This window comes from Salvelinus alpinus, chromosome 1 (assembly GCF_045679555.1).
Source record: "Salvelinus alpinus chromosome 1, SLU_Salpinus.1, whole genome shotgun sequence".
In the NCBI taxonomy this organism is placed as follows: domain Eukaryota; kingdom Metazoa; phylum Chordata; class Actinopteri; order Salmoniformes; family Salmonidae; genus Salvelinus; species Salvelinus alpinus.
In genome coordinates, this window is record NC_092086.1 from 69,846,147 (window position 1) to 69,904,464 (window position 58,318).

The following is a 58,318-nucleotide window of genomic DNA, read 5'->3' on the forward strand; positions in this document are numbered from 1 at the left end:
ATGTTGTTGTGACTGACAAGGGACAAACAGTGTGTTTGGAAAGAAGTTATAATGTCCAGGCCATGACTCCCCAATAAATTCACCCTGCCTTGTCACAAGGTGATCCCATGGATTTAAAATGGGAGGGACAAGATGTTGAGGGAACTGCAGATGGTGTCAGTGAGAAATCTCCCTCCAATTAATGCATAGACATACCTACAAATACACAGACAGAAAAACTGCACCTCATCATCAGAGACTGAAGGGAAGATCAAAGTAGCATATAAAGCCACGAGAAGAAGCTAGTCTGGGAGATTTGGACAGAGCTAAGATTATAGATCCAAAGTGAATAAGAGATATATGGACCCTGCAGGACTCTGAAGACACTACTGGTAGAGAGAGTAGAAAGGATTTTGAATATCCCATACAGAGTTGACAGACAGCGTAGACCAACTTACTCCTACAAGAGAGAAAGGGAAGAGGAAATACAAGACAAACAACAAGAGCTAATACACTATTCTGAGAGGACGGAAGGAGAAAAGTAAATTGGGGAGATGCTGACAATGAACTTAAGGTATGAAGCATGAAGCAGCTAACATAGTAGGTCTGACAGAACCAAGCAGCCAGACACTGTATGGCTTAGCATGGGAAGGTAGGTGGAGGCAGGGGAGAAGCACACACACAGATATGTATTCGATTCCAGCCATTGCAATGAGCCAGTCCTCCTATAGCTCCTCCCACCAGCCTCCTCTGGCCTCCACCAACCATCCTAAGCTAAGCCATAGTTTCAGCAGCAGGCCGATTTCTTTCTTGAGCGAGAAGAAGCACACACACACAAACACGATGGATGCTTAACAGCAATCAGCTGAGAGCAGAACTGGAGGCAGCCGGACCAACATGCTAATTAAGACTAAGAAGGGGGAGTTGCTAATACGAAAGAGTTACTGAAGAAGACAGAAGGTTACATTTAAACGTTTTTTTTAACGGATGTAAACCGTTTCATCATCTTAAATCAACAAACCAATGACAACCTCTGAGCTAACAGTTTGTTAGAGAAGGAGGAGGAGGGTTTTAAAGGGAGGGAGGTGCTTTGATGGTGAGTGAGTAATGAAGGGGAGGATGACAACATAATGAGAGAAGCTAGGGAGGCTCCAGGGGAACGGGCCCCTCAGAGAAGAAGGCAGGCAGTCTTCATTACAGCAAAGAAGACATATGGTGTGGTGTTTATAAACAAGAGTTAATCCAAGAGTCAACACTGTACACTCTGTAGGCTTTCCCCAGACAGAAACTCAGGACAGTAAAGCTATAGTCAATATTAAAACCACACACCCAGATAAAACAAGGCAAACAGGACTAGACAGTCTAGACCACGCATCATCAACTAGATTCCGCCACGGGCTGATTCTTTCTTGAGCGGATGGTCAGGGGGCAGGAACATAATTAAAAATCATTTGTAGACTGCAAATTGACCGCAACAAGCCCAAACATATATAATATTTGAGTAAAACATAATCATTTCAAACCTTGCTTACATTTATACAACGAGTGGGTCTAATCCTGAATGCTGATTGGTTAAAACGGCATTCCAGCAGGTGTCTATTCCACAAGTTACCACCGGCTAAATCTATTACATTAAAATGCCTATTCACTGTCACATCAACGCAGCCAAACAATTAATAAACTTGATCTCCACTATAAAAAGCATCGAGACATTATGTCACATTTCTTTTGGACTAACATTTCGTTTTCAACAGCAGATTTGTATAAACCTTGCTGTCTGTCTCTCTGACATTTGCAACATTGTTTCATTATTCAAATTCGATCTCCAGCTGTCCCATAGTAATGAACGTGTCAGGACGAGACAGACGGGCAGGCAGCTTTTCTCAACCAGTCGAAATCATGAATCAGCTTTTTATGGATATATACAAAGAAATGTCAATCGAAAAAAGGTTAAACGAAACGAAGTGCTGCTAGTTTGCCGTCTTTCCAGCTTCAGTTTGAAGTGATTGTGTTAGCTGTGTTGTTGGCTAGCTCCTCTGATCAACAGTGTCCTGACGAGCGAGCAAATTTTCTATGCCAGGTGAAATCGCGCCTCATTGTTATGGATGTGTCCAAATAAATGTCTCTAGAAAACAACTTAAACAAATGTAAATGCTGCTACTTTGCTGTTATTCTGACTGCATTTTTTGCGTGACTGTAAGTTAGCCGTAGTTGGCTAGCTAGCAAGCAAGAGAATAAGAATGTTGCCAGCCGGTATTGCAATGGAACATTTAGAACGAACGACTAGGTCGTGTCTCTAGCAACCGAACCGATAGAACAAACGACCAGCCGGCTTGGTAGCAACCCTAGATTTGTGTCTGGACTATATCTTGTGAAAGGATGAAATAGAATGAATAAAGTAATCAAAATAACGTTTTTAATGAAAATATGTCAATCAGTATTTGAATATGTTGGTAACCCATTGTATAAAAGTGATAATACCCTCGAAGCCAGTGTTTGGAGGATGTATTGGATATAGTGCCAATACACCAGCTTATTGGGCATTATCACTTTATTGTATCACATACAGTGCATTTGAAAAGTATTCAGACCCCTTCACTTTTCCACATTTTGTTACATTACAGCCTTATTCTAAAATGGATTCAAATTATGTTTGTCCTCATCAATCTACACACAATACCCCATAATGACAAAGTAAAAATAGGTTTTAGATTCTTTTGCAAATTTATTAAAAATAAAAAACAAATATCTTATTTACATAAGTGGAGATGGGAGAACCTTCCAGAAGGAGAACCATCTCTGCAGCACCAATCGGGCCTTTATGGTAGAGTGGCCAGACAGAAGCCACTCCTCAGTTAAAGGCACATGACAGCCTTCTTGGAGTTTGCCAAAAGGCACCTAAAGGACTCTCAGACCATGATTAACAAGATCTGATGGTCTGATGAAACCAAGATTAAACTATTTGGCCTGAACGCCAAGCATCAAGTCTGAAGGAAACCAGGCGTCGCTCATCACCTGGCCAATACCATCCCTACAGTGAAGCATGGTGGTGGCAGCATTGTGCTGTGGGGATGTTTTTCAGCCGCAGGGACTGGGAGACTAATCAGGATCGAGGGAAAGATGAACGGAGCAATGTACAGAGAGATCCTTGATGAAAACCTGCTCCAGAGTGCTCAGAACCTCAGACTGGGACAAAGGTTCACCTTCCAGCAGGACAACAACCCTAAGCATACAGCCAAGACAAAGCAGGAGTGGCTTCGGGACAAGTCTCTGAATGTCCTTGAGTGGCCCAGCCAGAGCCCCGACTTGAACCTGATCGAACATCTCTGGAGAGCCCTGAAAATAGCTGTGCAGCCATGCTCCCCATCCAAGCTGACAGAGCTTGAGAGGATCTGCAGAGAAGAAAACTTGGGGGGCCCAAAAAAATAATCTGGGGCCTGCCAGCTGGTGAACCCTGGTGTAGACAAAGAAAAGTACAATATATGCCATCCAGGTGATTTTTAGTTTGAAAGCAACAGGGAGAGGACATTTTAAGTCTCAGTAAAGTAATTAGAGGGTAGAAGAAATCAGAGATATCCATCTTACTGCATACTACCGACAATTGTCACATTTTGTGGTAGGGCTACTTGGCTATGTTAATTTCTAAAATTAAGGTAAACGGCACTTCCTGTGGAGCATCAACCACGTTTACATTTGACATTTTAGTCACTTAGCAGAAGCTCTTATCCAGAGTGACTTACCGTAGTGAGTGCATAAATGTTCAGATATTTTTTCGTACTAGTCCCTCGTCGGAACCAAGTCTCACACAATATGAAAATCTGTTACGAAGAATTTTTATAAAAAATAATGATCCATAGAGGACACATGCCTCTGTGAACTGAAACAACATTTTGAGGACATGAAGAGAAGGATATTTTTCTGCATTAACACATTGCATTCACCCATGTGCGCACACATTGGTCCACAAATGTCCTCTTTGAAACATACAGCACCTATGAAAATACCATAAATCCCAACTATTTCCGTCAACAGCAAACTTTCGCACACCTTGACTTCCCTCTGAAGATAAAGCAACAGCCAGAACATATCGGATAGGTACGCTTTGAGGGGGAGGCTTCCCCCCCAGTTTCCAGTCCATATATTGACATGTCAGCACCGGGGAGCCCCCGTGGCATCTGTTCTACCAAAATTTCCAGGTTTACTGAGTGCATTTAGTGATTTATATTTTTTAAGGAGCAATCCAGAAGGATGGCGGAAGCGGATGTGGAACTTGAATCGGATGGCGGTGGAAGTGGGGATGAAGAGACTTTTGTCTCACTCGAGTTGATGATTATGCTGTGTCGTTCTTTGAGCTACGGAGACGGGCACCTGTCAAGGGAGTAATTTCTGGATATACTAAAGAATATTAATGGTGGTCAATTGGCAGTAAAGTTTATTTTTATGTGGAGTCCCTCCCAACATGAGTGCAGCTGGGATATGTGTACTATCATGTCAGAGCTTTTGTATCCAGGCCTTTGCAATGTCATTGTTGTAAAATGTTTGGACCTGTAGGAAGTGTCTGCAGACAGAAGAAGCCGAGATGTTGGGATGTGTGGGAAAGATCACTTTGAAGGTGATTCCGAATGTGTAGCAGAAGAGAATGGCCATTGGCCAAGGAGTAAAGTGTTGTAACTGTGGTGGAGAACATAGGGCGAAATCCTTGGAATGCCTGAGTAGGGTGAAAGAGACTGAGGTTGCCAAAATCTGAAAGTGTTTCCAATGCAGAGGCTGTCAAAAGGGTAGAGAGATTATCTCTGAAGGTCCAGTGGTAGTGAATCACCAACAGGACCTAGAAAATCTTCATGTGAAGAAAGTGGACTTTGTCTCTTTTATAGCAATGGTGGTAAACGGCACTGCACAAGTTGAAAAGAAGTCAAGATCGACTTCATTGTTTACGCAGCTGAAATATTTCTGGGATTAAAATACTTCACATCTGACGAGTTATATGGAGTACTGTCTTGGGCGGTCGCACACTCTCAGGCCCTAGAGCCTGAGCAGGGTATATGAGTATATATATATTTTTTTATTATTATTTCCTTTTTTTGTAGGCACTAACGGGGGTTGACTCCGCCATGGCTCGCTGGCCAAAGCCTATGGGGAAATTAATGGGGGTTTTGGATAAACATAAATGGCGAAAATAAGGTCTGAGGTTAACACAGGCTTAGGAGATCTTATACATTTTGTTCTGAGATAATCTTCATCAGCTAAAGTAACTTTTTGTGAATTTATGTAATCAAAATAAGTCCATAAAGCACATACAGACTTCATCATTCTTAAAGGCCATGTTAACTGACTGATATCTCATAGAACAATACATTTAAGATCTCCTAAGCCTGTGTTAACCTCAGACCTTATTTTCAGCATTCATCCCAAAACCCCATTCTTTCCCCATTAATTTCCCCCATAAGAAAGACTGAACAAACCAGTTTCATTAGCGTTTTTTAGGAATACAAACTGGCAAGCTCTATATGCCCAATATCAGCCAGAATCAACCACCCTGCATAACCTTGACATCCCATTTGTTATCAATATCACTGCATTTACCCACCATCTTGTGCTTTCATGTATAAATAGAATCTTTGGTTTCAATTAAATTGACAGTGCTTGGGGTTCACGAAATCAACCATGTAAATACGTTATTTAACTACATAAGAACATTCTACTTGCTTACACGGTGATTAACATACTAAGTTTTAGGATGATGGAATCACCGTTCAAGCTTAAACAGTCTTGTACTCAAACTGGAAGTGCATTTCTGAATGTTCTCTTGAATAGTTGAGCTGCTGTTCAATTGTCTGAACACCACTGACTTGTAGGTCTCTACTGCCATCCAAGGGCAATATGACTAACTGCAGCCTTACCTGTAGTACAGGCCCTTTGGTATGTGCCTCCTTCAAGAACCCCCCCCCCAAGACCCAGCTCATACCAACCTCTCTCAATAACATCATCGACAGACAGCTTCTAATGCAGAACCGCCATGCAAGTTCAAAATACTATTGACACTGCTTAGGATTCAGGGTTCCTCACTGGGGTGCTTGGATGGATCAACAGACAAGGATGTGACAGAGGTAAGCATTGCTGTCATCATACAAAACAATAGCAGTGGAATGATTGAGTGGCTAGGGTAGAGTCATGTGGTCATGACAGGCTCATTTCCAAGGACATTTCCAAAGCATTCCAATACTCATGACAGTTTTTTGATGACTCTTAAAACCTGGTGTGGACGTTATGTTAAATTGACAAGAAACAGACTAAACATTTTTTTCAAAATGTATTTCTTCGAAAACTAAGCATTAGCAAGAGGAAAAACAAAAAGGGGCCCCCAAATTCAATTGTGCTTTATTGACAAATACAATTGTGCATCATCGGCAAACGATTGTACAATCTCTACAGTTGATTGCAAAGGCAGTGTCCATCCACCAAATGCCATATGAAAGCTACACAATATACTTCCTGTTCCTTGCATGACAAAACCTCCCTTCCATGCTTTAGCTATTGTCGTGACACTCAGATTACAATGCTTTCCCACGGTCCTGAAAAGACAGCTGGAAAACTATTGGGGATTGATAAGTGCATGAGAATTGACTGATTCTGGATTCACGTCACAGGACATGGCATTAGAATTGAAGCCTCGTTAAGGTAATGACGAGTGAGCGACGGTGGTGGTTATCGTTTCCTCTAGACTGAGGTCGATTCCCAAATGGTACCATATTCCCTATATCTATAGTGCACTACTTTTGACCCAGAGCCCTAGTGCCCTGTTCAAAAGTAGTGCACCACATAAGGAATAGGGCACGTCCCCAGATTCGACAATCCGTTCTCTGTCCCCTAAAGTAATCTGTGTTGAAGTAGTGTCTTACATGCACATTAGGCCGCGAGAGAAAAATAAAAAAGTCCTACAGAAGGAGAGCACGCCGGTTGAGTCCACATGGTTCAAAGTCATTGAGAAATTTCAGTGAGGAATCTTTACCTGACATCGGAGACTTCATCAAAGTCATTAAACAAACACACAAAAAAAAGGGATCAGCACATAGCACAATCTGGCCAACGTGTTAATAAGAAAACCAGTCAAATGCCGGATTATGGAAAAATACAATTTCAAGCAAGGGAATTACTGCCACCATATCACAATGTGGTGGGCTCTGTCATGTCAAAAGTCCTCATTTGTCTAACGGATTTAGCGTAAGAAATAACCACAAGTTCTGAACATAAATGTATATTGTGTAGTACGCTACATACGTACAATATTCACTTTTACAACTGCAAATGCTTTGTACTGCAATGCTTTGTGGATTGAGGGCTTTGAGGCGAACCACTACAAATAGCCTTCATTCATTACAGGGCAGATTAGTGACTAGCAAGTAAAGTACACTATTATTGGTTATTAATCTTGGTATTGATTGACACTATTTACATTCCAATTTTCTAAGTGTGTAATCAGCACAAACACTTAAGTGTGCAAAACAATAAGTGTAGAATGATAGTAAGGCTTAAACATGGTGAGAACGTATTTCATACAGACAAGTATAGGCCACCCAAATAAATCAAATACTAAAATCATAATTAATTTCAAAACCCAGGACTATGGTTAACAAAACAGAAAATAATATTTCCAGCATACGTGGGCAAACATTGAAAATGTGTATCGATTACAGAGTGGTCATACCATCAAACTCCCTCCTGCCCAGGTTTTTCCTGAAGCAAGAAAAAGTGGGGCAAGCTTGTGGGCAAGCAAGCGTTTCAACAATGCAGCTGGGAAAAGGCTTGTTTCAGTTCTTTCAACTTCCTTCTCTGCTCAGAAGATGTAATCTTGAGTCATCTTGAGGGAGGGCATGGCCTCGTTGACATTCTGGTCCAGCCGATGATACTCCACGTTGTTGCGAGAACACAGGCCGTCCCTCCAGCGCCGACTCTGGGCTAGCAGGAAGATCTGGAGAGAGTGGATATTCAAGTTAACATTTAACCTTTTTATTGAATACTGGGCTGTCCATTCATAAAGCGTCTCAGAGTAGTAGTCCTGATCTAGGATCACGTCCCCACTGTCCATGTAATCCTATTCATCAAGATCTAAAAAGGCAATGCTGATCCTAAATCCGCATTCTTACTCAGATGCTTGATACATACGGACCCAAAAGTAGCTAAAATAAGCGCCATCAGGGTGATACTCAAAGGAACACAAAAAGGGCAATGAATGGAGACTACCCACGCTAACAATGTAGCTAGGCTACCTAAAAGGGAAGTAAATAGTCTCTCAATAACAAAAGTTAACTCCAACTATATGCATTTCTGCATAATGTATATATTTAAGATGACTAAAGTTCATATTTAAAATTGGGCAACTTTGATAGGGGTGGGGCCCACACAAGAATCTGGCTCACGGGACTGTGTACCCACATCCATACCCACAGATGCAGTCAGAGCCGGCCCTAAGTAAAATTTTGTTTTAAAGTAAATATGCTGCTATTATACACATTTTGTCAAGGTGGAGAGAATATTTAGCACATTTTGCCATGGGGCAGAGAATTTTTTCAGTTTTACAGCTAATTTCATGAAATTCTACACATTTTGACAGAGAAATGTTTTCAGTTTTTAATATGATATCTGAATGAGTGTGACTAAAAAAAATAATAATGGGGGCCCCCTGGTCTGTAATTCAACCATGTTTACAAGTTTAGTTAGCAGTCTAGACTACCTTGAAAATAAATGTCAGCTGATTAAGTGACTGTCAGCAGCTGACATAAGATTATTTTTTAAATTCAGCAAATAATAAAAATTAAAAAAAATAATAATAATTAAAACGGCACTGTGTATTGTACTATTCTCTCTCAACAGTAAGTTGAGACCTTGACTGGGTCCCTCCCTCACAAATTATTCTTCTTTTTGTTGTAAATTGATCCACGGGCCTACAAAAAGGGGGGCCCTGACAGATGCCCATCCCTGATTTAGTGATCAAAAACATATTTAGCATATTTTGAGTTTCTGTAATACAAATAGAACACAGAAAATGTGATGTAACACTCAAGGTGCGGGTTGATGGTCACTAGACTTGTAATGGACTATTCTCATATGTTGATAGTGATTGACGCCAGACTGGAGGTACAAGGACCGAGGACACACTGATTATTCACTGTGGTATTGATGACATTCTATGAACACTGATTCTGTAGCAGCTGACAAAGACACCCTTTTGTTTGGACTTCCCACAAGCCTCTTGGGCTGGTGTTTGGAGAGCATTTGGTGCAGCCTGATTAGGAGGATAAAGGACCTATCTACAAGAGGCCAGTTAGACATTTTCTCTGCATCTGTGCTGGGTGGCGTCTCCCTATTGCAACTTGTAAATCAACCTGATTGACATTATCTGCGACTGCTCTTCTCTTTTGTTCACCTGGAAATTCCTATTACAGTGTGTGTATACAAAACATCAGGAACACCTGCTCTTTCCCTGACTTATTGACCAGGTGAAAGCTATAGTATATGAGCCCTTATTGATGTCACCTGTTAAATCCACGTCAATTAGTGTAAATGAAGGGGAGGAGACAGGTTAAAGGACTTTTAAGCCTTGAGACATGGATTGGGTATGTGTGCCATTCAGAGAGGGAATGGGAAAGACAAAATATTTAAGTGCCTTTGAACGGGATATGGTCGTAGGTGCCAGACGCACCATTTTGAGTGTGTCAAGAACTGCAACGCTGCTGGGTTTTTCACGCTCAACAGTTTCCCATGTGTATCAAGAATGGTCCACCACCCAAAGGACATCCAGCCAACTTGACAACTATGGGAAGCATTGGAGTCAACATGGGCCAGTATCACTGTGGAACGCTTGACACCTTTTTGTCCATGCCTCAACGAATTGAGGCTGTTCTGAGAGCAAAAGGGGGTGCAACTATGGCTGTGGCGGTCACGAAATTGTCAGCCGGTGATTGTCAAGCAAATAACTGTCGGTCTCACGGTAATTGACATGAATTAACATAAACACATTTAGCATCTGCTGGCTTCCAAACATAGCCTACAAGCCACTGATGCAGACCTTTGGAACATCTACATTTTAAAAAGTCTAATAAATCCATGTAACATAGCCTACACCTTCACAATACATCCATTATTTATTTTAGACAGGTCTGAAGAAGCATGACAAGAAGAAATGTAGTCTATTTCAGGAGAACAGAATAGTATACTCGGAGTTGCCCTTATGTTAGGTCCTGATGTGGATATGCCAAATGGCTGTGGGCTACACTAGTTTATTTAGCAGACAAGATTTGCTTAGAATTTCGTGGCATTATTTTGTAGTATGAAAAATACAATACAATAATGCATCCTAAAAAATCCATGCCTTTTGCGGTCAGTGGTCATTGTGGCCTTGGCCCGGAGTGCTGCGCTGGGCCCTTCTTCCTGAGTGTTGCGCGCTCCGAAGCACCTCTCACTCAGATGGCTCGTCATCATGTGATCAGGTCTCTCACAGGCTACAAGTGAAGACAGACACGTCGGGGACGCATCTGCGCATGTCCTTATCCAATTCCGAGGTGCATATTGAAGATATTGGAAAAACTGTCCACATTTACTTTGTCAGCCAACAAGATGAGTAGGCCAAACAAACAGCAAAAGCCTAAGTCAATCTACTATCCCCCATAGTAAAAAATGTTGTTTTTTTTAAAGACGTATTCTGTGCGAGAAATAAATATTCCAAACAGTCTGGGACAGTTGTGGGATGTGATAGATCCCAAATTAATACAACCACTAGCATTAAAAAAGAAAATTACGGAATGTGGCTGACGCAACAGATCAGAACGTTTAGCTTTAAAATGTTGATAAACTATTATTAGCAGGAAAACTCCATTATCAAAAGTGACAGCTAATGCGATAATGCTTGTAATTGCTTTTGTTATAAAGGTGCAATTTACGGTGAAAATTTACTTCCCCAAGTTTGAAACACATACGTTGCTTATTTATTCATTACCTTTAACTAGGCAAGTCAGTTAACAAATTCTTATTTTCAATGACTGCCTAGGAACAGTGGGTTAACTGCCTTGTTCAGGGGCAGAACGACAGATTTTTAGTTTGTCAGCTCGGGGATTCGATCTTGCAACATTTCGGTTACTAGTCCAACGCTCTAACCACCAGGCTACCTGCCACCCCATATGTATGCCAGTTAGGCTCTATAGCCCTTGTAAAAGCGGATAAATGTGCTTCATTTTAAGAAGTTATTTGTCCACTTTAGTTGTGATACAAACCTTATCAAAACATATAGGCCTATGGGCTAGGCTACACGAGGTGTGCGACTATGATTCGAAAAAAAGCGTTGTTCCTTGCGTTATGCTGGGCATCATTCACAAATGATAATATAGAATTCACAAGTGATAGGCTAATATTGTCACCCATTAGACTATTCTTGATTTAATCTTGTCTTAACATATACTTACACACACACGCAGTACCAGTCATAAATTTGGACACACCTAATCATTCTAGGGTTTTTCCTTATTTTTACTATTTTCTACATTGTAGAATAATAGTGAAAACATCAAAACTAAGAAATAACACACATGGAATCATGTAGTAACCAAAAGTTAAACAAATCAAAATACATTTTATATTTGAGATTCTTCAAAGTAGCCACCCTTCGACTTGATGACAGCCTTGCCCACTCTTGGCATTCTCTCAACCAACTTCATGAGGTTGTCACCTGGAATGTATTTAAATTAATTGGTGTGCCTTAAAAGTTAATTTGTGGAATTTCTTCCCTTCTTAATGCGTTTGAGCCAATCAGTTGTGTTGTGACAAGGTAGGGGTGGTATACAGCAGATGGTCTTTTACCAAATAGTGCTCAGTCCATATTATGGCAAGAACAACTCAAATAGGCAAAGAACCGACAGTCCATCATTACTTTAAGACATGAAGGTCAGTCAATCCAGAAAAAGTCTAGAACTTTGAAGGTTTCTTCAAGTGCAGTCGCAAAAACCAAGCGCTATGATGAAACTGGCTCATGAGAACTGCCACAGAAATGGAAGACCCAGAGTTACTTCTGCTGCAGAGGATGAGTTACTCGTGAATCAGGCATTCATGGTCGAATTGCTGCAAAGAAACCACTACTAAAGGACACCAATAAGAAGAAGAGACTTGCTTAGGCCAAGAAACACGAACAATGGACATTAGACCAGTGGAAATTTGTCCTTTGGTCTGGAGTCCAAATTGGATATCTTTGGTTACAACCGCCATGTCTTTGTGAGACGCAGTGTGGGTGAACGGATGATCTCCGCATGTGCAATTCCCATCGTTTCCCCACACTTAACCAGCATGGCTACCAAAGCATTCTGCAGCAATACACCGTCCCATCTGGTTTGGGCTTAGTGGGACTATCATTTGTTTTTCTACAGTACAATGACCTAAAACACATCCAGGCTATCTAATGGCTATTTTACCAAGAAGGAGAGGGATGGAGTGCTGCATCAGATGACCTGGTCTCCACAATCCCCCGACCTCAACCAAATTGAGATGGTTTGGGATGAGTCAGACCGCAGAGTGAAGGAAAAGCAGCCAACAAGTGCTCAGCATATGTGGGAACTCGTTCAAGACTGTTGGAAAAGCATTCCAGGTGAAGCCGGTTGAGAGAATGCCAGGAGTGTTCAAAGCTGTCATCAAGGCAAAGGGTGGCTATTTGAAGAATCTCAAATATAAAATATATTTAGATTTGTTTAACACTATTTTTGGTTACTACATGATTCCATGTGTGTTATTTCATAGTTTTGATGTCTTCACTCTTATTCTACAATGTAGAAAACAGTAAAGATAAGAGAAAAACCCTTGAATGAGTAGGCGTTCTAAAACTTTTGACCGGTAGAGTATGTGTGAAATTTGTTTTTGATTTAGAATGGACAATTATCATGCACCTGTATCGAAACAGGGGCAGCAGGAAGAAATACATGTAATCTATGCACTTAAATAGCGAATGGAGGTCACTTTTCCTGTGGTTCATTTTCATGCCAGCCAGGTAGGCTATACTCCTGTTGTAAAGATAAGCAATGAGCTTAACATTAGGAAAGTTGAGAAATAAATATAGTAAGGCTAGCCTATAGAAAGCTGACAGGATCCTCCTCTTTTTAAGAGGCCATCATTCAGTTTTCACGTAATTGCAGAGCCTATAGAAATGTTGTGCAACATGAGCTCTCATGGTGTTTGATTAGATTTTCAATTACATTTGCATTGATGTCAGAATGATTTAGAGAGACAATAGAGTGCTGAGTACCAGGCAGTTAGCAAGTCTGGTAGGCTACTAATGACCAGCAGCAGCATCAGAGCTTGGAGAGGCCTAATTGGAGTGGCAGGTAGCCTAGTGGTTAGAGCATTGGGCCAGTAACCGAAAGGTTGCTAGATCGAATTCCCGAGCTGACAAGGTGAAAATCTGTCGTTCTGCCCCTGAACAAGGCAGTTAACCCACTTTTCCTAGGCCGTCATTGTAAATAAGAATTTGTTCTTAACGGACTTGCCTAGTTAAATAAAAATGTTAAAAATAAATAAATTAGCGTGATTAAACGGTCACGTGGAATTTGACTGCCTTCGTGACTCGTGACCGCCGGTGTGGCGGTAATACGTTCCTAGCCGCAACTCAATATTAGGAACATGTTCCTGATGTTTTGTGCACTCAGTGTATAGCCAAGGCTACTAGTTTACGAGCTAGAGAGAAGGGGAAGAGATGGGCGAGTTGCCAGCGGAGATGCACGAATTACAGTGAAATACCCGCCGGAGTTTAGGCTACCCTTTTTCAATAAGTGTTTGCACCGATTTTAGATAAAGCACTCAAATTAAAATGTAGGCCTAGTGTCAACATAACCACCCATTGCTTCACTAAAATGTATTGATCAATGGCTGATAGGCTATGGATAGGTTGCATGTATGTTTCTATTTAATTGTTGTCCATTTTATAGCCTAGGCCAAGTGTTTCCCAACTCCTCGAGTACCCACAACAGTACACATTGTGTGTGTGTATTGAAGGGGTTCGGTACAGCAGAAATCAAACAAACAGTCTCGTATGGATTAATAAAGTACTCCCCCTCTGCTTACCTTCCTCTTGTTGTGGTAGGTGATGTATACAATGGCCACCAGGAAGGCCAGGATGACCAGGTGGAAGAAGAAGTGGGAGTCCTCGTCCTGGGTGGTGTAGATGTTGGTGTCCTTCATACGTACGTCTATCTTCCCAGCACTCTTTGCTGGGCTGAGCACCACCTGGTCATCGTCGGCGTCCACCATGCCGTCGTCGTTCTCCTCGTTGAGGTCTTGGCTGCCAAAGTTCTGGTTCTGGTCCAGAGGGACCTTATCATAGTCATCTTCACCACCTTCTTCCTCATTTTCTCTGCCGTACATGTCTGTCTCGGTCTGGGACTCCAGGGTGTTGACAGGCACTAGATCGCTCTCTTGCTCATCCTCTGTTGCGTCCATGGGGCCGACGAGCTTGGTGTTGGAGGCAGGGCTTGGTTTCTCCAGGATGGGCTTGGCAGGCTCTGGGGCTTTGACTGTGGTGGTGCTGGTGGCTGGAGCTGCAGTCATGGCCGGGGCAGCATCAGCATCTGAATCAGCAGGTTTGGGAGGTAGTTTTTCAGGAGTCAGTCCTGATTTATCTAATTTGGTTTTGTTCTTGTCTGCAGTTATTGCAAACTTGCCAACAGTTGTTTCAGCAATAATGGCAGTGGATTCAGCTATAACCTCCCCTTTGGTGTATGGTGCATCATCACGTGCTTTTACACCATCGATAGATGTGTCCTTGATGGGTGTGTCTTCTATAGGTGTGGGAGTAGCGTCCTTGACGGGTGTGGCAGCAGCATCCTTGACGGGTGTGCCAGCAGCGTCCTTGACGGGTGTGCCAGCAGCGTCCTTGACGGGTGTGCCAGCAGCGTCCTTGACGGGTGTGCCAGCAGCGTCCTTGACGGGTGTGCCAGCAGCGTCCTTGACGGGTGTGCCAGCAGCGTCCTTGACGGGTGTGCCAGCAGCGTCCTTGACGGGTGTGGCAGCAGCGTCCTTGACGGGTGTGGCAGCAGCGTCCTTGACGGGTGTGGCAGCAGCGTCCTTGACGGGTGTGGCAGCAGCGTCCTTTGCATCTGCTGTTACAGCCTTAATTACTGTTGCATCAGGTGTTGTAGCATTGTCACTGGTTGCTTTGCCGTCTGTTGTACCAGTGCTGATGGCTGTTTCTGCATCGTTGCTGGCTGGTGCCAAAGGCAAGGGTTCTAAATCATCAACTCCTGGATCCAGAGAAACTGCTGAAAATTAGAGAAGTAGGAATTGAAAACAAAACCGTCACCACACTCATTTGGACATCTGTTCACATTCTACACTTTACAAAACAAGTCATTTAATCTTTTTGTAGCCTACAGGAGATTTGAAAATAAGCGTGGTGAAATCTTTAGTGGAAAAATGTAGCCAAGTTATATAGCCTAGGCCTAATCATCAAATTGTACATGATACACACATCTTATCATTCTACATCTGACCTGTAATGGTTGTCATAGCGCCATCCCTTTGAATGTGTTCTGTGTTAGATAAAAGAAAATAGTAGGTTCTCTTTGCCCTCTGAGTTGGGTGTCCAATCAAAAATGCATATAAAAAAAGTGTACCAATGGTCCAAACCTCATAATCCGTTAACAAGTTCTTACCCTTGTAAGATGGCTAAAAGTATGGTGACTAAATCAATGGTACTGTATATCAGAGCTCGGTGCTTATTATCGGAACTATTAGGTTATGAAATCTAAATTTTGGGATATAATGTTAATGATATTGTAATGTAATGTAACAGGCAGGGAGCAGGTCTCGCCCCTCGACCTTCTAGCCCGAAGTCCAGCGCGCTATCGACTGTGCCGCAAAAGCATGCTCGTGCGGCAGAGTCGATATCTGCGCTTATAAACCCAGGGTCGTTGCAATATGTTAGAAAAAGACCCCCCTGAGCAAGTCAGAACATGAATAATCTTACTTGTCTTAGTCAAATTTGTTTTAATAACACAAGGAAGTGAAATTTCATCACCAAAGCGTGTTTTCACCCACGCTGGGCAGAGCGGGTAGGCACCCTACTCTGAGTTTATCAGTATACGCTTCTCACTGTAGAAATGTGCAGTGTACTGTACAGTAAATATCTACTTAATTCATATGCATTCTGTCACTGTACAAAACGTTCAGTCAGGCATCCAATGAGAGGGATGTTTGTTCTAGCTCCTGCCATCTCATGCCTTTGGCCGGTCCTCTTAAATCAATGGCCCGATTCAACCAGAGAGTCAACATGATTTTATACTCATGGGACTTTGATATTCATCGGCCAAGCTGTGGGTTAAGATGGGCGGGGAAACTGAAGAATAGAGGCCAAGTTAGCAGTCGCCACACAGAATGGGAGTTTTCATTCCTGGAAGCTACTGCCAGCATCAACATTGAATAAGAAGAGGCAAGGCCGTCAGAAGATGATTAGGGATGGGGTTGGGTTGGGATAATTATTTCTCCCCATGCTGCAGACGGCTATTTCGATCCGCTCAAACAGTAAAGGCCCAGTGCACTACTTTTGTGGGAAGAAAAAAAATCTCCTTAAAAAATACACTGCTCAAAAAAATAAAGGGAACACTAAAATAACACATCCTAGATCTGAATGAATGAAATACTCTTATTAAATACTTTTTTCTTTACATAGTTGAATGTGCTGACAACAAAATCACACAAAAATGATCAATGGAAATCAAATTTATCAACCCATGGAGGTCTGGATTTGGAGTCACACTCAAAATTAAAGTGGAAAACCACACTACAGGCTGATCCAACTTTGATGTAATGTCCTTAAAACAAGTCAAAATGAGGCTCAGTAGTGTGTGTGGCCTCCACGTGCCTGTATGACCTCCCTACAACGCCTAGGCATGCTCCTGATGAGGTGGCGGATGGTCTCCTGAGGCATCTCCTCCCAGACCTGGACTAAAGCATCCGCCAACTCCTGGACAGTCTGTGGTGCAACGTGGCGTTGGTGGATGGAGCGAGACATGATGTCCCAGATGTGCTCAATTGGATTCAGGTCTGGGGAACGGGCGGGCCAGTCCAAACTGTATGCAGAATGCTTGACAGAAATGGTTGGAGGCGAATGTTGAACTTTTGTTGCACACATATCCAGATGATGCTGCGTACCATTTTTTGCGCAAAGACGCTGTCAGTGCGATCGAGGCGTTAGCCTGCACTGGGAGTCTGGGCTGCATCATTATCGCGGGCGAAAGAGCCAATAACGTGTTGTGATACCAACACCTGACTCACATCTGCGTGACACGTCATCTTAAAAAAAAAAATAGCATTGAGCTATATTGTTAATCTGCAGGCTATTATAATATAATAAACCTCTCAACTGCGGCAGGGTCTACTCATACCATTTTGACAGTGGTGTAAAGTACTTAAGTAAAAATACAACTAAAGTATCTGTACTTCATTATTTATATTTTTGACTACATTCCTAAAGTAAAATATGTACTTTTTACTCCACACATTTTCCCTGACACCCAAAAGTACCTTTTACAATTTGAATGCTTAGCAGTACAGGACAAAAAGTCCAATTCACACACTTATCAAGAGAACGTCCCTGGTCATCCCTACTGCCTCTGATCTGGTGGACTCACTAAACATAAATGCTTCCATCGTAAATTATGTCAGTGTTGGAGTAATCACCAACTGTCAAAAAAAGTAATAAAAAAGGAAATTGTGCCATCTGGTTTGCTAAATCAGGAATTTGATGTATAGCATTTACTTTGTACTTTTACTGAAGTATGACATTTGAGTACTTTTTCCACCACTGTACTTAAGTACATTTAAAATCTGATACTTTTAGACTTACTCAAGTAGTATTTTACTGGGTTACTTTCACTTTTACTTCAGTCATTTTATATTAAGGTATCTTTACATTTACTCAAGTATGACAATCGAGTACTTTTTCCACCTCTGAATTTTGATTAGATTTTATTTATTTTAGGTTCAAAAGAAGCATACTGGCAACTGTAGCTTTTATTCCGCAATTTGTTACATTTTTGGCACCAATGCATTTGATGTAAACAGCATGGCAATTACGCACTCCAAGATTAATTATATGCAACATGCATCAATCCATTCTAGGCCTAACTAACAATGCATGTATCATCCTAGCCTATATTATAGCTGGGATCTTTCTACCTCGTCATAACAACATCTTCATTATTATATTGCTGACATTCCAACTCGAATCGATTGATCAAGTGGTTACAGCCTACTGTTACATGATAGATGTGCCATATTCGTGTCATAAGCCCCCCCCCCCCTTAAATAACATTTAGAAAAAATGTAATGCGTCAGCAGTCAGTCACTTGCAAAGTATATACTGCTGCGGTCATAATGAAGGAGCTGATCGTGGACATCAGGAAACAGCAGAGAGCACGCCCCTATCCACATCGACAGGACCGCAGTGGAGAAGGTGAAAAGCTTAAAGTTCCTCGGCGTACGCATCGCCGACAATCTTAAATTGTCCACCCACACAGACAGTGTGGTGAACTAAGGCGCAAAACAGCACCTCTTCAACCTCAAGAGGCTGAAGAAATTCGGCTTGTCCCCTAAGACCCTCACAAACATTTACAGATGCACAGTTGAGAGCATCCTGTCGGACTGTATCACCGCCTGGTACGGCCACTGTACCGCAACCGCAGGGCTCTCCAGAGGGTGGGGCGGTCGACCCAACACATCACCGGGGGGGCACAATGCCTGCCCTCCAGGACACCTTCAGCACCCGATGTCACAGGAAGGCCAAAAAGATCAAGGACATCAACCACATTTAACCACCCAAGCCACGGCCTGCTCACCCCGCTACCATCCAGAAGGCAAGGTCAGTACAGGTGCATCAAAGCTGGGACCGAGAAACAGCTTCTATCTCAAGGCCATCACACTGTTAAATAGCCATCACTGCCCGGCTACCACCCAGTTACTCAACTCTGCACCTTAGAGGCTGCTGTCCTATAGACATATAATCACTTTAATAATGTTTACATACTGCGTTACTCATTTCATAAGGATATACTGTATTCTATTCTACTGTATTTTAGTCAATGCTACACCGACATTGCTCATCCTAATATTGATATATTTCTATTTTACTTTAGATTTGTGTATATTGTTAGATTTTACTGCACTGTTGGAGCTAGGAACACAAGCATTTCGCTACACCCGCAATAACATCTGCTAAATATGTGTATGTGACCAATAACATTAGATTTTATGTTGTTGAAAGTGGCTAGAGGACACAGTAATGACAGAAAAATTATATACCAGGCCTACTAGAAAAATAATATGCTACTGAAAATACTAGGATAACCATCTAACCCTGTACGAATCATGAAAGGAGCTTGGCTACGTTTCATTCTTTGCGCCCCATTTAATAAGAGACGAAATGCAAATCTGACACCAATGCTGACGTCATTCAAATCAAATTGTATGTCACATGCACAGAATACAACAGGTGTAGACCTTACAGTGAAATGCTTACTTACAAGCCCTTAACCAACAATGCAGTTAAGAAAAAAAACACAAAAAAAGGAATAAAAGCAACAAATAATTAAAGAGCAGCAGTAAAATAACAATAGCGAGGCTATATACAGGGGGTACCGGTACAGAGTCAATGTGCAGGGGCACCGGTTAGTCGAGGTAATATATACATGTAAGTAGAGTTAAAGTGACTATGCATAGAAAATAACAGAGTAGCAGCAGCGTAAAGGGGGGGGGGGGGGCGTGCAAATAGTCTGGGTAGCATTTGATTAGACGTTCAGGAGTCATGGCTTGGGGGTAGAAGCTGTTTAGAATCCTCTTGGACCTAGACTTGGCGCTGCCTATAGTTCTCATTCTATCTAATTAAAGAGAGCCCTATTTTAGGAAACTTTCTGGAACGGACATAGAGAGGATTAGCAAACCATACACTCACACCCACCCACCTAAAATGATCCATCAATCAAAGCCGCCTGCAGCGCTTCTCACTCAGACTCATGCAAATCATATTAAAACCTTGCCTTAACTTCAAATCCTTTCTGTAGGTAATCAAAAATGAGTCTACATTATAGGAAAATGTTAAATCAATGTAGCCTATCATATAAATTTAAAGAGGAAAGTTAAGGGGAAGATAGACAGCAGTGATATTAGCCTGGTCTCAGTCCAGACGTAACATAGTAAATGTAAATCCAAGATTCAAATTAGTAAAATGTTATGTTTGGTTACAAACAAAAGAAGGTTACTTAAGGCAAAAATAAAAGGAGTGTGCATGGGTGGGCGTATAACGCAAACGTCTAGCAACCCTAAGGTTGCATGTTCGAATCTCATCACGGACAACATTAGCATTTTAGCAACTGTTCGACTACTTACTACTTTTTAGCTACTTTGCATGTTAGCTAACCCTTCCCCTAATCCCTTTATTTAACCCTTCCCCTAACCTCTAGCTAATGTTAGTAAGTGGCCTTGCACAAGCCTTGGCTAAAGCAAGCCAAAACGTTCATAGCCTCCTGCCCTATCTCCTGATTCTATAGCGTGAGGCAGCTAGATCTACAAGTACACCCCCTGGACAGGATGCTAGTCTATCACCTTAATACTGAGTGGCAAGCAGAGAAGCCTCAGGTCCCATTTTTTACAGTCTGGTATAAGCCAGGGGATCGATCTCACAACCTTCTAATCTCAGGGCAGACTAACCACAAGGCCACTTGAGCCAGCTAACGTAAAGCGTTACATATTGCACGTTTCGCAAATTATCATACGAATTCTAATTTGTAACATATATGAAATGGATAGAAATCCACCAATGAATGCATACCATATGAAACGTAACATATAATACTAAATGAGTGTCCCGCATTTACATACAGAATAATACGAAATGCTCTGAGAACAGGTTGGTGATATAGGCTTAGGCCAGTGAACAAGCACACCTGATTCAGCTTGTCAACTAACCGACAAGCCCTCAATGAGTTGAATTAGGTTTTTGTTAAGGGCTACAACAAAACGGTGTACTGTTGGGGGTACTCGACGACCAGTGTTGGGAAACACTGGCCTAGGCTATATGAATTGGAAATTAACAACCATTAAATACAAACATACATGCAACCTATCCATAGCCTATCAGCCATTGATCAATACATTTTAGTGAAGCAATGGGTGGTTCTGTTGACATTAGGCCTACATTTTAATTTGAGTGCTTTATCTAAAATTGGTGCAACCACTTATTGAAAAAGGGTAGCCTAAACTCTGGCGGATATTTCACTGTAATTCATGCATTTCCGCTGGCAATTCGCCCATCTCTTCCCCTTCTCTCTAGCTCTTAAAATAGTAGCCTTGGCTATACACTGAGTGCACAAAAGATTGGAAACACGTTCCAAATATTGAGTTGGACCCCCTTTTGCCCTCAGAACAGCCCCAATTGGTTGAGGGATGGACTACAAGGTGTCGAAAGCGTTCCACGGGGATGCTGGCTCATGTTGACTCCAATGCTTCCCACAGTTGTATCAAGTTGGCAGGATGTCCTTTGGGTGGTGGACCATTCATGCTCTGCAATAATATAATCAGAGTTTGATTTCTAAATCAGATGAGTTCTCAAACAGCAGCTGCCCAATTCCATGGTGGACATGCATAATGTTGGATGCATTAGAATACAATATATGGAGAATGATAAAGAGCCTGTAGGATTATATAAAAAGTAGTTGGGAAACTAATGTTTGAGTTTCAAATACTAATTGTTCAGTGAATGTGAGTATATTTAGGTGGTTTAAATGATTAACTTTCCTACTAACCTAACCTAAAAGTTAATGTTTGTTTCATGCACATATATGCGGAAAAAAAATAACACCAAAGTGTTTCCCCATTTATTGAGAACGGAAACAAATCGTGTAGATCGGAAAAGGTATGTTTTCAATATAGACAAGAAAAATACAATAATGTGTGTGTTATTAGTTTAAGCACATTATATTTGTCTATTGTTGTGACTTAGAAGAAGATCAGATCAAATTTGATGACCAATTTATGCAGAAATCCAGTTAAATCCAAAGGGTTCACATACTTTTCCTTGCCAGTGTATGCTCCCAGCAGGCCCAGTTATTCAGGAAAGCTTGCTCTGCCTTTCCGTTCTGACCAGCTATTCTTTATGTGTGGCATAAACACAACCAGTCAAAGTAGTAATCTGAATAGGCTAGTTCAAAAGTCTGCTGTAGTCTACTTGCGCACGTTCGTCCAAAATATACCGGCACAAAAATATAAAACGCAACATCTAAAGTGTTTGTTTCAATGTTTCATGTGCTGAAATACAAGATCCCGAAAATTTGCCATACCCACAAAGTTTATTTCTCTCGAAATCTGAGCACAAATTTGTTTAGATCCCTGTTAGTGAGCACTTCTCCTTTGCCAAGATAATCCATCCATCTGACAGGTGTGGCATATCAAGAAGCTGATTAAACAGCATGATCATTACACAGGTGCACAAAGGCTACTAAAATATGGAGTTGTCACACAACACAATGCCACAAGTTGAGGGAGCGTGCAATTGATATGCTGACTGCTGGAATATCCAACAGAGCTGTTGCCGGAGAATTGAATGTTCAATTCTCTACCACAAGCTGTTTCCAACATCTTAAAAGAAAATTTGGCAGTGCGTCCAACCAACCTCACAACCGTAGACCACGTATAACCACGCCAGCGCTGGACCTCCACATCTGGCTTCTTCACCTGCAGGATTGTCTGAGACTAGCCACCCAAACAGCTGATGAAACTATAGAGTATTTCTGTCTTTAATAAACATTTATGGGGAAAAACTCATTCTGATTTGCTGGGCCTGGCTCCCTAGTGGGTGGTCCTATGCCCCCCCATGGCTACGCCACTGCCCAGTCATGTGAAATAAATAAGGCCCTAATCTATGTATTTCAATTGACTGATTTCCGTATATGAACTGTAACTCTGTAAAATCATTGAAATTGTTACATGTTGCGTTTTATATTTTTCTTCAGTATATAATTCCAGCAGCCAAACTGTGCAGATTGTAGTGTTGAAAACACAAACCGTGTTGAAGTGCCCAAAGTCTGTATGTTTTGCCTATTGGTTATGGTGCATTTGTACAGAAACCTGTTGGTGGAAAATTTGTTGCATACATTTTATATATTACATCAAAATGTTGAAAATCAGATTTGCACCTAGCTGGTCATTGTCTGCAGCCGGCTCTGATTGTATTGTAGGTCTAATGAAACAGGCAGGGAGAGTTAGCTCATCTGTCGTGGTCTGCGAACCCTCAACCTTCTGGCCCGGAGCTCTGTGTGACATCGACTGTGCCACAAAAGCATTCTGAAGTGGTAAAGTCGATATCCACGTTTATAAACACAGGGTCACTACAGTTATTGTTATTTGTGGTCATAAAATGTTGAACTGTCTCATAGGTGACTTGGTGAGAGGTATCAGTAGTTTAATTAGTTGAAACTGAATTACTCTTCGCAAAACAATGTCCATAAAGGCTAGAACACTTTACAATGCAAGAAGATAGCCTACAAAGCTGGAAGCTACTGGTAACTTTCCTTGCTATGCTAGCTGACAGCTAAAACTAACAAATTCACTAGCCTAGTACTTTCTTTGTGATCATTTGCAAACCATAAAGTAAAATATGCTGGTTTCAAAGATGATTGCCACCAAAACTTTATTAATTAACTTAAAATCGGTCTCTTTCTCACATCTCTCTAAGATGATCTACTGCCTCAGCGAAGGGCTCCGATGGGCAGATTTGGATACAAGGGATCTCAGAATTGACTTTTCGTAGCAGGTTAGGAGAATTTTGTATTTATTTTTCATTTAACTAGACAAGTCAGTTAAGAATTTTTTTTTATTTACAATGACGGCCTATCCCGGCCAAACCCTAACGACGCTGGGCCTATTGTGCGCCACCCTATAGGACTCTCAATCACTGCCGTTTGTGATACAGCCTGGAATCAAACCAGGCTGTATCTAGCACTGAGATGAAGTGCCTTAGACCGCTGCGCCACTCGTTATCAGGTTAGTAGAATTAACGTAGCACATTAGGATAATTAGGTTAAGGTTAGGAAAAGGGTTAGTTTTAGCTAATACGAAGAAAAAAACTTTGTCAATTTGATTAACCAGTAATCTTGGGATGCAGTTTAAGAGAGTGCGCAATTTTTAAAAATAAGCTACTTCTATACAAATAAGTCCCAAATTTCAGAGAAACAGATTTTCATGAGGCTACAGATGACATCAGCCAAAACAAGCTCAATAACTCAATGCATGCACACACTCCTACTGAATACACATTCACCTGTATTGATTTACCCAGAGATTTACCTTTCAAATAAATTACCATTATGTTGTTAAATTGGTAAAAGTCAAATTGATTTAATGAATACACTGCCGTCTCTGAAAAAATATTGACGTAACATTTTTCTAATGTAATAATGCCCAACGATTGCAAAGAGCAGTAGCTGAGTTTATATGTCTGGATCAAGTGTCATTCTGTGCCTTTGGATAATATGCCTTTTTTTGCTGTGGTATCGTTTTGGTATTGAGTATTGTGATACTTAACATGGTAAAGAAATGCTCTCATAACAGGTTAAACACAGTAGGATGACAGGTCGACAGATGGGCTCTCTTTCCGTAACTCAAGAAACTATGGGGGCAATCTAAGCAGCCCGCACAAGGCACAGTGAATGGGCTACTGTTGAGAGTGATTAGACTGTTATGGATAGCATGTCATGTCAATTTGGATGCCGTAGGAATAGGCCACATGGTTTCGCTTTCCATGAATGTGGCATCATGCAATGCTCGTAAAAGAGGAACAATGATCCTAAGAAAGGAACTCATAGCAGTTCGGCTTTAGCACAAAAGGGACATGACTAGCTATATGAGATATGAGACAATAAGGCCAGAGTTGTAGTTTTGTCCCAAAAAAATCTGCTCTGGTCTCGAAAAATGATATTTTCCTAGTCCAAGACATTTTCAGAAGGCGATAAGGACCTTGGAAAAGTATTCCCATGAAGACAAGCTCTATATCAATACCATATACAGCATTATCAAGTAAAACATGTTGATATTAAAATGATGTAAAGGCAGAAACGAAAATATTTTATAAGTAGGGTTGTGATAAGGAAATCATTTTGTTGACATTTCCTTATTGGGCCTCTGCTTAGAGAACAGTGTTTCCATTTCACTGACAGAATGCTTATTATTTCAGATACATGGTGAGGGACACCTGGTCGGACAGTCCGTTTCTCTCAGTCAAACCTGGAATTAGAGTTCAAGACCCCAACATAACTCGCTAACTGTAGCTGGCTTGTTACCACCAAAATAGTATCTATAAAGTGGGTTTTCTAACCATTGAGATACTATAAAATTCCTATTCTAATACCTAATTCTAATGATACTAACACTAAAGCATTGTGCTACTAGCTAGCTAACTACCAATTATCAGCAGAATCGTGACAAAATGAATCTTTACTTTCACTTTGACGCCAAACTAGCGAGCCCTCTGTGGCTAGGATTGGAAACTGTAACGTTCGTTAGGTAACGTTAATGGTCACTGATGACAGATTAGATGATTAGGCCTGTAAAATTTTAACCCTGACTTCTATTTCTAACAGAGTTGGCTGCCATGCTCCTCATCTAACACCTTGGCAAGTCACTAGGCGGCACCCATATACCTCAGACGGCGTCACAGCAGGAGCTGGTCGTCGACTAGCTACTGTAGCTAGGTGAAACTGAAAGCAGATACTAGTTCAGGTGAAAGCTAGCTACGTTAGCTCACTCTCAACATAAAACTAACCATAATCCATGGTAACTTCGTTTTGAATATTAAACATACCGTTTTGGGTTGCCAGCGGAGCCGAAATACAGTTGGGAGGAAACAGTTGTAACAAGATAAAAACGAAACATTGAATTTTCCAGCTACGTCCCATCTTCCTGCAAGTCGCCATTTTGTTTGTGAGTGATCATTAAGGGGCGTGGTTAAAATGCAAAGAGGGGACCTAGAACAGATGACAACCGAAACTAGGGCTGGGGCGCACCCATCGGGGAGCCAGGCCCAGCCAATCAGAAGCAGTTTTTTCCAGACGAAAGGGCGTTATTACAGACATAAATACTCCTGTTTCATCAGCTGTCAAGGTGGCTGGTCTCAGACGATCCCGCAGGTGAAGAAACCGGATGTGGAGGTTCTTGGCTGGCATGGTCACACGTGGTCTGCGGTTGTAAAGCCGGTTGGACTTACTGACAAATTCTCTAAAACGATGTTGTCTTATCGTAGAGAAATTAACAGTTATAGTCTAAGGTAGATATGAATATAGGCCTACAGCAAATCCAAGGCTTTTATTTCCATTATCATTGCATTATGGGTGAAAAAAAGCACAGAGGCATTCAATATGTTCTTTATTTAACAGGGAGTAACAACGTCAGGTACACAGAGTTTGTCTGTTCCAACACCATCATCGGAAGACTACCATTCCTTGTAAAATCATTTGTATTAAGAGGGATGTTGAATAGTGTGCAGGACAGGTTACCTTTCTCTTTAGGAACAATTGATGTTTGCCTTAAACTTCACAGGCAGGTAAGTATTCAAGAACATTGTTAATATAATATTTTTGCTATATGTAATCAAAAATAATTCACACCAAATGCACAGACAGACGAGTCAAAAACAGGTTTTTATCCTAAATGGCACCATATTCTCAAAAAGTAGTGCCCTATTTAGTGCCTCAGAGCTAATGCTGCTTAAGTGAAGGACCACTTACCCATCCCATAATAATATAATATCTTAGACACTTCCCTTCTTTGTCAGATGGTTTACAAGGAGAGAACTCTCCAGTACAGAGGAATATTTCACCTTGGCCAAGGAATGTTTATGTTGTAATCCAGTACCAGTGATGTTTAATGCAACAGCCCCACCATGTGGACAGAAAGTAAACTGTATGTTTACCAAATCCTTTTTTTTTTTTTTTAAATCTACAGTATCTTATTTTCTCTTATCAGCTTTGAAAAAATATATAAATAAATTAGTGTTTACATGATTGTAGTGAAATACAAATGCATAAGACCTTAACAGACCTTTTTCATTTTTACGTTTTGCCGACCTTTAAAAGATCTTAGTTTTGTTCTAAACTGGGCCCTGTATTCCGAAATATTTTATCTGAAATGGTCCTGTAAAAGTGGAATATCAACTGTAGTGTGATTTCACCACGTGTGCCACCTCAACCAAAGCACATCTACTGTAAGGGAAACAAGGTGGTGAGGATAGCTATTTCAATAAAATATTTGGAGGTTTGGGGTTGTTGTGTTCCTTGCCTTCTTATGCCTCAAACTCTAGGCCAAGACCGAGCTTGTGCCCACCGGTGTTAATGTTTTTCCCATCCAGGAGAGCAGAAAGGGTCAGCTTAATGCCTGTAGACAGAGAGACAGAGACAATACATCAACAAGGGGGAGTAACAAGTACGGCTGTGGTGATCACGAAATTTCGTCAGCCGGTAATTGTCAAGTTAATGTCAAATTAACATTTAGCATCTCCTGGCTTCCAGACCTTTGGAACATCTACATTTTTAAAAAGTCTAATAAATCCATGTAACATAGCCTACACCTTCACAATACATCCATTATTTATTTTATACAGGTCTAAAGAAGCATGATATGAATAAAATGTATTCTATTTCAGAAGAACAGAATAGCATAATCTGAGTTGCCCTTATGTTAGGTCCTGATCTGGCTATGCCAAATGGCTATAGGCTACATTAGTTCATTTAGCAGACAAGATTTGCTAAGAATTCCGTGGCATTATTTTTATTATTTTATAGTATGAAGAATACAAAAAGCTGAATAAAATAGAAAGGATATTTTCTCCAAAAGATTTGAGGGAGTGCGCACACGCGGCTATTCTGTGTTGGGCGGTTAACAAAGAAATAGGTATTCCTATATGCTTAATTTAGAGTTATTAATGTAACTTTAGTTGTTCTACAATCATTGGGGTATATGTTTGATTTTGAATACATCGTAAGGCTGCATGATGCGACAAATGATGATTTGAAAAAAGTAGCTTGAAAGTCATGAGCTCTGCCTTGTTTTTTTGCGCAGGCTGTACACACTACATCAGTCACTCATTCGCAATTTGACAAGCAATTCTAATGCCTAGAATGTCACAGCGGCATCCCCTTTCTGTGGCCACAATGCACCCTAAAGAAATCCATGCCGTTTGTGGCCAGTGGCAGTTGTGCCCTTCTCCGAGTGCTGCGCACTCCATCACGTGATCAGGTCTTTCTCACAGGCTACAACACAGGCTACAAGTGAAGACAGACACATCGGGGACACAACTGCACGCGTCCTTATCCAATTCCGAGGTGCATATTGAAGATATTGGAAGAACTGTCCACATTTTCTTTTCGTCAGCGAACAAGATGAGTAGGCCTAACGAACAGCAAAAGCACTAGCCAATGTCAATACACTATCCCCCATAGCATAAAAGTTTGACCTATTATATTCTAAGCGAGAAATAAATATTCCAAACATAGTCTGGGACAGTTGTGGGATTCGATAGATCCAAAATTAATACAACCACTAGCATCAAAAAAACTTTTTTTACACAATGTGGCTGACACAACAAATCAGAACATTTAGCTTTAAATGTTGATAAACTATTCAGCTATTTCTTCACATTATAGGCGCAGAAATGTGCACATGGTAGTAGGCTAATGTTCCATTAACAGAAAACACCATTATCAAGTGACACAAATGCAATTATTTTATTATAAAAAGTGCATTTTTATGGTGAAAATTATCTTCCCCAAACTTGAAACTCATGTGCTGCTTATGTATGCCAGTTAGGCTCTACACCCCTTGTAAAGCGGATTAATGTGCTTCATTTTAAGAAGTTATTTGGCCACTTTAATTGTGATACAAACCTTATTAAAACATATAGGCCTATGGGCTAGGCTACATGAGGTGTGCGACCTATTCGAAAAAGTTACAAAAAGAATTGTAATATATAATTCACAAGTGATAGGCCAATATTGTCACCCATCAGACTATTATTGATTTAATCTTGTCTTTACATTTACTAAATAATATGTGAATGGACCCTTATCATGCACCTGTATCGAAACAGGCGCAGCGGGAAAGAATACATGGAATCTATGCACTTAAATAGAGAATGGAGGACTCTTTTTTCCCTGTGGTTTATTTTCATGCCAGCCAGGTAGGCTATACTCCTGTTGTAAATATAAACATTAATATTAGAGAAGTTGAGAAATAAATATAGTAGGCCTAGCCTATAGAAATTTGATGCTCCTCTTTTTAAGAGGCCATCACTGTTTTCTCACGCAATTGCATAGCCTATTAAAATGTTGCGCAACATGAGCTCATGGGCTCTCATGAAGTGTTTGATTAGATTTTCAAATACATTTGCATTGATAGAATGATTAAAGGAAAAATAGAGTGCTGAGGACGAGGCAGTTAGAAAGTTTGGTAGGCTACTAATGACCATTAGCAGCATCAGAGCTTGGAGAAGCCTAATTACCATGACTAAACAGTCACGTGGAATTTGCCTGCCTTCATTACTCGTGACCGCCGGTGTGGTGGTAATACGGTCACCGCAACAGCCCTAGTGACAAGATCAGGGCTCATTGACTGGCTGAGGAGGTCAAAGATCAAGTGCACGCTGCTGTTCTGTCATTTCTTCCCAAAATACAGTAGAACGGTATTTCAACTGCACATTTAATCTACACTGGCATGGAGAAAAATAATATTTCGCAAGACATTTTAATAAAACGTTTTAAAATTACTAACCAGGCTTCAGAGTCTGAGTGTATCCCAGGCCCACAAGGCTAGAGTTGTTCACTCTGGCCTGTTGGAGAAATGTATAGATTAGAAACATGATTATGATAGAAAGAAAAAAAAGGAAAAAAAATAGGACTCAAATGTCCTCAACAATACTTCCACAGATCATTTTAAACTTATTAGCCTAGTAACTCCCTCTACCTGTCCCCTGAATGTGACCCCAGGCGGAGGTCATGTCTCAGCCAGTAAGAGGACTAGCTAGAGTGGCCCCTTACCGAGAAAGATGCATCAGCATCAATCTGGTACTTGGCTGCAATGCCAAAGTGGGTGTTGCTGTTGCCAGCGGTCCAGGCCAGGTTGACTGCTGTCTCCAGCTGGTCGTTCACCTTCTGGTAGATGGAGCCCCCGAACTCGGTGCCATCATTTCTGTCGTCGAAAAAAAAACGGTTGGTCAGTATTACTATGAGAAGGTGGAACTAACATGTACGCAAGTATATTGCAACATCACTATACATTCCAGTATTCATGTTCAACAAAAAAACTAAAACGAGAACTGTTACAACTACCTAATATCACATGAACTGCAATCAGAAGATCAATATTCACAGTCTAAACTAGCAAACTGAGGGTACAAAACATTAGGAACACCTTTCTAATATTGTTACAACCCCCTTTTGCCCTCAGAAAAGGTCTCAATTCGTCGGGACACGGACTCTACAAGGTGTCGAAAGCGTTCCACAGGGATGCTGGCCCATGTTGACATCGATTCCTCCCACAGTTGTGTCGAGTCGGTTGGATGTCCTTTGGGTGGTGAACCATTCTTGATACACACGGGAAACTGTTGAGCGTGAAAAACCCAGCAGCGTTGCAGTTCTTGACACACTCAAACCGATGCGCCTGGCACCTACTACCATACCCTGTTCAAAGGCACTTAAATCTTTTGTCTTTCCCATTCACCCTCTGAACAGCACACATGCACAATCCATAAGTGTTTGTTTCTGCTTATCGGTCATAGTACGGATATAGTTAGCAAGCCAAAAGTTCCCAGATGTCGTACTACATTCGCCAAAATACAAAGTATACAAGCAATGGACACTTTTCCCGTGCTTTTCGGGTCCATAATGCAATTCTTCAGAAAATAGGCATTGCTTCACAACGTTTTCAGATGAGGAAAATGGCGGAAAATATGCAGCCGAAGTCTGACGAAAGCGGATACAAATTTGTTGCTTTAACCAATTATGACAAATGTTAAGAAAATTTTGAGCAATGTAATAAAGTAATTACTTTTCAAATAAGTTACGTTACACGTTATGTTGGCTGACAATTCGCTAGCTACGCTATCCTTACGAACCGCATACCCGGTATACTGGTGTAATGATATGCTATGTTAGCTACCTACTGTAACGTCAGTTGGCTACTAATACATCGGACTTGCCAGTAGATTTACTTTATGCCATCTAACTACCCAACATTTATTAACTTGATTATTCACGTCATTTATAGCTTAGCTAAGTGTTAAAGTGGTTCGGGTGTGTTTGTAAATTCGTTCTGGCTACCTACTCCGATTTCAGAGCACTCTGGTCTGACTGTGCCAGAGCGCAGAATAACTGATGCAATTACAAACGCTCAACACCCGTTGAATGTGGCCAGTGTCAGTAAATGTCGGCAAAAAAGTGTCATTAAATAGGTCCCAGCAGCACCATTACAGTTACCAACACTCTGGATAACTGCCTAACCAGCTCTGCTAGGGTGAGTAAAATGGTCAGAGTGAGGTGTTCTCTCATTTGTGTCTGGAAGAAGCTAGCCAGTTAGCTTGGGTGCTTGACTGCGGATTAATCCTAGATCCTACTCCTCGGCCAGAGATTCCAGTATGCGCTCCAGAACGCCCAGAGCACACTCTGACACTCCAGATTGAATTTACGAACACACCTGAAGTCTAGCTAGTAATTTGTTAAGCTAACAAGCTAGCAAGAGGTTGCATAGCAACAGCATCAACTTCCAGTAGACAGAGTAAGCTCAACTGAAAGGATACCATTCGTTTACAGTATACTAAAATTAACTAATAGTAAGTAGTATACACTCATTATGTAGTATACAGTATGTTCGTATGGGTATGCGAACACAGCTCAAGTCTCAATTGTCTCAAGGCTTAAAAATCATTCTTTAACCTGTCTCCTCCTCTTCAACTACACTGATTGAAGTGGATTTAACAGGTGACATCAATAAGGGATCATAGCTTTCACCTAGATTCACCTGGTCAGTCTGTCATGGAAAGAGCAGTTGTTCCTAATGTTTTGTACACTCAGTGTATATCAAGGATCAGCTGTCAAAGGATTAAATAGCCATGTCTCAGAGCTAATTGACCTTGTCAAAAAAGTGATCATGAATGGAAGGCCAGGTCGCGGCAGGAGGTTAGCTTACTATCCTATACTATCCTACCAACAAAGCCCTTTGACAAATCCCATCACTGTGGGATACATAAAATAACTGCCAGTCTGCTTCTGAGGGGACCAGAGAGACAGCAAGTGCTTGGGGCTGCTAGTGTCCAGACAACGTCAGCTCTCATAGTTCAGAGCTGGAAACAAAATGTTAGTGACTAGTCGTTCAAAAAGCTCAGTTGGTTGGAGCATGGTGCTTGCAACAGAGTTGGGGGTGTGCCATATATACAAAATACTTAAATCACTGGAAATCATTTTGGATAAGGGTCTTAAAGACCATAAATATGTTCCCTAAGCCCCATCGCTGGCTTACTGTCAGTGTTGTTAAGCCCCATCGCTGGCTTACTGTCAGTGTTGTTGAGCCCCATCGCTGGCTTACTGTCAGTGTTGTTGAGCCCCATCGCTGGCTTACTGTCAGTGTTGTTGAGCCCCATCGCTGGCTTACTGTCAGTGTTGTTGAGCCCCATCGCTGGCTTACTGTCAGTGTTGTTGAGCCCCATCGCTGGCTTACTGTCAGTGTTGTTGAGCCCCATCGCTGGCTTACTGTCAGTGTTGTTTAGCCCCATCGCTGGCTTACTGTCAGTGTTGTTGAGCCCCATCGCTGGCTTACTGTCAGTGTTGTTGAGCCCCATCGCTGGCTTACTGTCAGTGTTGTTGAGCCCCATCGCTGGCTTACTGTCAGTGTTGTTGAGCCCCATCGCTGGCTTACTGTCAGTGTTGTTGAGCCCCATCGCTGGCTTACTGTCAGTGTTGTTGAGCCCCATCGCTGGCTTACTGTCAGTGTTGTTGAGCCCCATCGCTGGCTTACTGTCAGTGTTGTTAAGCCCCATCGCTGGCTTACTGTCAGTGTTGTTGAGCCCCATCGCTGGCTTACTGTCAGTGTTGTTGAGCCCCATCGCTGGCTTACTGTCAGTGTTGTTGAGCCCCATCGCTGGCTTACTGTCAGTGTTGTTGAGCCCCATCGCTGGCTTACTGTCAGTGTTGTTGAGCCCCATCGCTGGCTTACTGTCAGTGTTGTTGAGCCCCATCGCTGGCTTACTGTCAGTGTTGTTGAGCCCCATCGCTGGCTTACTGTCAGTGTTGTTGAGCCCCATCGCTGGCTTACTGTCAGTGTTGTTGAGCCCCATCGCTGGCTTACTGTCAGTGTTGTTGAGCCCCATCGCTGGCTTACTGTCAGTGTTGTTAAGCCCCATCACTGGCTTACTGTCAGTGTTGTTGAGCCCCATCGCTGGCTTACTGTCAGTGTTGTTGAGCCCCATCGCTGGCTTACTGTCAGTGTTGTTAAGCCCCATCGCTGGCTTACTGTCAGTGTTGTTGAGCCCCATCGCTGGCTTACTGTCAGTGTTGTTAAGCCCCATCGCTGGCTTACTGTCAGTGTTGTTAAGCTCCATCGCTGGCTTACTGTCAGTGTTGTTGAGCCCCCTTCTTACCTCCATTGTTTGCTGAAGCGCGGAGGCCTACCTGAACCATATTTATGTATCGGGTAGGCGGTCATTGTAAATAAGAATTTGTTGTTATCTGACTTGCCTAGTTAAATAAATATATCTACTTACACATTTGTGTGGAGCTGGAACTCGTCGGTCTTGTAGCCCACGGCGAAGTTGCTCTGGGTGACCCTGTTCTTCCCGGCCTCGAAGGTCATCTGGTAGCCGGCCAGCCAGCCCTCGTAGCCCACCACCGCCATGCCGTGCACAGCCGTCCCGTTAATGTCATAGTCCACATCACACCCCAGGTTGATGTGCTCCCTCTTGTAGCCAGTCTTGATCTTACCACTCTTCTTGCTGGAGGTGGGGATATGAGAGGAATGGAAGGAAGGAAAAACTTGTGAGTATGAGGTAATATAGAAATCACAGTGACAGAATGGCAAATACATCCAACAATCTACATTGAGCTGAGCAGGACAAAAAAAAAATAGCAACATGTATTGTGTGACGACATCATTGATTGCAATGAATTAACATTGTGAAACAGTTAAATGCTATCTTCACTGAATTAATTGGATAGCCACTTCTTACCCAGTGTTTGGCGAGAAGGAGGAATCAAACGTCAGTTTAAGCCCTTTGGCCAACTGAAGGGAGAAGGTGAGAGAAAGATGGAGAGGTTAAGAAAGCATGAAGAAAGCATGAATGATTCATAAGTAAATTAATATCCGAGGCAGACGGAAAGAACTATTAAGAAAGCATTGTTGCGTAATTAAAAGGTATATGGCGATGAGCATTTCACCCCTTAATAGGGTGGGGGGGAACTGAGATATAATAGGGAACTGAGACTCCCACACGAAGAAGACTAAACATGTAAAGTTATGTATATATTGTCTTAAAATATATAATAAAATCAATGAAACAAGTCAGTGAGTGCTGATCTTTTTTATATTTACACTAAGGGATTACTCATTGGCTTATAGCACCCTTCGAACAATGACAGATTGAAGAAAACGGACTAGAGTACACCCTGACCTAAAGAACACATAGACCTGACCTGGTCCTCCAGAGTGATCTCGGTGCCCAAAGTGTTGTCGGTGTTCCACTTCTCAGTGAAGGTCAGTCCGTGTTCGGCCCACTTGTACTTGGTCTCCAGGGTGCCGGCCACTTTGCTGGTCTCGGTGTTGGCAGAGCCCGTGCTGGTGAACTCCTGGGATTGGGGTCAAACAGAGGTCAGTGGTGAGATGTGATCACGTTATTATAGCATCAGACATTATTAGTGAGGATTTGGATGGCTGAGGACCACATTGGCACGTCACAAGTGACGTGGACAATCCGAGAGGTCTTTCACAGGTGCCGATGAGTCAGATAACTAAACGGAAGAAAAATATAAAACAACATGAAAAGTGTTGGTCCCATGTTTCATGAGTTGAAAAAAAAAAAAACACAGAAATTTGCTATACGCACAAACCGCTTATTTCTCTTAGATTTTGTGCACAAATGTGTTTACATCCCTACTAGTGAGCATTTATTCTTTGCCAAGATAATCCATCCATCTGACAGGTGTGGCATATCAAGAAGCTTATTAAACAGCATGATCATTACACAGATGCACCTTGTTTTGGGGAGAATAAAAGCCTACTCTAAAATGTGCAGTTTTGTCACAACACAATGCCACAGATGTCTCAAGTTGAGGGAGCGTGCAATTGGCATGCTGACTGCAGGAATGTCCACCAGAGCGTTTGCCTGAGAATTTCTCTACCATAAGCTGCCTCCAATGTCATTTTAGAGAATCTGGCAGTACATTCAACCAGCCTCACAACCGCAGACCAGGTGTATGGCGTTGTGTGGGTGAGCGGTTTGCTGATGTCAATTTTGTGAACAGAGTGCCCCATGGTGGCGGAAGGAGTTATGGCATGGGCAGTCATAAGCTACGGACAACAAACACAATTGCATTTTATCAATTTCAATGCACAGAAATACCTTGACGAGATCCTTAAGCCCATTGTGAGGCCCATATTTTTGAAGGTATCTGTGACCAACAGATGCATATCTGTATTCCCAGTCATGTGAAATCCATTGATTAGGGCCTAATTCATTTATTTCAATTGACTGATTTCCTCATAACAACTGTAACGCAGTAAAATCTTTGAAATTGTTTAATGTTGCGTTTATATTTTTGTTCATATTTTTGATATGACGAACATATCAAGACTGTTTCAAGGACAGCTTTCTTCCATCTACGTAACATTGCAAAAATCAGAAACTTTCTGTCCAAAAATGATGCAGAAAAATGAATACTTGCTTTTGTCACTTCTAGGTCAAACTACTGCAATGCTCTACTTTCCGGCTACCCGGATAAAGCACTAAATAAACTTCAGTTAGTGCTAAACACGGCTGCTAAACACGGCTGAAAGAAAGAATTTGATCATATTACTCCAGTGCTAGCCTCTCTACACTGGCTTCCTGTTAAGCCAAGGGCTGATTTCAAGGTTTTAATGCTAACCTACAAAGCACTACATGGGCTTGCTCATACCTATCTTTCCGATTTGGTCCTGCCGTACATACCTACACCTACGCTATGGTCACAAGACTCAGGCCTCCTTACTGTCCCTAGAATTTCTAAGCAAACAGCTGGAGGCAGGGCTTTCTTCTACAGAGCTCCATTTTTATGGAATAGTCTGCCTATCTATGTGAAAGACGCAGACTCGGTCTCGACCTTTAAGTCTTTATTGAAGACTCATCTCTTCAGTAGGTCCTATGATTGAGTGTAGTCTGGCCCAGGAGTGTGAAGTTGAACGGAAAGGCACTGGAGCAACGAACCGCCCTTGCTGTCTCTGCCTGGCCGGTTCCCCTCTCTCTACTGGGATTCTCTGCCTCAAACCCTATTACAGGGGCTGAGTCACTGGCTTACTGGTGCTCTTCCATGACGTCCCTAGGAGGGGTGCGTCACTTGAGTGGGATGAGTCACTGAAGTGATGTTCCTGTCCGGGTTGGCGTCCCCCTTGGGTTGTGCAGTGGGCGAGATCTTCGTGGGCTATACTCGGCCTTGTCTCAGGATGGTAAGTTGGTGGTTGAAGATATACCTCTAGTGGTGTGGGGGCTGTGCTTTGGCAAAGTGGGTGGGGTTATATCCTGCTTGTTTGCCCCTGTCCGGGGGTATCGTCGGACAGGGCCACAGTGTCTCCCGACCCCTCCTGTCTCTGCCTCCAGTATTTACGCTGCAATTTTGTGTCGGGATGCCATTATATGCTGTTATATCAGGAGTATTTCTCCTGTCTTATCCGGTGTCCTGTGTGAATTTAAGTATGCGCTCTCTAGTTCTCTCACTTATTATCTCTCTATTTTTCTCTCTTGGAGGACCTGAGCCCTAGGACCATGACTCAGGACTACGTGGCCCGATGACTCCTTGCTGTCCCCAGTCCACCTGGTCGTGCTGCTACTCCAGTTTCAACTGTTCTGCCTGCGGCTATGGAACCCTGACCTGTTCACCTCTTTTGGCTCAAGGGGTATACGGACTGCAGTGGAACTTACCAGTCCATTCTCTGACTTTGTTTTCAAGTCCAGCTTGATGAGACCAAAACCTGAAAGGCACAGAAGAAAATGTAATTAAACTGTTGTAATTACAATATATTCTATGAGTGCTTTTTAAACTGATGATATATTCCTGTTCAGTTCATTATTTCCACTAGAATTCCTAGCAATCCGTTAACGCATGGCTTCTGTTGTTTTCAAAATAAGTCTCTTGCAGACTTCATTTTAGCACTTCATAAACACATACAGTACATTCGGAAAGTATTCAGACCCCTTGAGTTTTTCCATATTTTGTTACGTTACAGCCTTATTCTAAAATGGAATAAATTGTTATTTCCCTTATCAATCTACACACAATACCCCATAACGACAAAGCAAAAACAGGTTGAGAGAAATGTTTGCCAATTTATTATATCACATTTGTATTAGTATTCAGACCCTTTACTCAGTACTTTGTTGAAGCACCTTTGCAGCGATTACAGCATCGAGTCTTCTCGGGTATGACGCTACAAGCTTGGCACACCTGGATTTGGGGAGTTTCTCCCATTTATTCTCTGCAGATCCTCTCAAGCTCTGTCAGGTTGGATGGGGAGCGTTGCTGCACAGATGTTTTCAGGTCTCGCCAGAGATGTTCGATCGGGTTCAAGTCCGGGCTCTGGCTGGGCCACTCAAGGACATTCAGAGACTTGTCCCGAACCCACTCCTGTGTTGTCTTGGCTGTGTGCTTAGGGTCGTTGTCCTGTTGGAAGGTGAACCGTCACCCCAGTCTGAGGTCCTGAGCGCTGTGGAGCAGGTTTTCATCAAGGATCTCTCTGTACTTGGCTATATTCCCCACAGCATGATGCTACCACTATCATGCTTCACAGTAGGGATGGTGCCATGTTTCCTCCAGACATGACTCTTGGAATTCAGAGTTCAATCTTGGTTTCATCAGACCAGAGAATCTTGTTTCTCATGGTCTGAGAGTTCTTTAGGTGCCTTTTGGCCAACTCCAAGCGGGCTGTCATGTGCCTTTTACTGAGGAATGGCTTCCGTCTGGCCACTCTACCATAAAGGCCTGATTGGTGGAGTGTTGCAGAGATGGTTGTCCTTCTAGAAGGTTCTCCCATCTCCACAGAGGAACTCTGGAGCTCTGTCAGAGTGACCATCAGGTTCTTGGTCACCTCCCTGACCAAGGCCCTTCTCCCCGGATTGCTCAGTTTGGCCAGGCACCAGTCTTGGTGGTTCCAAACTTCTTCCATTTATGAAGATGGAGGCCACTGTGTTTTTGGGGACCTTCAATGCTCCAGACGTTTTTTGGTACCCTTCCCCAGATCTATGCCTCGACACAATCCTGTCTCAGAGCTCTATAGACAATTCCTTCAACGTCATGTCTTGGTTTTGGCTCTGACATGCACTGTCAACTGTGTGACCAAATCATGTCCAATCAATTTAATTAACCACAGGTGGACTCCTATCAAGTTGCAGAAACATCTCAAGGATGATCAATGGAAACAGGATGCACCTGAGCTCAATTTCAAGTCTCATAGCAAAAGGTCTAAATAATTATGTAAATAAGGTTTTTCTGTTTTATATTTGTAATAAATGTGCAAACATTTCTAAAAACCTGTTGCCGCAATGTCATTATGGGTATTGTGTGTAGATTAATGAGGAAAATGTTTTATTTAATCCATTTTAGAATAAGGCTGTAACGTAACAAAATGTGGAAAAAGTCAAGGGGTCTGGATACTTTCCGAATGCACTGTAAACCACTGTTCAATAAATCCCTCTCTGAGAAATACCAGTCTAGCCTATCACACATCCATTACAACTATTACATAACATTGATAGATTGAGTTTATTGATTTGATGTGGTTTCTACTAGGGCTGTGACGATACCAGTGTCACAATATTCTTTTACATAAATACATATGGATGTTTGTTTCCAACATTTGGCCTGTTTTCCTAAAGTTAAATCTGCTTTGTGTTTTGTTTCCTTGCCACGATAATAACGAGTATTGCGATACTTGTATCTTCCCGGCCCTAGTTTCTACACTAGAGTACATTGTCACGTCAGGCACAGTTCACTGCCCCAGCTTCCTTCCCATCCATCTCTGGGAGGCAGTGTGCTGGTCGTCCCACCCTCGCCTGTGTGATTTACCTGGGGATCCCCATAATAAGGCCTAGGCCTCAATAGCTCAGTACAGCTGTGTTTCTCTCAGTCAATAAGCTGCCTAAGGACAGCCAATCTAAACTAGAGGGTTTACCAAATGGCTATAACACTAGGCTAGTACGACTACAGTCCACCCCTGATTCTCTGCAGGACAGGAGCAAAGGCTGAGTTGAAGAATGATCTAGGAAATAGTGGGTAGAAAGTAGTAGTGCTCAGTGCTCACCGTATCCCTTGGTAAAGACATCCTTGGCGGACTTGCCAAGGTCAACATAGGTAGGAGGAACGGCCATTATCTGTAAAAAAAAAAAAAAAATCATAACAAAAAAAGGAGACAGCTTTGTGTTAGGCTACTGCTTAGCACAAAGCTCTGTGAGATAGCAATGGGGAAATGGCATACATAAAGCATTAGCAGTGTGGTAGGCCTTCAATGACATAGCAACAGAGGAGAGAGCACTGCGTGTGGGGGAGGAGGTGGGAGAGGATTGAGGTCATTGATGGACGGGGTGGGCCGGTAGGGGGAGGGGCAGGCAGACAGAGGAGCAGGCAGACATGCCTCACATCTGCCTGAACGGACTAACCCGTTTGCTCTGACTCATCAGAAAAAGAGTGATGTGCTTGCCTTGCCAGGCTAGAGATTTCACAACAGCAGCCAAAACCTGATACACTGGACTGACAGCCAAATTAAAACGCAAGACACAGAAGGGTCAGCTTATGAATCAATAAGTGATTTCTAAAAATGGAAGGTTAGATATGTTTTACTATTTGTTAGATGACCTCAACTCCACTCTTACTATAAGATAATGTGTGGGCAGAGACTTCAATGTTGAGTAACAGGAGGGGAAAATCTGCTTGTTGCAGATTCCAAAAAGGATTTCGGCATTGATCGTGCTTTTTCGTCCAAGACTAGGCTTAAAACTGGAACACTTGCCCTCTACACACATGTGCACAATGCTAATTTGCAAATAGAATAGCCTATAGCCCAAATGGCTATTTTGTACATCAGCGCATGCCACATAGCCTACAGCCTCGATCACTTCCTTCAAAACCCTATTTAATAGAATATGAATGATAATTACTACACCTTTCTCCCTGTCATACACTGAACAAAAATGTAAATGCAACATGCAACAATTTCAAAGATTTTACTGAGTTACAGTTCATGTAAGGAAATCACTTTCATTAGGCCCTAATCTATGGATTTCACATGACTGGGAATAAAGACATCTGTTGGCCACAGATACCTTAAAATAAAAAGGTAGGGGGTTTGGATCAGAAAACCAGTCAGTATCTGCATTTGCCTCATATACCCGATACATCTCCTTCGCATAGAGTTGATCAGGTTGTTGATTGTGCCTGTGAAAAGTTGTCCCACTCCTATTCAATGTCTGTGCGAAGTCGTTGGATACTGGCGGGAACTTGAACACGCTGTCGTACACGTCGATCTAGAGCATCCCAAACATGCTCAATGGGTGACATGTCTGGTAAGTGTGCAAGCCATGGAAGAACTGGGACATTTTTAGCTTCCAGGAATTTTGTAGAGATCCTTGCGAAATGGCTGAAACATGAGGTGATGGCAGCGGATGAATTCACGACAATGGGGCCTCAGGATCTTGTCACAGTATCTTTGTGCATTCAAATTACCATTGATAAAATACTATTGTGTTCGTTGTCCGTAGCTTATGCCTGCCCATACCATAACCCCACCGCCACTATGGGGTAATCTGTTCACAACGTTGACATCAGCAAACCGCTCGCCCACACGACGCCATATACACCGTCTGCCATCTGCCTGGTACAGTTGAAACCGGGATTCATCCGTGAAGAGCACACTTCTCCAGCATGCTAGTGGCCATCGATGGTGAGCATTTGCCCACTGAAGTCGGTTACAATGCCGAACTGCAGTCAGGTCAAGACCCTGGTGAGGATGACGAGCACCCAGATGAGCTCCCCTGAGACGGTTTCTGTAAAACGATGTTGGAGGTGGCACATGTTAAGAGAAATTAACATTAAATTCTCTGGCAATAGCATACCAATTGCATGCTCCCTCAAAACCTGAGACATCTGTGGCATTGTGATGTGACAAAACTGCACATTTTAGAGTGGCCTTTTATTGTCCCCTGCACAAGGTGCACCTGTGTAATGATCAGGCTGTTAAATCAGCTTCTTGATATGCCACACCCGTCAGGTGGATGGATTATCTTGGTAAAGGAGAAATGCTCACTAACAGTGATGGAAACGAATTTGTGCACAAAACAAGAAAAATATTATAATAATATGTATATGGAACATTTCTTGGACCTTTCATTTCAGCTCATGAAACATAGGACCAACACCAACACTTTACATGTTGCGTTTATATTTTTGTTCAGTGTAAATGCATGGTTTAGTGACATCCAAAACCAATTATTACACATCTCTCATTTCTACACGCTTTAAAATTCAGTGGGGTGGCAGGTAGCATAGTGGTTAGAGCATTGGGCCAGTAACCGAAAGGTTTCTGGATCTAATCCCAGAGCTGACAAGGTAAAAATCTGTCGTTCTGCCCCTGAGCAAGGCAGAACGACAGATTGTTCCCCGGACGACAAAGACGTGAATGTCGATTAAGGAAGCCCCCCGCACCTCTCTGATTCAGAGGGGTTAGGTTAAATGCGGAAGGCACATTTCAGTTGAAGGCATTCCGTTTTTAATACGAGCCATCTTCAGTGACCAACAGGCACTCACTCGAAGGGGACCACGGTAGGAGACAGGAAGTGTCAAACATCAGGCATTCCAGAATACACACACACATCCCGCTCACACACATTACACAAATACACACACAGGAAGGAGCACTGAACCTTTGAGGATCATTATTGGTGGGAGAGGTTAGAATATTAGGCCATAAAGAGAATAATGTCGTGGGGTCTTGAGGAATGTACTAGCTAGTCTTACATAACAGGGTATTCAAGGAAAGCCACACAATGTGTCCTTCTGGTCCCTCTGGAGATAGATATACTCCATTGCACAAAGTCAATGAAATCTCATCAGACGATAGCTAGATTTTTGCGTTATTTAATTTTCAAATAAGCATACCTGAACAGAAATACCATGGGGACATCGACTGATAGGACCTTGCGATAGGAGATTGATCAAGCAGAGAACGTTAGCATTGTTGCATTAGACCCGTGTCAGGCAGGTGGTTTCACGTTCCACATGCACTAGAGAGATGGAAATGCAATGTTCATGTCTCCCAGACAGTTGTCACGGAATCTGCAACCTGCTGCCTGTTACGAGCAGTTATTCTGCCTGGCTGCCTGATGATGTCCAAGAGGTTATGCAACAAGGCGGCAGAAACATCACTGCTTGTGCTTGAACATCTTTAGCTTATTGGTAACTAAGTAGAAAACTGGCTAGCTGCTGAGGTTAGCAGGGCAATTGGTGGACAGCGGGACAAGCGCATACACTGCACATCATCGCTGGCTATAGCGAGTAACTTTAATCAAATTGCAGAGAACAGTACCTAAGCTCGTTAAATTCAAATAATAATGCGTCAGGGTGTTAGCTAGTTACTCGAGGCCATGTTCACATAGCTAGCTAGCCAGAGAGCTAACTCATCAGGCTAGCTAGCTGTATGCTGATCAGCATTTCTCCTCCTGGACTGCTTCTAACGCAACGTTACTGGTTGCGTGGTGGATGAGCGTGCCATCTCTTCCAACTCAAGCCAAGAAAGAGGTCAATGTCTATCACAACAGGGGTACAATAGTGCCCCATAATATTCCACAGTATTAACTACATTTCAACATACCTCTGTCAGTGCTTTCCAATCCTGCCTGAGGAGATTCCTGTCAACTAGACAACGGGAGGGGTAAGAGGAGGTGCAACAGCGTTACACACGCTAGAAGTCAAGCAAACGTATGAAAAAAAGAGGCATGACTCCTTGTCTTTGTGGCGCACGCGCTGTTGATCGTTTGACGTCCGCATAGCGCATCATCGGTAGGCTTAAAACCCGCCACCGTTAACAACCGATCTAGAATCAGCTCGTCCCACCTCATCACCAATCCCCGTCATTATGTGCTTATAACAAAACCGTCCCTGGTCAACGAGTAGCCTAATCGCTGGAATGCAGGAATGTCGCATCAACGTTGCACAGGAGAAGAGCCAGGATGTGACATTGAGCACTCATCACAGTCGACTTCTGTGATGGCATTATCTGCATCGCCAGCAAATCCTGGCTGTTTAACCCAGTTTATACATTCAAAATGTGCATATTGTGAAGTCCTTTTTATGTCTAAGCCTATCATGCAGTTGCTAATTTGAATTTTTTTTGTCATATACAAATCACCTCAGTGCCAGTTTTCATACTGTGTTCTGCACTCTTGTGAGCCTTATGGGTGTAGTGTATGGCAGCATGGGTGCGAAGCTTTTTGTGAAATAGCGTGTAACTTGTTGTCATAGAATAGTGTGGAAGTGGTTGTGTGGAACCCTGCAAAACCCCATGACTTCCTCTGTCATAGTTAGGGTGCAGCTGGCAGCAAATACCTCCAGGTATTATCTAGTGAAAATAACTACAATGTGATACCGTCTATAGACACTTTCGGTGTCAGATTAGTTATATTATGCTCAAGATAACATATTTTATATATATTTTTAAAATATAAATTAAATCGCTGGTTACAGTACGTGTCTATAGGCACACAGGTGACACAGGAAGTATAAATGCAAAGCTAGGCCAATGGAGAGCATGTTCATCTTCGAAACTATGATATGCACCTACGGTAATTATGTCTCCCTTTATCGAATTATGTTTTAATCTTTTCTGCTACGAAATAGGCAAAATACCCTACAAATAAAGACATTTGGAAAGCCGTTTGTTTTGAAAGCATTTATGAACATTTGCAATCCCAAATGTGCTAGAGTGGCTTCTAGGAAGGTTAGTAGCACTACAATATCTTCAGAGGACAAGGGGACCATGAAACTGCCTAATCAAAGAACCAAAGGAGAGGCCGCAAACTGAATGAGGGCATGGGAGAAGCTTTGAGCTGTTTTGGCCAGTAGGTGACAGTGTAAGCAATGTAATGTGACTCCTCTCTGTTTCCAGAAAGCACAGTGAAAGTCTCCTCAAATTACAAAAAAAAGCAACTAAAAACTTTGTGGTAATCAGACACTCTCGAAATATTCATATAGTATTTTCTTGAAGTTATTTGATTGATTAGAAAAGGTTAGTTACTCTATGAACTTGAACTATTTGTATTTCTTTAAAAAAAAATCTATTTGTTTTCAATGTCAATCATAAGATGAATATACTGCTAAAAATAACATATACTGTTGGGTTTTAGCTCATTTGAAAAGAATAAGGAACATGTTGTATTTCTCTGACTAATAAACACATTAATATCACATAAAATAGCAACACCTCAAATTAAATAAAAAGCCTCAGCATTTTCAAATAATTTATGTAAACATTCTCATACTGTCAGCCAGAAAAGAACAACTACTATGAAAATGACTCAAGTGTTATGTAGCTACCTAACTATCTGATAGATTCATTTAAATTTGCCTTAATCTTAATAGCAACATTTCAATTATTATTTTAATTGATAATACTTTAAGTGGCATTTATGTTATTTCATTTGAGCTAATTCTTCAAAGTAAATAGGAGCTGTTTTTGTCATTTAATTTCTGTAATAATTGATTAATTCCAAGATAATATCATGCAGTGTTTGAGGCAGTTCTTTTGTGATTTATTTTCCTTAAGATGGCTTGAAGTAAGTCATGTCAGTAAACAATAATGAATTATGTTAATTATAACAGCAGAGCAGGTATAAACAGCATGATTCATAACTAACAAACAGTCTGTCATTGATGCAGAGACTCTTATATTTATTTATTTCCCAACAGTGACTGATTATTTTAATCAATTCAAGTTAAAGCTACAATCCTTAGTTGCTACATCCATTTTTGGACTTATAAATGTATGATATATACCCATTGATTCTTGAAGAATATAACTCATGAGCTTAGTTCAACTGTTTTACCACATCAGAACCCAAAATATATTCTTGTTTTGCTGCAACATTTGTAAACAATGTAAATTAAAACAAACACTGTATAGCCTCAAAACATGGTTTAACTCAAAATGTTCTATCATGGATAGTTAGTCCTTGCATCCATAGCTCTGTCTATGAATTTAAGAGTGGTTGCATTTCTTAGTTTTTTAACAAAACAGAAGCAGTTTTGTTATTGTTTCAATTAAGGATTCTAGCTTTGAGGTATTTCCTTAAATTCTTGAACTGCTCTTTTATCTTGAACATGCACAATTGCATTTGGTTGTTCTTGTGTCATTGTATCCTGAATCACATTTTACCAACAATTTCTCATTTGTCGCCTTTCAGTCGCCTGCAGATGAAGCCAAATTCATTTTTAAATTATCCCCAAGTAATATCTGGATTCTCCTTTCATCCCCACGCATCAAAGCCAACCAATGCACACTTCAAACAGCCATCACCAACTGCCAATCACGTATCTAAAGATGACAAACACAACAGAAAATGCTAATCAACCAAGGGCCCGCATCTACAAAGTAAATAAAGAAATTATAAACAGATGCCATAATTTACAACATATGGATAAATAAAGCACTATGTCATCTTTTTCAAAACAGTGGTTCAAGCGAGGTCCAAAACCCTCCCATCCAACCAAGCCTCTCATGAGTCAATGACTTCACTGGAGCCTGATGTATGTTGATGCTTTTTCCATTCAGCACTGAATGGAAGTCCGCAACCCAGACTCTGGTTATGGTTGTATAAATCATTTTATTTTCCCCAAGTTCCTACTCAAACAGCCGCTCTCCAAAGACCTTCTAACTTCCATTAACTATGGGCAAACGATTGAATATGGTAACTGACGTTTTTGAAGATGGGATGGTTTATTGTCTCGCACTTTTCTAAGTAAAACATAATTTCTATCAATGATTGGAAATGGTTTTTAGAGAGGGGGTGACACAGAATACAATAAGTAGTTAGTAGGAAATTCAGTCAACCATTTTTGGACTTCTTGACTTTTTGAAATCCCCATCGTCCACTGTTGGCTGCCCTGCCCGAGCACATGAAGTTAGTGATGCCAAAGATGAGCTAAAACAATATGAAAGGTGTACTTTGAAAGGCTTTGTTTTTTCTCTTCTGCTCAACGTCACAGAAGTTGTTAACATTACAGGGGGGAAAAGATGTGTGTGTTTCCTGGCTGAACTTTGGTAGAAGGTACAAGAAATGTCAAGGCTTGACTGTGGTCAAAGCTGTTCTCGCATACGTACACACACACACACACACACACACACACACACACACACACACACACACACACACACACACACACACACACACACACACACACACACACACACACACACACACACACACACACACACACACACACACACACACACACACACACACACACATTTGAGCCTTGAGTCACTCTTGCTATGCCTGCTTGTTTTGTTTTGTTCTAAGTGTGAGAGACTGAGATCTTTATCTAGCTACCATGCACTGTAGTCCAAGGAATGCAGTAAGATGGGTAACAGACAGTTTCACAGTAGTGGCGAGATCTGTGCTGATAATTGGGTATGCTCAGATGCACCTTTTTCCAGTATAGAACAAGCTTTGTTGTGGGAACAAAAGTATTTCTGCAATCGCCCACTTTCTATTTCCCAAATCACCTCGCAGTGTAACACTGTGGTAATAATTCCATACATATGTTATCAACCTTTCTGTTTACTATTTATTTTATTTTGTTTATTATTTAATAGAGACATATGAAGGGCCAGTGTGTCTAGATTCATATTTTCAACACTAAACTGTGCTTGATCAACAACAACTGATCATTCACAAAATTATGATATTTTTGCCATTGATAATAACAACACAGGTTTGGCTCAGAGAAGGGAGAGATGTTCAGCATTGAAGTTATTGAACAACCACTATAAAGTTAATCAGAGAGGCCTGCACCTCACTGTACCCAACATCAACATGTGTACTGAATATGTGATCATCTAATCAACAGATTCTCCATATTCTCCCCGCAGGTGTCTGCACATCAAAGGGGCAAAGGATGGAATGGTATCTCTATGCCTGCACTTACTACTGTGAACAAGCCTGGTTTTAACCCCCTGGACATGGCCAAGAAGAAACCTAGGAAATTGAATTTCATTACTCTACCGCTGCCTGGTTGATGTGTTGGTACCATTTTCAACCTTTAGGTAAGGTTGGACCACAAAAGAAACAAAGAAACAAAGCCCTAATTAAGATTCATTATCAAGTAAATACTACAATACTTTGACAAGATGTAGCACAGAGAAAGGACAATTTAATCAATCACACTCAACCCTTTTGAAATGAACATATTTTCAAACACAGCAAGCAGCAACTGCGAGGCCATAATGGATGATGACTTCCAGACTGTTATGCAGTGGAAACAAGCGTTTTGCTTGTTGTGTAACACCTTGCTGACAAATGTGCAGCTCCTTTATCTAAAGTGTGAAGAAATCAGACAACAAAAGGAGATGTCTACTCCAAGGCTTGGCATATGTGCTAGCTTTGAGGAGATAGACAGGAAACCTTAAATGCCAGGCTTGCGTCTCTGAATAACGAACACACAGTACCTCCTCAGACCGTCTTGTCACATCCAAGCAACCCTAAATAAAAATACTTCTTATATACATCATTGCTTTTCCCCTCAGTATGAGAAATATCAGTCTCAGTCCATCATCTTTTATAGTTCTGAGGAGGAGACGTAGTGTTCCCCAAAGGCCCCAATAGATCCCCTTTATTAATTCTGGTCCTGGATAACGAAATGACATAACATTTTTAACATGATGTATTTTTGTCTTTCTAGTTCGAGTCACTATGGAGTGTAAAGCCAACTTTAGTGATGGTGCATCTTTGGCTTGCTCAGTGTGAGAATAACACATTTACAAAACTCTACATAGTTATCTCTTTCCCCAAAACCGTAACTGCTCAGCCCTGACAAAATATTTTAAAAACTGCAGTTTGGAGCAGATATGTGAAAACCAAGAGTCCGTAAAAGCATGCAACAACAATGGCTATTATATCAACCACTGCTCCGCCAACCACCATTCAAGACCAATACATCATATCAGTAGTAAAGATAAGAGGTCTATCTAGCCTCAATTAATGTTTTCAGTTGTTCCAGTTTAGAAAATCAAGAGAAATAACAACAGTTGATATATGTGTGGTGAATCTCTTGCTGCCATTGCCAGAGCAACCCTGTAATCTAGCCCATCATAAAACCAGAACAGATTTGGTTTAGCGCTTCCAGGGTGCCATCACTTTAAATTATTTTGAGCCAATCAGAAGGCCTGGGAGAATAATGTTTGTTCCCAAGATTGATTCCCAACTAGATGATATACTGTGAGAAGCAGTCCATTCAAATCTATTTCTCACACATATGCAGACAAACTCTCACCAAACTCTCACTCTCCCAAATACACAAGTATGGTTTAGGGTTGAGTTTCCCCTGTCATTACAGGGACAAGGTTAGTTGACTATGAATCACACTTTTCAAGGGTCATTGTTTCTTTTCTGCAAGGATAGAACTACCACACTATTATCACAACATTATCCTCCAGCTTCCTGTGTAACACGGTCGTAGATTTGCCTCCCGATAGTAGTCCCATCTAGTAACATCCCAGATGAAAGAAAATCTCAGCTACACGGACCCAGACGTCACAAAAATGAAAACACAGTGTGAGCATTTACATTTTAATGAGTTGCTGAAAGATATGTGAATCTTTCAATAGGCATCAGTGTACATATATTTTTTCATCCCTGTTTGAGTTTATAAAAGGAAAATCAGTTCAGCACCAGTTGGGACATCCAATCTCTGTTCTCAGTCTCTGAATCAAGTCAAAACCATCAAAGCCTAAAGTTTAGGAATCTAATGTCGGTTCAATCTCAGAACGTTTCCCGCATCCTTTCATGGGTTGCCAAACATTTATTTGTTTTGGATTAGTTGAATTAACCCCGCCTTTCCCAGTGTCAGAATAGCCACAGTCACAGCGAAAAGATTACAAGGCCCTCCCTCATATATCCAGCTCAACAACCGTATTGTACCGTACACAGCGGCAAAATATTTAATATCACTGGATAATATTTTGGTTTTTGTTTGACAAGTAAATGGCCCTCTGAGCTGACAGTTCCCATGAGCACAGACCTGTACCCTTGGTGTCACCGTGGCAAAATGTTCATGATATCTTGACTTTACTGTACTTAAAGCTCTATAATGTAAAATGTAAGGGCACCAAAGAAACTGTTAAGTATTTTTAGTCCCAAGGCATTGAGTAGATTGGGCTGTTCTCATTCAATGTAAAATAAATTAGAGATGATGAAATTATGAATTATAGATATTGTTTGAGGTGGAAATTTGGAGATGATTTCTAAAAGTGTCTTGGTAATAAACATATAATCAAACACCACAAACAGTTGTCATGACATAATTGTATTGGAAAGTGGTTCACTATTGTGGAAAAAAGGTTGGGCGATTTAAAAAAAACACAAAGGCAGACTCATCATTTGAGGCATAACTCTTTTGGCGTCAATATTTCTTCACATGACAAAAGTCATGATAAAAACGATGTGTGAGTATGTAATGTGTTAGTGTTCCAACTATAGCGAAATGTTGAATAAATACAATTGTTTTTCTATTTCAAACTATTTCTCTTTCCATGGGTAAAAACATATACAGTGGGGAGAACAAGTATTTGATACACTGACAATTTTGCAGGTTTTCCTACTTACAAAGCATGTAGAGGTCTGTAATTTTTATCATAGGTACACTTCAACTGTGAGAGAAGGAATCTAAAACAAAAATCCAGAAAATCACATTGTATGATTTTTAAGTAATTAATTTGCATTTTATTGCATGACATAAGTATTTGATACATCAGAAAAGCAGAACTGAATATTTGGTACAGAAACCTTAGTTTGCAATTACAGAGATCATACGTTTCCTGTAGTTCTTGACCAGGTTTGCACACACTGCAGCAGGGATTTTGGCCCACTCCTCCATACAGACCTTCTCCAGATCCTTCAGGTTTCGGGGCTGTCGCTGGGCAATACAGACTTTCGGCTCCCTCCAAAGATTTTCTATTGGGTTCAGGTCTGGAGACTGGCTAGGCCACTCCAGGACCTTGAGATGCTTCTTACGGAGCCACTCCTTAGTTGCCCTGGCTGTGTGTTTCGGGTCGTTGTCATGCTGGAAGATCCAGCCACGACCCATCTTCAATGCTCTTACTGAGGGAAGGAGGTTGTTGGTCAAGATCTCGCGATACATGGCCCCATCCATCCTCCCCTCAATACGGTGCAGTCGTCCTGTCCCCTTTGCAGAAAAGCATCCCCAAAGAATGATGTTTCCACCTCCATGCTTCACGGTTGGGATGGTGTTCTTGGGGTTGTACTCATCCTTCTATTCCTCCAAACACGGCGAGTGGAGTTTAGAGCAAAAAGCTCTATTTTTGTCTCATCAGACCACATGACCTTCTCCCATTCCTCCTCTGGATCATCCAGATGGTCATTGGCAAACTTCAGACGGGCCTGGACATGCGCTGGCTTGAGCAGGGGGACCTTGCGTGCGCTGCAGGATTTTAATCCATGACGGCGTAGTGTGTTACTAATGGTTTTCTTTGAGACTGTGGTCCCAGCTCTCTTCAGGTCATTGACCAGGTCCTGCCGTGTAGTTCTGGGCTGATCCCTCACATTCCTCATGATCATTGATGCCCCACGAGGTGAGATCTTGCATGGAGCCCCAGACCGAGGGTGATTGACCGTCATCTTGAACTTCTTCCATTTTCTAATAATTGTGCCAACAGTTGTTGCCTTCTCACCAAGCTGCTTGGCTATTGTCCTGTAGCCCATCCCAGCCTTGTACAGGTCTACAATTTATCCCTGATGTCCTTACACAGCTCTCTGGTCTTGGCCATTGTGGAGAGGTTGGAGTCTGTTTGATTGAGTGTGTGGACAGGTGTCTTTTATACAGGTAACGAGTTCAAACAGGTGCAGTTAATACAGGTAATGAGTGGAGAACAGGAGGGCTTCTTAAAGAAAAACTAACAGGTCTGTGAGAGCCGGAATTCTTACTGGTTGGTAGGTGATCAAATACTTATGTCATGCAATAAAATGCAAATTAATTACTTAAAAATCATACAATGTGATTTTCTGGATTTTTGTTTTAGATTCCGTCTCTCACAGTTGAAGTGTACCTATGATAAAAATGACAGACCTCTACATGCTTTGTAAGTAGGAAAACCTGCAAAATCGGCAGTGTATCAAATACTTGTTCTCCCCACTGTATCTGTTGCAGGGAATTGGGATCAATCCCAGATGGGACCAAATCATTTTTAAAAATGTGGTCAAATGAATCCTGTGGCTTCTAATATAGCACTATAGCACATGCAAGTTCAGTTTGAGAGAACTTTCCTTAGAATGCTCAGGCAGAGACACAGACAAGAACAATAATTAAGACTTTAGAGCTCTGTTCCTAAGTAATCATATCAAACCAAAAACAGAACAAATCACATATTTTCTTTGTTGAAATTCGAAAGTTGGCATTGTGCTCTCTGAGCCTGAGCTGTGTTTTTACAGTCATACAATGGGGCAAAAATCAAGTGTTTGTCTATCGATAGACAAGACCAGGTTGGTAATGTACAGTAGGCTACTGTACAACCAGTTTCCACTAATTCCCTTCTTGTTCCTCAAGGGGTCAGCCTTATTCACTTTGCTGAGTCCTTGGTCCTATCAATTATGAAGTAGCTCACTGACCAGTTCCGCACAGTACATTGGTACAATAAACGTGTTCTGCAGTTCTAAAGGAAGCAGTAGAATATTGCTCGTATATAAACACATGAAATGGTTGACATGTTAACTACTTTGTGCAATGGTGTAATCCCTGTAAACAATATGGAACACAACAGAGCTCTTGCTAGCCTACATTGATTAGCACCATTGACACAGCCATGTACAGTACATGTAGCTACAGTGGTTTCGTTTCATCACACATCTCATCGTCATTTACTTAGCCTTCACACCACTAATTCTGTCCCTGAGTGAGAAGTCAAGTCTGATCCTTGGCTTTCACCACTCCTCAGGCAGCCAATTAGCAACAGCTCTCTTAGTATTTTCCTTGTATTTCCATGGCTTTTGCCAGCTGGTAAAAAAATCTGGGATGTTTTCTTTCTTTTTTTTCTTTCTGTGCGACACTCCCCACTTTTGACCTTGGCTTCATAGAGGATGTTTGGAGCCCAGTCTCTCATAAGGCTTGGAAATGAACAAGATCACACAGAGGAGTTTTCACTGTATTCTTTATGTTTCTGGGCTTGTAATAATCTCCCCACACTTTCAATCCATTAACTTGTAAACACTACTGGTGCTGGCAGGATAAAGAGCTGAGAATCCACCCCTTTATTCATCTTCATGCTATTGTTCATTTATGAATGGCTCGTATCCCTTGCTTCTTGTGTCGGACAAAATCTGTGCAGAGCACAGGGGACATGTTATACGATTTTCTCTATTCCTTTTAATGTTGATTGATACTCATGTATGGTCTTTGTGGATGTCTTGTCTTGAAGTGAGACCCTGTGAACAGGAGTCTAATGGGGGATGTCCCCCCTGAGGACGGGCATGCGGTCTGCCAAGTCATCTCATCAGCCTAACGCAGGAATAACAGCAATCAGAACACATTAACAATTGCTTTCTTGCCTCTTGGTATCTTGGCAGGTATCAATTGGTGGCTTCTCTATAGGTCTTGTGAAACATTGGTACCCAGATCATTGGCGTGTGTGTGTGTGTGTGTGTGTGTGTGTGTGTGTGTGTGTGTGTGTGTGTGTGTGTGTGTGTGTGTGTGTGTGTGTGTGTGTGTGTGTGTGTGTGTGTGTGTGTGTGTGTGTGTGTGTGTGTGCCTACATGCGTGTGCGTGTGTGAGACTAAGCATGTATCCCCTTGATAGATGTATACATCCTCTACTTTGCCACATCAGTCCACTAACAGCGGAAAAACTGATCCCGGGATCTGCTGTTGACTGTCAACTCAAAAAAATCCAACCCACCCACTCACCACTAGAAAGCGACCACCGTGAACGCACACATTTAATAGCCGTGCCATAAGTCCCGTGAAAGGCCACTCTGATCTTTTTCTATCTATGACATTCATTTGTTTCACTCTCCAAACCAAGAAAAAGGAAAACAACGCAATTGCGGAATTATAACTGCCATTATTTCATTCATTGGGATGTATGATGCTGAAGTGAGATGGCTTATTTAGGTGGCTTTCTAAGGGACGTCATGTTCATCTCCATGCAGTTTCATAAGCTGAAGTAATAACAAAAGTAAATCATCAGTGTGCGGTGTATTTGAGCGGCGATATAATGAGCAACTTAACTACATTGTAATAACTATATAGTTAAAAAGTGGTCCCATATTTTCTTGTTAGTTGTTCTCACTGTACCACTGTTGCCACTCCACTAACATGCTGAAGTACATTAATTCCTTTTGTGTTTCCTGATGTCCGCTGATGCCTGAGGCCCCCCCCCTGACTCCCATTTATGGTTTGACTGGGGAAGGGAGTCAGGGGGTTCTTAGGCATCAGCCTTCAGCTGCCCGCCACTGTGGTCAGAGCCTGCTGCTGGCCCACCAGGGTTCTCACGCTAGTCCTCTACCTCTAAAGAGGCACAAGCCCCAGAGCCCTGGCCACACACACAGACACACACACACACAAACACACAAAGTGATATATACTGTACATAAACACACACACACACACACACACACACACACACACACACACACACACACACACACACACACACACACACACACACACACACACACACACACACACACACACAAGGTGATATATACTGTACATAAACACACACACACACACACAAACACACAAGGTGATATATACTGTACATAAACACCCACACACACACACACAAACACACAAGGTGATATATACTGTACATAAACACACACACACACACACACACACACACACACACACACACACACACACACACACACACACACACACACACACACACACAAGGTGATATATACTGTACATAAACACACACACACACACACACACACACACACAAACACACAAGGTGATATATACTGTACATAAACACACACACACACAAACACACAAGGTGATATATACTGTACATAAACACACACACACACACACACAAACACACAAGGGGATATATACTGTACATAAACACACACACACACACACACAAACACACAAGGGGATATATACTGTACATAAACACACACACACACACACACACACAAACACACAAGGTGATATATACTGTACATAAACACACACACACAAGGTGATATATACTGTACATAAACACACACACATATGACACATGGTCATACATACAGACACACACACATACAGATTCAAGTACACACAAATACACATGTAGGAGCTTTATGCACACACAAGCACATAGAGCACACACATTTTCATACACTCATACACAAATGTTTCTTTTCAATGTAAAATGTGACTTAAATCCTGAGGGACAGACTGTAGAGAGAACATATCAAAACCAAATCAGACGTGACTTTGAAGATTGATTAGCAATTGAATGAAGCTCATCTGAGTCAATGGCACTCAAGCAACAATCCAAAGTGTTTATTAGCAGAGACTGATGAGGTTAAATTAGGGCTTTCATGGTATCTGTGATGTAGTTAGATTGTGCCTGGGTGAAAACGTAATCAGGAAGAGTTATTTAACCACCCACAGCAGACCTTGCTGGACTGTGGTAACAAAAAAAATGTTAATATCAGTAAAACCGCTAATATCATGTTAGATGCAGAGGCAAGGCAGGGCTGACTCACTTTAGCACAAACCCAAGCTACAATTTTGTCAATGAAAATATCTGAAATTGAAGCTCTGCATGTCAGTGATCTTAGTGTACTGTTGTGAAGTTGTGGGGAGGTGCCAAAAAAGCTGCACTTAAAAAAATTAAAAATAAATTGCAACATTGGCATGTTGGCATAAGTTCAACAAGTAATGGAATAATTCAACGAGGGGAAAAGGTGCTGTAGAAAAAAATATCTTTCCACTGAAGCAACTTGCTGCTTGTGCCACATCTTTGTACAAGCGTACATCGTTGTTTCAATCTAGTGTGTCTTTAAATAGCAGTGTGTGTGTGTGTGTGTGTGTGTGTGTGTGTGTGTGTGTGTGTGTGTGTGTGTGTGTGTGTGTGTGTGTGTGTGTGTGTGTGTGTGTGTGTGTGTGTGTGTGTGTGTGTGTGTGTGTGTGTGTGTGTGTGCACGCACACACGCCTGTGTGTGTGGAAGGAGCGAGGAGTGAATGGCTTGGCTCCACATCAAAGGCCCCTGCAAGACTCTGCATTAACGAGGCCCTTTGTTTCCTGCCTCACAGATTACAACAGGTTTCTCCCTCCACTGCAATGGTTCATCAGGCTCTGCTAGGGAGAGCACAGTAACCTCAGGACCCAGGCCTTTTCCTCAGTAACAGCCAACACTACAGCCCTGTAGAGTAGGGGAGGGCTAGGGTAGAACAGTCATCACAATACCCCACTCATAGAAATGAATAAAGATCATTGTGATCCAACTACTATCCCTACATCTGGTCCATAGCAGATTCACCCGTCCATAAACTTCCCTATCCCTCATTAACTCTGCAACAGCAAATGGCTGCTCCTTCAGCAAACGTTGTGTGATGTGAGACAGTTGGGGTGCGTCCCAAGTGACACCCTATTCCCTATACGGCGTATTACCTTTGACCAAAGCCCTATGGGCCCTGGTCAAAAGTAGTGCACTATATAGGGTATAGAATGCCATTTGGAACGTAGAGGTATGGTAGCTCCCATCAGAGAGCATTTTTAATGAGCCAGTCCAGCTCTTTTAACTGTAACATCTTTAGAAGCACATGAGCCAAAGCAGTCGTGAGCCAAGATGGAACCTCTCCAATAATGGTTTGCTGCTTTCTTCTCCTCAAAAAAAGTCCTCCCTTAACTCAAAATGAGGCAGAAGTTTAGCTTACTTTTTACATAGCATTTTACCTGCCTTCTTAACCTTTTTGTGAAGTGAAGTGATTGGTCCAGCATTTAAAGTAACATCACTTTATTGAGCACATTACATAATCCCTGTTACATTCCTTATGGCTCCTTTTATGTGTTAATTATCTTCAGTTTGGCTCGGCCTTACAGCGTACTCAGAGGGGACATACTATATCAATAATGTAGACTTCGGAGATGTATTCAAATAGCGTTTGTGTAAAAGTCCGAGGTATAACGTCTAAAAACTGTCCTGCATTCTAGAGGAGATAGACAGAAAGGCAATTTTTCAGCAAACTCCAGTTTAGAAAAGGAGAGAGAACTGACCAGGTCACAGTGACAATGTAGTAACCATGTATGGATCCCAAATGGCACCCTATTCCCTATATAGTGCACCACATACAGTAGGGAATATGGTGCTATTTGGGATGCATACAATTTACATGAACAATGTATGTAATACATGTATCACTAGCCACTTTAAACTATGCACTTTTATGTTTACATACCCTACATTACTCATCTCATATGTATATACTGTACTCGATACTATCTACTGCATCTTGCCTATGCCGTTCTGTACTATCACTCATTCATATATCTTTATGTACATATTCTTTATCCCTTTACAGTTGTGTGTATAAGGTAGTAGTTGTGGAATTGTTAGGTTAGATTACTCGTTGGTTATTACTGCATTGTCGGAACTAGAAGCACAAGCATTTCGCTACACTCGCATTAACATCTGCTAACCATGTGTATGTGACAAATAAAATATGATTTGATTTGATTTGAACAATTCACTCATCCAATTGAATTATTGTCATTTACAGGGTTTCACATTCAAGGGTGCTTCATACTTCATTCATACGTGTGTTGAAGGGTGGAATATTTCATGGGGGAAAACCTACATAAAAATGTAGGCTGTCGAAAAGATTTGCTAAGGTTCAGTTTTGCACGTTGAATGTTGCTTGAGAGAACATGTTTTTGGTTGGAGGGAAACCAATAAAGCGCACACAAGTGGCTACAGTTAAGAACTGTTTCCTTCGATGTGGCCTAACCTCAATGAAAGGATGTGATTTAATTAGTTTGCTGCTTTAATGTGCCTGAAGTTTATTTAGAAAGCAGAGTATATAATTTTTTTGTAGGAACTGCAATTTATCCTTTGTGCCATAAAAATATGTGCAAGAGAGAATGGTTTCCCTTGCAAATGATTAAGAAATGGAAAAGGGATTACTCAAATCCAAGTTTTCACTTGAAATCATTCCATGATTCCAAATTGTTTGAGCTTACTGATATCTGAGAAGGGAAAATGGAAGAACTTTGGATTTTTGTTTGGTATTCCTCTTCTCTATCTAATTTCCCTCTCTGTTCAATATGGACTCTATGCATTTCAGCTGATGTTCAAAGCTTCATTGCGACTTAGACAAAATTATTACATGAGTGGTTTAAAACATGACTTAAGTTTACAGAAGACTGCTCACTTGACCTTTGACTGGTGTGCAGGGTAGGAGGAGTTTGCACGTTTGGGACTATTCCATTGCTTCAATAGTACCAGTCAAGCTAAATCAAGCGCACCTGAAGTATTTGATTAATGCATTTGACTCGTGTCTGCCCTGCTCAATGACTAAATGTAAATGAAATGTCACTTGATATGTCAATGTTGTTCACAATAGACAACAACGCACTAGAAATGACATATAACAAACACGTTTGACGTATGTGGAACTTTAGAAATGCACGTTGCAGGATTCCACATCATTGTAAAGCCACATAATTATGTTGCTTGTAAAGTGTACAACATCACCACCCCAGACATATTTCGGTCTTAGAAACTTGCTCTAAATTTAACCCCTAACATTCAAGTGACTAATTTA

General features: G+C 41.6%; 2 protein-coding genes across 3 annotated transcripts; both read right to left on the bottom strand.

The window, feature by feature from the left end:
• Positions 1–6,341: 6,341 nt before the first annotated feature.
• On the bottom strand, positions 6,342–26,013 carry LOC139584179 (proteoglycan 4-like). 2 transcript variants are annotated; one of them, XM_071415730.1, is made up of 3 exons: positions 25,856–26,013; positions 14,074–15,266; positions 6,342–7,948 (listed from the first exon to the last, which is right to left on the bottom strand). In XM_071415730.1, the coding sequence occupies exons 1-3, from the start codon at positions 25,965–25,967 to the stop codon at positions 7,814–7,816; spliced, it is 1,440 nt and encodes a 479-aa protein (XP_071271831.1). In that variant the 5' UTR covers positions 25,968–26,013; the 3' UTR covers positions 6,342–7,813. The 2 variants fall into 2 exon arrangements, with proteins under 2 accessions (XP_071271831.1, XP_071271840.1); XM_071415739.1 differs by having other exon boundaries at positions 14,074–15,263; positions 25,856–25,994.
• A 387-nt stretch (positions 26,014–26,400) lies between these two features.
• LOC139584191 (non-selective voltage-gated ion channel VDAC1-like) lies at positions 26,401–43,306 on the bottom strand. Its single transcript, XM_071415751.1, has 9 exons — positions 43,135–43,306; positions 39,574–39,643; positions 37,199–37,248; positions 34,722–34,874; positions 34,259–34,311; positions 33,797–34,024; positions 30,081–30,231; positions 29,815–29,872; positions 26,401–27,423 (listed from the first exon to the last, which is right to left on the bottom strand). Exons 2-9 carry the CDS (start codon positions 39,638–39,640, stop codon positions 27,332–27,334), a joined length of 852 nt encoding a protein of 283 aa, XP_071271852.1. The 5' UTR covers positions 39,641–39,643; positions 43,135–43,306; the 3' UTR covers positions 26,401–27,331.
• Positions 43,307–58,318: the final 15,012 nt, after the last annotated feature.

Coding starts and splice junctions, on each gene's coding strand:
- LOC139584191 (XM_071415751.1), bottom strand. CDS start 39,640: ATGGCCGTTCCTCCTACCTATGTTGACCTTGGCAAGTCCGCCAAGGAT. Junction 37,249..39,573: donor TGTCTTTACCAAGGGATACG/GTGAGCACTGAG, acceptor TGTGCCTTTCAG/GTTTTGGTCTCATCAAGCTG. Junction 27,424..29,814: donor CACTCAGACTCTGAAGCCTG/GTTAGTAATTTT, acceptor CTCTGTCTACAG/GCATTAAGCTGACCCTTTCT.
- LOC139584179 (XM_071415730.1), bottom strand. CDS start 25,967: ATGGCGACTTGCAGGAAGATGGGACGTAGCTGGAAAATTCAATGTTTC. Junction 15,267..25,855: donor TCCGCTGGCAACCCAAAACG/GTATGTTTAATA, acceptor TCTAATTTTCAG/CAGTTTCTCTGGATCCAGGA. Junction 7,949..14,073: donor CCTACCACAACAAGAGGAAG/GTAAGCAGAGGG, acceptor CACTCTCTCCAG/ATCTTCCTGCTAGCCCAGAG.